At 41.6% G+C, this 72,089-nt stretch overlaps 2 pseudogenes; both read right to left on the reverse strand.

Moving 5' to 3' along the window:
• Positions 1–10,431: 10,431 nt before the first annotated feature.
• LOC127184435 (uncharacterized protein C2orf78 homolog) lies at positions 10,432–12,008 on the reverse strand (annotated as a pseudogene).
• A 31,836-nt stretch (positions 12,009–43,844) lies between these two features.
• LOC127184187 (40S ribosomal protein S26-like) lies at positions 43,845–44,224 on the reverse strand (annotated as a pseudogene).
• Between the last annotated feature and the right edge of the window lie 27,865 nt (positions 44,225–72,089).

Raw genomic sequence — 72,089 nt, forward strand, 5'->3', positions numbered from 1 at the left:
AGACCTATAATAATTACGAAGGCAATCCTCCACCTGTTGCCAGCATTTTTTTTTTGTCCACAGTGCCCTCTTGTGGAAACCAAAGGCAAATATCACCAATAAAGAGAAAAAATTTTACTAAGTCCTTTTTCTTTACCCACGTTCCTCATGCCTTGAGGGAGGTTTTGAGTCCCTTAATAAATAATTCATGTTTGCTGAGTGACTATCCCATATGTGTGTCGCCATGTCTTACCTTAGTTGACCTGTCTCACAAGTAGGGGAGTCGTGGCAATGCGTGTCAATCTGTATCATGGGCAGGAAGTCCATGGTGATTCAGGGAGGGTGACTGGCTGGTCCTGAAGGGTGATGTACAGGTGAGTGCTCTGCTTCCTTGAGCTCCAGACGTTAGGCACCACTTGCCCTGACCAGTAGGGGTTCAACTAAAGCTCAGGAGGAGAATTGTCTGTATGGGGGACAAAACACAAGACACAAAGAAGGAGAGCAAGTCTGATTATTGATCAAGCTCTCAAACTTTATTTTTCATGCAGCAGTTTTTATAAGGCAGAAGACAAGGAAGCATATTGCTACGCCAACCCAGCTGCAGGCTATCTCAAGAACACAGGGAATTCCAGGCAGGGTCATAATGTTCTGCCACACAGAACATCTTGCTCTATCTTTGTCTAGTCTAACTGCTAAACCATAACAGAGTCAGCTAGTTTCTGGTAAAAGACAGGCTTTGGGAGAAACAGAAACTTAAAGGTACAGACTTGGACAAGATGGCTGAACATTGGCCATATGGCCTACTGTCCCCAACAGAGATCCAAGGTACAGGGGACCCAGATGGCTTCACACTTTCCTCCCAGCCTAGGCTCCTCCCTCATTTGGAGGACCTGCAACTGATGCTTCACGTTTAAGACTGAGTCCCTTTGCTGGATGGCCAGCTGCTTTTGTTTCCGCATGCACTGCAGCGTTTCCTGCAGTCTTTCTAAATCCTGTTGATTACAAGATGGTGTGTAGCGGAGGGCTGCAAACAGGCATGAATAGACGGACTTTCATACAGGAACAAGCACACAGAGAGGTTTCAAGAGTGGAGAGTGAAAGCACAGGCAGGTGGATGAGTAGACAGTTCACTGGGCAAATGCCATCAGACATTAGCCTGACCCAGCTGACTGTCCCTACCTGCTGTTGCTTGGTCTGGAGGTCACTCTTCTCCTCCTCTCAGTCCTTGCAGATCTGCTCAGCAGGGCCCATTCCCCTTCCGCCTTCTTGTTCTCCTGCTTCAGCGTTTCCCCCTCTTCTCCAGCTGAGTCTGCTCCATCAGCAGCCTGCTCTGGAGGTTGCTGGAAACACACCCTGTAGAGTCAGCCCCTGCCAATCTCCTTCTTCCAATTCCTACTTCCATCCCCATAACCCTCACCTGGTCCCAGGTTCCCATGAAGAACTAGGAAACAGCCCAGCTCAGCCAAGACAGCTGCACTCAGAAGACCATACAGAGAGAGCAGCTGATTCAGCAAAGAATAAACAAGTTCTAAAGTCCCCAACACCTATAGGGAAGTTTTAAACTCCCCAACACCTATAGGGATTCATGCAATTCAAAATGGAATAAGAGTCCCCACCTGTACTTTACCTTCCAAGGTAATGGGGAAGCATCAAAAATAAGGGGAGATAGCAGGCACAAAGAGGAAGGTAAAGCTAGCTATCTGGATGAGACCTGACAGGCTGTGGCCATATGGTGGGGGAGGAGGTCCTCTATTTTCAGAACTCCATGGGAATGGAGTAAGGCAGAAGGAGGGAGGGAGGGAGGGAGGGTGGGTGGCAACAGGAAGATACAAGGAGGGGATAACATTCAGGATGTAATCTGAATAAATTATAATAAATTAAAATTTGAAAAGAAGGTAATAGATACCCTCAAGGAGGGACAGGAGACCCAAAGGGAGAACATCCTAACTACCTGTCTCATAACAATCAGCTCTGTAAACCCTGCCTGAGCCCCTGAGGCCCAGGGATACTTGACACTCTCTCCCAGCTGTGAATCCTTTTTTTTTTTTTTTTTGGTTTTTTTCAAGACAGGATTTCTCTGTGTAGCCTTGGCCATCCTGGACTCACTTTGTAGACCAGGCTGGCCTCGAACTCACAGCGATCCACTGTGAATCCTTTCCTATCTAGAGGCTCCTGAAGCTGGAAGCACAATGCTGAGAGGGGCTAACAGTCTCTTTCACACTTAGCCAAATTGAGTCCAAGAGGCACAGGCAGGCAGATGGTCAAGAGGCAGAAAGGGATAGAACCAAAGCTAGGGGTTCTCCTGTCCAAAAACCAAGAAAAGCTGTGACGGCCATTGCAGAAGGGTTGGCGTCCCTGACAGGCACTTACAGATAGAAGCCAGTCTCCTTGTCTAGCTCCCTGAGCTGCTTTGAGGCTTCAGCATTCTCTTTCTCCAAGTTCTGGAGGGCCAACACGAGCTGTTTGTGCTTCTTCTTGAGATTGTCCAAGAACGGATTTGGCCTGTTGTAGGGCCTGGCCCCAAGAGCAAAGAACCACATAAATATAGGCCTCAAGGATCTCGTGAAGTCAGGCTGTGCCCTGGACTACCCAAGCCTAGAGGCTTCCATATCCTGGGCCCTAAGTGCTGGGATGTCTGGGTACTCATGAAACTTGCTTATGAAACACCAGCAGAGGCTATATGTCCAGTTGAACGGTGCCCTGGCTGACGGGTTCAGTAAACATGAAGGGGCTGTCTAGCCCATTGTGTTCTCAGGAGCCAAAAGCCTGTGATTTCATTTATTCTGCTTTCAGAGCAGTGATTCTAGATCCTGAGTGACTACTACTATAAAGTCAGACTGTGCACATAATTCTGGGGATGAGAGCCAGCATCAGGACAGCATTAAACTGCCCAAGGCATTCCAATGTCCTCCAATCTGACCACATAGGCCAAGAGCAGCCCTGCTTAAAGTGTGGCTCCCAGAACTCAACATTGAAACTGTGAGACAGACAAATCTTCAGGTCCCATCACAGACAACTGGCTCCCAGAGTCTTGTGAGACACATAGGCATGAAAATGCATGCACATACACACATACACACACACACACACACACACACACACACACACACACACCTGATAAAGAGAATCAAAGAAGAAAATACAGAGAGAAAGAGATAGAGATGCTGAGGAAATGCATGGAGTAGTATTGCCTTAGAATATAAGTCAGAAGGTCAGAGACAACAGTGTTGATCTCCAGGCCTCCTAATCATGAATTGAGATAGAGCAAGTGGGACTAGGACACTCTAGCTGTTACCAGGAGCTTCTAGCACTCAATCACCTGACAGGAAAGTAAAACATATCTCATCCAAAACTCACAGCAGCAAGTATGTCATATCACACAAGCCATCACCTTTCAAGGCCTTTCCAAATGCATGCTGGGAACTCACTATCCACTGCCTCAATCCTTGTGTTGTGTGACTCAGACAACAGGCTCTGAGGAAGCAGAAGAGTCCATTTCCCATCTCAATCTGCCCAAACTTTAGGTCGTTCCTCTCTTTTGAGAAACTTCAAGGGACATGGGGTGGGGCACAGAAACACCCTGGAGGTGCAGCCTCCTAGAACTCATGACCTTAAAAAGATAAGATAAAGGTGACATTGCAGACCCAAAACTGACACCATGGGGTAGAGACAATGCAGACCTCTTGTCCAAGGATTCACCATAATGAGAATCAGGCAATCCCACAGGTCATTTCACTCCTGGGTTAACACCTGCAGCAGGTGGTCAGCTTCTCCATTTCCTTCCTCACCTGCCTCTTGGAGAGGAGGTTTGTGGGGAATTATGTCTCCACTCTGGCCCCTATAGGGAGAAGAACTCAAGTGAACTTGCATAGTGACAAGGCATAGAGGTTGGACAGACAACCCTGATTTCCATACAGGCAGAGAGCATGCCTGGTACCCAGTGACACACTAAAGATATTGTCCCAGGCCTGAGATGCCTGCTCTGTGGATCTCAGATCTCCCATCACTCTTTAGAGAAGTAGTTATCTAAGTAGCCAGGTGTTCTCTCCACCTTCCTACACATGCTTCAGATGACCACAGAGATGGCCTCCTCAGGCTTATTCACAACTACAGAGGAGGCAACTTGGCTTCAGAGCCCTTGAGCCTGGGATTACAGAAGACAGGAGGATAATGGTAGAGCCACAAGCTCTCAGGGGCTGTGGAAAGGCCCAGAGCTCCTGCATTGTCACTCTAGGATGATAACTGTGGATTAAAAACCCAGCAAGTAGCAGAATAGGACCAGCAGACTGAGCAGTTCTTCCCACTGACAGTCCAAATCACCCCAGAGCCGGCACTAAGGATCCAGCCTCTGTCTTGGTGACTACCTGTGACAGTTTGCCAGCACTAGAGATATGCCAGCCACCCACAACTACTGATTCAGAAACCTATAGATGCCACTGTCAGTGAGAGGTGGTCAGAGGAATCCTGAGAAGATAAGGTAACCACAGCACTTAAAGAAACCAGTGGCATGGAAATGCAGTGATATGATACACTGCCCTAGAATGAAAACACTGACACTCCTTGTCTCATGATGGTAGTCTCCTTTTGTCTCCATGTTACACCCCAAATGACCAGTAAGTGTAAAACTTAGGAGCTCCCAGTACAACAGCTTTGGCCTTGCTAGCTCCAGCTTTGGGGACGGACAAATTACTATTGTGGAATCCTGAACTTTCAGGAATTTTGATGAGCAAGGAAGTCTTTTTGCTTCCCAGAGGCTCATGTTCCTGTACTCCATTACTGAAAAGCCCAGCTCAAGTCAACCTCCTCCAGGAAGCTCTGCATCCCATACCCAATACTCACTGTGCCTTTCCCAGGACCACTTCTCTCTTGGTGGTTTAAACTCAGATGGAATACCAGCTTCCCTCTGTCTCCCTGGAGTTTCTCTATGGCCCTGATACCCCCTCCCAAGTAGACTCTTCAGTCTGGCCAACATCTTGATGAGACCTATTTGTACTGAAAGAATGCCCTAAGAGCACTTGCCATTGCTACAGCACTAGTGACATCACAATGGAGGCCAAGAGAATGTCCAGAGAAGGGACCACTGATGTCATGGGGAGCAGCCTTCGCCTCCCTGCTCATGTTCTTGATGTACTTAGCAGAAGCTGAGGTGCCCTTTCCAGCATTCTCTTCTGGGATAGCCATTGACCCACACTTCCTCCCCAGCCAGAGATCTGTGTAAGCTGGATTGGAAACAGCTTAGCTCTTCCAATGTGGGGAACTGAGTGTTTACTCTCCAAACAATGCTCAGGAATGTCTCACCCCTTCCTCAAAACCCACTATTCATCAGTGTAAGAAATTAAATAGTGAGAGATCACACCAGGAAATTATGATAGGCAGATTTGGGCCCAGGGGTCCCAATCAAACTATGGCACCAGCCAAGAACAATACAGGCTATAAACTTCAAACCCCTATCCAGATCTAGCCAATGGACAGGACATTCTCCATAGTTGAGTGGGGAGTGGGGTATGACTTTCACACGAACTCTGGTGTCCCATTTTTGACCACATCTCCTGGATGGGGATGCCTGGTGGCACTCAGAGGAAAGATAGCAAGCTACCAAGAACAGACTTGATACCCTATGATCATATACAGGGGGAGGAAGTCCCCCTCAGTCACAGTCATAGGGAAGGGGAGTCAGGAGAAAATGGGAGGGAGGGAGAGGAATGGGAGGATACAGGGATGGGATAACAATTGAGATGTAATATGAATAAATTAATAAAATATTTTTTAAAACATAAAATTTAAAATAATATCAAAGTTAAAATATATACAAGCTTCTTCATATTAATTCTAATGAATGAAGTGATGAATAGTGGTCCCATACCAGTCCCCATATCAGGAATTATACAAAACACCTCCATAATCTATTACTTTGCATCACTCCCTCCTACCCAAACTTATTGTGTGAGGATAATTTTTGTGTAGGTTGTAGGATGTTTTAATGCCAGCTTTTTAATGTTGTTTTCATAGGTAATTCTGGACAGAAAATACTCCTTTTTAGAATTGGCAAGATAAGGCCTTCACAGGGGATATGATTTTTTCAAAATAACTACACCATGGAAAATCTATCCACAGGTTGGATACAGTTACTCAATAAATTCTGATTCAATTCCTCACAAAAGTCGAAACTCTACCCCTCCCTCTTCTCCTCCTGGCCCCACTCTCCCTCACTCTTACCCTATCCTCCCTCTCCAACTCCTCATGAATGATGAGCCCCTCCATCTACCAACCCACCACAGTACATCAAATTACATCAGGACAGAGTGCATCCTCTTCCCCTGAGACCTGGTGAGGTAGCTCCACCAGCTGGAAGTGATCAAAAAGCAGACAATAGAGTCCATGTCAGAGACATTCTCCACTCTGGTTACTAGAGAACCTACATGAAGACCAAGGATCCTATGGGCTACATCTGTGTAGGAGGTCTAGGTCTAGTTCATGCTTAGTCCTTAGTTATTTTTTCAGTCACCTTAAGCCCCCTTGGGCCCTGGTTAGTTGGCTCTGCTGTTCTTCTTGTACAGCTCTTGTCCCCTCCCTTCTGTCCTTTCACTACTCTTCCACAAGACTCCCTGCTCTCTGCCCAATAGTTGGCTATGAATCTCAGCATCTGTTTCAATCCAGTACTGGGTGGAGCCTCTCAGAGAACAGTTACGCTATGTTCCCTTCTGAAAGCATAGCAGAGTGTGATTAATAGTATCAGGAGCTGGCTCTCTCCCAGGGGGTGGGTCTCAGGTTGAGCCAAGCAATGGTTGGATGTGCCCTCAATTTCAGCTCTATTTTTACTCCTGAATTTTGGGTCAAAGTTTTTTTGGATGGATAAGTGTTCCCCTCCCTCCAGTAGGTGTCTTTTCTAGTTAGAGGGTAGCCTCTTCAGTCTTCACAACCCCTGCTACTAGGATTCTCAGCTAGAGACACCCCCATATCCTCCCAACCCTGATGTCCCTCAACTGAAGTATAGATAGAGAAACTGTGATACATTTACACAATGGAATAATTGAACACATTATTGAACACAAACACATCTTGAGATTTGCAGACAAATATATAGAACTAGAAAATATCATCCCGAGTGCGGTAACCAATACACCAAAAGACGTACATGGTATCTGCACACTTACAAGTGGATTTTATCCATATAGTGTGGGATAAACATATTACAGTTCGCAGACCCAAAGAAGATAAGTAACAATGTGGACCCAAGAAAGGATGCTTAAATCTCACTCAAAGTGGAAATAGAACAGACATTGGAAATGGTTGAAGAGAGGGAACAGTGTAGGAGAGGGAGCTTGGAGAGAAATAAGGGTGGCAATCTGACCCAGGGAGATCTGAAGTAGGAGAACAGAGGGCTTACATCAGCAGGGTAGGCTCCCGGAAGAAAAGCAATCTTTACAATAACAAGGAACTATAAAATACCCTGGATAGCAGAATCACATCTCATATGGAGTCAGTTCTTCAGAGCCATGGGGACTTGTGGGCTTAATAATAGCCTAGAAGATACTTTTACATAAGTGAGTCTGAGTTTAGGTCCATCTGTAAATACATTAGTTAAATCAATTGTGGTTTTTAGAGAGAGAACAGAAATACTCAGTGGCTAAAACATGGTCTTTTCATGCTGGGAATATTGGATATCCATATATAGAGAAAGAATTTTGATTCTACCTGGGATGGTGGAGAATTCTGTTAGTCCCAGCCTTCTGGAGGCAGGAGTACCAGTAGAGACAGAAGCAGAGGCAGAGGGAGGCCCATCTCTGTGAGTTCAGTGCTATCCTGGTCTACATAGTTAGTTCAGGTAAGTCAGTACTTTGGAGAGAGACCCTGTTTTAAGAGACTAAAATTAAATTAAAAAATAAACTTAGACATTAGGTTAGCTAAGGGTAACTCTGTAAAAAGTCAATGCCATATGCATCAGGTCCCTGAGTTTAACAAACTTGAAAGTGTTAGAATACAGTTAGCACCTACAGTGGAAGGTAGAAGTATAGGTAGGATGGAGAAGGACTCCAATCACTCAAGTAATCCTGGCCATAGCTGAGAAATGGTTCCTCAGGGAACTAAAGGGATCATTCCCAGCAAAGAAAATAGTTACTTCAGGGAATGGTGAAGAGAACAGAGCAGACAGAGGATTAATATCTAGATTATTTACAGTTTCATAATATATTTAAATCTTAATATAAGGCAACTTAGTCTGTTTAGGGTAAAACACGACAGTCCATGAAGGTGTTCAGAAAAATGCACGGTGAAACTCCAGGAGATGTCATCCAAGGTCAGTGAGCTTGGTTTCCAACAGCATTGTCATGAGTGAGGAAAATGTGATGTACCTAGGGAAGTATTTTCAGCTATAAAGAAAGTGAAATTACGTTGTGTATTGAAAGCTGGATTTCATGGGAAATCTTTTCCAATCTCTTTGGAGTTCTGTCCATCTTACACATATCAGAATGGCTGAGGTTAAAAAAAAAAAACTCAGGAGCAGCACATGCTAGTGAGGATGTGTAGAAAGGGGAACACTCATCCATTGCTGGTGGGAGTGCAAACTATAATCATTTTGGAAATCACTCTGGCACTTTCTCATAAAATTGGAAATAGTGCTACCTCAAGACCTAGCTATTCCACTCCTTGGCATATACCCAAAAGATGTTCTGCCACACAAGGATATTTGTTCAACTATGTTCATAGAAGCCTTATACACAATAGCCAGAATTTGAAAACAACCTAGATGTCCCTCAACCCATGAATGAATAATGAAACTGTGGTACATTTAAACGATAAAATACTATTCAGCTATCAAAAATAAGAACATCTTGACATTTCCAGGCAAATGAACTAGAAATGATCATCCTGAGTGAGGTAACCCAGACCCAGAAAGACACACATGGTATATACTCACTTATAAGTGGATATTAGCCCAAAAGTGACATCCTCTGAGAGATTCCACAGCCAGACTCTTGGTGAAGAGCTGAGAATGTTATGGAAGAGTTTGGGGATTAAAAGATGGGGCTTGAGGGGGAGTTGTCAGGAGCTCCACAAGGAGACTATCAAAGCTGGCTGATCTGGACCCAGGGGGTCCCTAGAAACTGATGCACCAATGAAGGACATTGCAAACAGAAGACCTAGATCCCCTGTTAAGATGTAGCCAATGTACCAATGTACGTCTTATTCTCCACAGGGGAAGAGTGTAGAGCAGAGGGACTGCCTCTGACAATAACTCTGGTACCCTTGATTTGTTCACTGCCCCTTGGGGGAGAGGCCCTGTGGGAGCACGGAGGAAGGGATACAGGCCATCCCAATGAGACCTGACAGGCTATGGTCAGACAGTGAGAGAGGAGGATCCCACTTATTAGAGGTCTAGGGGAGGGGAACAGAAGGAAAAAGGGAGGGAGGGAAGGTGGAGACAGGAAGATAAGAGTGAGGAGATTACAATAGGGATGTAATGTGAATAAATTAAAATAATAATAAAAATATTTTTAAAAGAAATCTAGATTTCACTCAGGCATGATGAGATGGTTCAGCAGATTAGAACACTTGCTGTTCTTGCATAGCTTCCAGGCATAATTACTGACACCCTCATGGTGGCTTTCAGCCTTTCTTCATCCTAAAACCAGAGTTCTGATGCCCCCCCCCTTGCCCTGTGTGGCCACTGAACACATCTGTTGCCAAGGGACATGTACAGTGGGACACAAAAAATAAATAAAATATTAAATGGATATATTCTAAAATGGATGCAACTTGAGACAAACATATTAACATTACTAAACCCATCTAAGAAAAATAGTCATCCTGATGTTTCTTCTCATCTGTGGGTACTAGATTGTATATACATGAAAGCATGTATTTAATCTCATGAAATATCAGGAAGAGATCTGTCCCTTAATAATGATGATTAAGGGCTGAGGTGAGTTTCCAAATGGAAGGAACTGTGGTAACAGCTCGAGTGTTTTCAGTTTATAAGATTAACTTTAGAAAATGTACCATGTTTAGTGTCTAGCACAATGAAAATAAAAGTCAAGGAGAATAATTTCATTACAACTGTATAGCTTGATGAATTGCTTTACTATTAAATGAACATTTTCAGTTTTATGTCATAAGCTATATTTATATACATAATACACTGTCAACATTATTAATAATAATACATAAATTATGAGAAAACAAAAAGTCCTCTATATATACTATGGATTAAATAACTGACAAATTTCTCTAGTCAATTTTACTGTCTTCAAATATTTACAAGTATTGTAGAAAATAGGTCTGTTTATTTACATAAATGCAAAAGTCAGAATATTCACCTATGTACTTACATATATACCCATGTCTCTACACATTCATATGACACTTTATATTCCATGAATACATCTACACTGATGTCTATATTTATCCTTGTCCATGCTGAAAAGCAACTTGTTACAAAGATCTGACCTGCTGTTATATTGCATAGCCATAACATTGAGAACTTTCCATATTGCTTTCCCTGTGAAGGAAACGCTGCAGTTTCCCAAGGGAGGGGTACTTGGCAGCATTCTCTCGCTCCTGTTGAGCTCTCCTCTTCATGGCCTCCCTCTCTGGCCTTTTGTGATGGGCTGTGAGATAACTGGCCCTGGAATGTCAACTTTCCTCCATGGAAATGGTTGGTGGCTGAAGTCTTGCAGCAGATACTGGATTTGAGGTTTGGCAGGTGATGGTGTCTTGTTCCTGGCAGCAGAAACAAGCTCCCTCTGAAGTGAAGTGTGAGATGATTCTCTGTAGGCTGCTGGCCTTGATGCAGCAGAAGGAGGCACAGTGCTAGACTGGATGGGATTGGGTACATTAGGTCATGAGGCACTAGTGGAAATGGTTAGAGCTGGCAAGACATCAAAGATGGCCATCAAAGATGCACTGGCAGAAGGCTGCTAGGTTGGCCTGAGTGGGGTAGGCTGAGCTGAGTGGGAACAAAACACTTCTGGCTTGAGGATTGCCCAGGGTTGTGAAAGGCAGAGGTACTAACTTGGCATTCCTAGGTGGGGGCAGCTCATAGTGGGATGAGTTTGGATACTCCATGTGTACACTGCTCTCTGATCTCTGTGCCTTGCCTAGGTTCTGTCAGAGCCTTGGCCCTCAAGTGTCACATCCAGCATGGCTGGCGTGGGTGGGCCTGGCCTGGGATCTTTGTTGCTTCTGAAGGTTCCCAGAGCCCAAGAGAAGTATGTGCTTGTTTTCTTCTCACTCGTCTTCCCCAGTGGGTGAGAGAACTGCACGAACTCCAGCAAGTGCCTGTCGAGGTAGGTTCTAGGCTTTTTAAAGCTGTTGTGGCTGAGCCCAGGAGGATTCCTCTTCCTCTTGGCCTTGAGGATGGTGGGCTTCCCTTCTCCCTTGACTCTGTTACTTGAATGCTTTAGCTCCTTTGTTTTCTTGGAGTTGTTTTCTCTGGTCCACTTGGTCATGTCATGATCCTGTGCTCTAGCTGTGTTGAGCCTGGGTGCCCCTTTCTGAGCTTTTCCCTCCAAGTCCTTAGCCCTGTTGTCCATAGCCCTGTTAGTGACTCCAGCACTGCCCACAGATCCCTCTCCCTCCACCAGCTCCCAGCACTGGATTTTGGCCTGAGGAGCTCCATCAAGCAGCTCAGAGGCTTCATGGTCTTTCTTCCTCACCTGCTCTGATGGTCCACTAATAACTCTCGAGATGTCTTTGGCCTGATCCCTCCACACAATTGTGGAGACTTTAGATTTGGTTGCCCTGGAGCTTGTATTTCTTCTAGGTCTATGAGGAAGTTTATTAATTGTGGAAGGTGAATATCTGCCACCAGTGTTTTGATGTCTGCAAAGTCGATGGTGAACACCATCAAACTGTCCCACTTCCCTTGCTCTTCTAGACCAAGGATGCTGCCTCTCATGCTGGTATTGTCAGAAGCATGCTTCTGTGTTAAGCTCCCAGCATCAGTGCAGTGCATATGGTACTGTATGTGCTAAAGGGAGGAGTGATATTTCTTGGTTTTGTTTCATGCTCTCATCCACATCTGGAGGCATTGAAAGCTCAGCTTTAGTCTCATTCTAGAACTTTGCTATTAGGCAGGTTATCTGGTCCATTAGTTTCAAGAACTTACCTAACTCTGCCAACTTCTTTCATTTTATGACAATACTCAGATGCCCCTAGATGCCTGGCTTTTTATGTGGGTTTAGGCATCTAAGCCTCACCGGACACTGCTGTGAGGCAAGCATTTCACAAACCAAGGTTTCCTCCAGACCATGTTTCACAAACTTCTTATAAGTACATGACATTTGATTTAAGAAATTAAAATCTTTGGCTTTGGGTGTGATACAATATTAGCGAACATGTCTTCATTATTGTATAATCTTGGCCATGGATTACATCTGAAGTACCACAGCAGAAGAAAAAAGAAGCAGCAGCTTTGGCCAATGTAGCAATTGTCTGTGGGCTTCCCCTAACTCTGTCTCTACAGTTTTAGGTGTAAGAGAATGAATGCTATAAGAAGTGCTTGGAATGTGGGAAGAGTACCTTCTCCAGGTCAGATTTGAGCTGCACTAATCTGGAGAGAATTTCAACTCATAGAAAAATCTAGTGGCATGCAAACGAAAAGCCCTTCATGTTTTCTAGAGCACAGAGCAACAGACGAGGAAGGAGATGATTACAGTCACTGCATTAGATTGATTAGCATTAGTAGTGACATGCATGACTCTGGTGACCTCAGTGGGCATTACTTGATGCAGGATGGATGCCACATACTATGGCTCTACATTTTCTCTCATTATAGAGTCTGATGATGGGGATGGAAAGCTAGAACTAGAATAACCTGTCTGGACACACATTCTCCTTCGGTTTTGAGTGCCCACTACTGAATGGTGGAGCTAACTCTCTTTGGAGTGCTAATCCCACTCCTTCCCCTCCTGGCTCTTTTCTCACTGTGAAGACTGGTGTCTGTTGTGGCTTGAGCAGGTGTGCAATAGGAGAAGGCAGAGGTGGGAAGTTGTGTTTGGACATTCGTTGGCTGAATCTCCTTTTACCCCATCACCATCTCAGGTTTCAGGGCCGAGGCCTGACTCACAGAGTAAGACACTGAGCTATAGGCATGCAGGCTATGCTCAAGTTCTCCATGTATTAATAGGGGGCCAAGGCTATTGTGGTCATAATAATACATGTTGCTTCCCCCTGGTGAGAAGGTGCCAGGCTGTATCCTTGATTTGGCCCTTGTGGTAGTGTGGCATGAAGAAAGCTGTCAGATTGGGTTGGATAGACAGAGACTATGGCGTTGGGCTCTAAAATGTTATCACACTGAGAGGTCACAGTGTGGAGAGTGTGGTGTCCTGTTCCATGATGGTCACAGTGAAGTGCTGTAGTGCATCTGCCCTCCCATCTGTACTTCCTGTGAGATCCCACTTGAGAGCATCTGGATAGGACAGTGCTGAGGTGGAGATCTTTCCCTGGCTGGTCTTCACTGTCACTGTGGTCCTGCAAGCATATTGGTAAAAGTAGACACTATCCATGAATATGTGTTGAGAAGCACTGGAGACTGATGGCAGAAGCTATGCTGAAATCACAGCTGGGGTGGAGACCCTGGAGAATTTGCTCACGATTCCTGCTGAGGATGTGGAGTTGCTCAGCACAGGCAAGGAGGGATGCAGAACATTTTCTGTCCCAAAGAAATGTGCATTTTGGAAATTTTCTATAGGAACTGTTGGACCCTAGAGTCCACTCGGGTAGGGGGTCGTCGCAAGTGCCATGCATGGAATGGACCTAGGCCACCTACACAGATGTAACTGATGGGAAGCTTGGTACTCCTATGGGTCCTCTAGTAAGTGAGGCTGTCTCTGACATGGACTGTTTTCTGGTATTGATCATTTTCCCCTGGTCGGGCTACCTTGCCAAGCCACATGGGAAGAAGATGCTCTCAGTCATGATGCAACTTGATATGTTGGTGTGGGTGGGTGTGGGCACTCATCCAGTGGATAGGAGAAACAGTGAGGGAGCATAAGACTGCTAGGAGAGGAGGGAGGGGCCTATGACTGGGATATAAAATTAATTAACAAAGTGGATTAGAAACCTCTATATAAAACCAGATATAAAACCAGAGAGAGAGAGAGAGAGAGAGAGAGAGAGAGATATGAGAGAGAGAGAGGCTGCAACTGCAGGTGGTCTTACCAACGCCACCCTTGCCCCCGACAAAGATTCACTTAAGGCTGAGCTGCTCGATGATACTGCTAAGTGTGGGTTCTAGTACCCGATATCAGGGGCATCCTAGAACTCCTCCACTTCAAACCCCCACCCGGCCACCCCCGCCACCATGTTGGAGCCGGTTCAAGTCATGATCTCTTATCATTTAAGTGTGGCTCTAAAGCACATGTGTGTATATAAACTTCATGAATAAAAACTGTTGATAGCTTTTAATGGTGCTTACATGCTTTTAGAGCTGACCCTATGGGATTTGCTAGACTATTAGAGGGTTCCTCCCCAAATAAGATGGATTCCTTCTCTGTTACTCTTAATTGCCTGTAACCCTTCTAGAGGAAAATCCTTGTGTCAGTGTATATTGTATAGAACACTGTAGCCCAGGGTAGACTTGATCTGATCTTCATGCCTCCAGCCCTACATATTGTGTTTACTGGTGTGCCAGAAATCTGGTATGACTGATACATCTAGAACAGAGCTGAACTTGAAACAGTAACAGGGAAGCAGTAGTGGAGGGAGACCATCACAGTCATGGTGTGGAGTGCTAGATCTGTGCACACCTTGCTCATTTTTTTATTTGTGTTGAATTTAATACCATGAAGAAGGGCTTGATTTTCTTCCCTGATCACTTGCCACTTAAGACTCAACAGTGCAGAGTCCAGAACATAGTGACACTGAGATTTAACTGATTTGGATGATATTACACTTGAGAGCAAGCTCTCTGTACTAAGTCAACAGGTTATTAAGAACCAAAGGGAAATGTCACACTGAACTCGAGTTGTCTATATCTCTAGTATCCGCAATATTCTAGAGATTACAGTAAATGCTAAAAATAAGGGAAGATGTGACCACACAAACATTTTTCAAATCTTTTTCATTACCTGACATTGTTGGGGTGGGTCTGAGGTGTAGCAACAGTAATCTAAGTTACAATGGAGCAGGATAAATAGTTGTCTTTGTCTGATCGGCCGACCAATACTAGCTATGTGGTCAGTAGCAGAGAGTGCTCACTGGTCACTGGCCACAGGTGACCTGTGATGATCCAAATTTGTTTACAGGCAGCACCCTGGTAACCCCAAGGTAACCCCAAGAGTCTACTAGGTGCTGGTAGGTTGGGGGGGAAATCACATCACAGTTCCGGCTGTAGCCAATCAGAAGGTCCAATTCTGAGCTAAAAGACAGGATTGGGTGGACAAGATGCTAGGAGACCAACAGCAGCCATGAATGCAGAGGTATAAGCTGGTGAAAGTGGGTAATCTTGTCATAGCAGACCCTCTTCCCATGACTTTTACTCAGGATATCATGGCAGTGCTTCTAATAAAGTTCCTTGATGAAGCTGTTTATAATGTGCATATGAAGCGTCACATTCAACAGGATGTATAGGCTCAGGTTACAGTGTATATACACGCTGTATCTACAGAGAGTAGCCTTAGCAGGATAGAGAGAGACATCTAGGTTTAGGCAACGCAGTTGAGAAGCCTTTTCAGTTGATCTGAGTTGTGAGCTGTAAGCATTTGTCCATGATCAAAGGAAGAGGGCAAATGGCTTCTCCCTGACTGTTGAAGGCCAGGGCTGAGTGCATTGAAGGCACCTTGTAGGAGATGATGATTTCCAAGACTCTTCTCTTTGGGTTTCTCACTCAGGAGTCCTTCTTTAGGCTGTGATGGCCCAGGTTGGACTCATATTTCTCTTCTCTGTTTTTGTCTGTCTTTTGTACACTTTGATTCTTGGACCAATGTGGCCCTGTATCTTTACATGAGTATGTGCTATGATTGTGAACAACCAGACCAAGTGGTCTTCATTTCATCTTTCAAATGCAAGCTTCTGACCTTAGAAGCAAATAGCGGAATGCATGAAAGGGATGCCGGCTGCACACATTCCTTCTGTCATTAATTTAATGATGTTCTCCTGCCCATTCTCTGCTACCTCTGGATGTTTTCTCTCCTCATCTTTTGTTTTCCTGATATCTCTTTGTCTCTGTAGTTCATATTTTTCTGGAACTCACTATAGATTCCCCTTTTTTGTCTGTGCCTCCCTTTATAGAAGCATTCTTGTGAGCCAATAAGTCTGGGTGCCTTGTCACTTGTTCCCCAAGTGAAAAGAGTGTGGCAGTTATTGTAGCTTCTTTCTTGCTGCCACAGCCTCTGTAGAATCTTGGGACTACAGCATTCTCTACCATGCTTGGGTTTGAGACCAAGCTAATTGAGGGTGCATGGGACAGTTTGAGAAAGTAAAAAGGCTTTTATTGGTACATGTTGCAGAGTTACATGAAAAAGCAATGTTATGTTGATTTATTTGTGAGAAAAGACCAACCCATTCCTCATCTCAATGTATTTGCATTTATAGGAAGTGTTTGGCATTTTTTAGATATATAGGGAAATCTTGGGTTTTTCTTCATTTTTGATTTGTGTTGTATCTCCATTCTGTCACTCACTGGTATGTTCATAGATTGTGGTATACAGCATGAGTCTAGTATTCATTCATATACGTTTCCTATTGTATCTGTCACACAAAGCACTAATATGACAGTGTCCATTAGTCTTTATTACAAATGTCCCTAGAACTACTTAAGCTGTCCTCCAGCAATCACATGAGGTGTTAGAGTTTACAAGAGGATCTTTCAAAATGAACTAGCACTGTATCATGGGACTGCATGTCAATCTCAGTAGAAATGACCCCCCCCCATGCATATTATTTAATGTAGTTTAGTGTTGGACAAATCTGTGCAGTAAGAATGTACTTTTTCACATGACACTGGAAATGTCCCTGTCTTTCACTCCACCAGATTCCTTCAGTTTCCTGGTTGTAGATGTTTCATACTTTAGCACTGTAGAGTCAAGATAAGTAGACAATTACCAGGACTCTGTGATGAGAGAGAGGAGGACAGGGAGAGGGACAGGAAGAGGGAGTGAGAGGGAGAACACAAAAGAGACAGACAGAGGAGAAAGAGGGAGATGGAGTGACAGCAAGAGACAGAGTCAAAAAGAGAGAGACAGAAAGTGTGAGACAGAATGTAATCTGCATTTTGTTATGTAATCTTATTATTTCTGTAGTTTTAAATTGTGCAAATTTATTTGTTTATTTACCATTTGTTTTATGGAAAATAGAGGACCTGGTTCAGACATATGCAGACCCTGTGCTTTCTTCCTCAGATTATATGAGCCTGGCATAATTGATTCAGAGGGCCTTGTGTCTTATTGTCTTCCATACCCTCTGACTCTGACACTCTTTCCACCTCCCCGTTTTGTGAGATTCCCCAAGTTCTGAGGGGAGGTATTTAGTGGAGTCTTACCATTTCAACTATGTCCATGATATCTGGCTATGGGTCTCTGCATCTGTTTTCTGTTGCTTTCAGAGGAAGCCTTTGATGATGAGAGGACAACTCACTGATCTGTGAGTATAGAAGAATAGTATTAGTCATAATTTAATTGATACTCGTTTTTAAAGACCAGTAGTGGTTGGTCTTACCTTAGGTCTCAGGCTATCCAGTCTCTGGTTTTTGGTTAATCCAAGCAATGTTGGGTATGGGTTGTTTCCTATGGAGTGGCCCTGATCCAATAAGACTTTGTTTATTTCCTCCCACAAATTCAGGACTGGTTGTAAGTCATAGATCTTGTATCTTGGTTGGTTTGTAGTTTTCTCTTTTAGTAGTCTGTAGAATGCCTTCCACTGCAAAGGCTCTAGAATGTAGGGGTGAATGCTCCATAGAGACACCAGCTCAATTTTCTACATTCAGTGAGTGTATGAATGTTGTCCTACACAGTGGTGCTCTCTGTGTCAGGTTGTGGAGAACATTACTTGTCTTAGTAACTGCCTCCTTCTGATGATTTCTGATGAGCCAATGGCCAAAACCTCAACTGAATGCTAGTGAATGACATCACTGGAAATCTCACCTGGTGACAAGACCCAGGTTGGGCTCACATCATTTTATTCTGTGATTTCATTGCTCCTTTGTAGGCTTTGATTCTTTGACCAGATTGACCTTGCATCTTTGCACTAGTGGGTGGTATTACTGTGAACATCAAGAATAAGGGGTCTTCCGTTCATCTTGCACATGCTTGTAAAGTAGTTTCTGCCCTTAGAAGCAAAGAGCAGAGCAAATGAGTGGTAGGCTGGCTGCACACATTCTCTCTTTGGTTTTTGGGGTTTTTTTTTTTTTTTTTTTTTTTTTTTTTTTTTTTTTTGTTGTTGTTGTTGTTGTTGTTGTTGTTGTTATTGCTGTTCTTCTGCCTGGACCCTGCTTCCTCTGGATGTTGTCTCTACTCTGATACTTTTTCCTTAGGTAGGTTTTTTTTTGTGCTCATGTTGTTCTTGAACACAGTGTGGATTTCTTCTGGCTTCAGACACCTGGACATTATTTTTGCTGCTCCCTCTGATTTTCTTCTAGAATCATGGTTGTGAGCCACTGAGGCTAGCTGTGTTCTCTCTTTGTTTCTAAGTGAAAGGTGTCTGGTAATTATTTTAGCTTCTTCCTTTCTGCAATAGCTTTTGTAGAATCTTGAGATTACCACATTCTGTACAATGCTTGGGTCTGAGTCCTGGCTAGGTAGAGAGTGAGTGGGATAGCTAGTTAGAGAAAGAAAGAAGGTATGTGACAGTACAGGTTGCTGGGTTACATGAAACTAATGTTATTTTGATTTATTTGTGAAAAAAAACAAGCCATTTTATCATCTCAATTTGTCTTCACAGGCAGGAATAAGTTTTGATTTTGATGAAATTAGGCAAATCTTGTGGGTTTTTTCTCATTTTGTTTTGTGTTGTATCTCCCCACACTATCATTCATGGGAGGGTCATTGACTGTGGTAAATGGCACGAGTCTTATTTCTTATTTTGTCTGCCACACAAAGCACTAATATGACAATGTTCATTAGTCTTTATTACAAAAGCCTGTAGCAATACTTATGCTGTTGTCCTGCAATCAATTAGAGCTTTCAACAGAAGCTTTCACAATGAACTAGTGCTGTATCATTGGATTGCATAGCAAGCTCATTAGAAGTGTTCCGCCATGCAATTGTTGAATGTTGTGTAGTGCTGGACTGATCTCTGCAATAAGAATGTCCTTTGTCACATGACATCTGAAATGATACCAGATTCCTCCTTGACTATTCACTTTTCCAAAAATGTTGACACATTTGCCAAGGCAATGCCGGAAAGGTGAAAGGTTCATTTAGGCTTCTCGTTATAGAAGATTTAGTACAAAGTATTGTCCTACTATAGCATTGTAAAGAGAAGATGAATAGACAATCATCAGGACTGTGTGATGGTTCAGTATGAGATGAGAGAGAGATGGAGAAGAAAAGGGACAGGAAGAGGTAGTAAGAGTGATACCAGATGAGCAAATGACATAGAGGGGAATGGAAGGAGAGGAGTAGGGAAAGATGGAGAGGGAGAAGGAGGCAGAAAGTGACAGGCAGAAAGAGAGATGCAGAAAGGGTTAGGTTGGTGGATGTGATCTACATTTTGCATTATAATCTCATGATTTCTGTGTTTTCATTTTGCATATTTCTTTGTTTAATTACTTTTCCATTTATTGAAAAGTCTTTTTCTCATAGAATATATCCAGATTTTAGTTTTCCCTCCATCATCTGCATCTAGCTCATACTCAGCTCCCCTCCCCTAAGTATCCCATCCATTTCTGTTTTTATTTCATTAGAAATGAACAGGCTTCTAAGAGACAACTCCCAAATAGAACCACATGAAAGAGAATGAAATGAAACCTAAACTATCATATTCAAATTGAACATTATTAAGTGATGGCAGGAAAAATGTTACAAGTAAAGGCACCAAGATTGGTGCCTCACTTGTCCTCACAGTTAAGAGTCCCAAAAATATAAGACCATGTTTAATATATATGTAGAGGACCAGGTTCAAACATGTGTAGGCCATGTGCTTTCCAGATGAGTCTCTGGAAGCTTATTTGAGCCTGGCTTAGTGGATTCAGAGGGCCTTATGCTCTTGTTGTCCTCCATGCCCTCTGGCTCTTACAGCCTTTCCACCTCCTCTTTTGTGTTATTGCCTCAGTGTGGGAGAAGGCATTTGATGGAGACAAGAAATTTTAGACTCCCCCCCCCCTCCATAATGTGTGCTTCTCTGCATTTTTCTCAACATCTTTCAGAAGAAGCCTCTGATGACGATAGGACATGGCACTGATATACAAGCATAGCCAAATAACATTAGTGTCATTTTATTGACACACACACACATTCTCTGAGCTATCAAGTCTCTTCTTGGCTACCCAAGAAGTGTCAGAAAAAGGCTCTTTCTTGTGGAGTGATGCTAAAGTGAAATCAGACATTGCTTTTCTACTCTCACAAATTCAGTTTTCCCATAGCTCTAGCATATTTTTATTTTACAGGCTGCATTACAGGTCAAAGGTCTTGTAGGTGAATTGGTTTTTACATTTCTCTTTCAGTAGTCTATAGAATAACTTCCTACTGCAAAGTCACTAGAATATAGGCTTGAAGTCTCCATGTAGACACCATTTAGACTTCTCCATGTACAATGAGTATATTGCTGTTGTTCTATTCAACAATTCTGTCAGGTTGAAGACAACATACCTTTGTCTTAGGAACAACCTTGTTCTATTGATTTCCGTGCAGCTTGTGGCCAAAACCCCAGTTGAATGCTATCAATTCCCAATACTGGAAGACATCTGGTGACAAGAAATGCTCTGTTGAGACTTCATTTCCCTTGTTTCTAGAATGCCTCATTTGGATCCTCTTCATAGAGTTGAGGAAGTTTCCAGTGCACTAGGTTTCCTCAGAACTCACCACAAAAGCCTCCCAATTCCAGTGGCCACTTCTTGTATTTTCTTCCTTTACTCCATCTCCCCATTAGTCCCACTGCCATGCTGACCCCCAGAATGACTTTAGAATGTAGTCTACAATCATCTCCTCAAGAGACACATGTGTTCCTCCCTCTCCTAACCCTCTTCTCTACCCAGCCTCTCTGGATATATGGAATGAAGCTTGGTAATAATTTGATGTCCACATTTAAGTAAATGCATTCCATAGGTGTCTTTCTGAGTTTGGTTACCCCACTCAGGATGATTTTTCCAGTTCCACCCATTTCCTGAAAATTTTATAATGCTATTTTTTTGTAATAGATGAGTATGACTCCAATGTGTAAATGTTCCACACTTTGTATATTCATTTTCTGTTGAGGAACATCTAGGTTCTATACGGTTTCTTGCTGTTTTGAAGGAAGCCCAACATAGTTGAGCAAGTCTACTTGTTGCAGGAAGGAGCATCCTTTGGGTATATTCCCAACAGCAGTATATGAGGATCTATAGTTGAGACAAATCCAGGTTTTTGTGCAACTGCCATATTGATTTCAACATTGCCTGTATAAGTTTGCAATACAACTATTATTGGAGAGTGTTTCCCCTTGCTCTACATCCTCACCAGCATGATTTGTAACTATTACTATTGATCTTAGGTACTTTGACAGATGGACAATAAAGTCTCAGTTCCATTTTGATTTTCATTTCTCTGATGGTTAAGGAATTTGAATGTTTATTCGTTTCTCAGCATTTTGTGTTTCCACTATTGGCAACCGTGTTCAGATCTATCCTTCATTTTAAATGGGATGGTGTGGCCTTTTGATATCTACTTTCTGGTATTCTTTATATATTTTGGAAGTTAGTCCTCTATTGGATGTGGAGTCAGTTAAAACCTTTTCCTATTCTGTTAATTGCAGCTTTATCCAATGGACAGTGTCCTTTGCCTTACAGAAACTTTTCAGTTTTATAATTATATTTATTTTTTGTATATATTTAAATTATTACACATAAATAAAATAAGCTACATACAGAAGGAAGAACTGGGAAACAAACACGAAGCAAGACAGACGCCAGCAAGTAGGTTTCTCTTACTTTACACATTCATACACACACACACACACACACACACATATCTTGGTGGATGGAAAAAAATTCTTAAGAGTGAGTTCAAACCAAATCAACTATTATACATATGCATATATATTTTGTGGATGGAACAAACGCCAAAGAGAGTTCCAACAACCTTATACACATACATAAGCACATGCACACATCTTTGTGGATTGGAGAAGGTTTCAACAACTGTATACACATACACACATCTTTGTGAGCGAAAAAAGATTCCAACCACTTTATTATTTCTCCCACAGCTTATAAATCCCACCAAGGTCTTTCAACTATTATAAAATCACAGCATGATTAAATTCTCTTTTTCTTTTATTATATTTGTCTTACATATACATTTCTATTATTACACATAAATAAAACAAACTACATACAGCATGAAGAATCATGAAACAATCAGGAATGACATAAATGTTATATTAATAGTGTTTTGGCTATTTGTATTTGGCTATCTCGAGGAAAATATCTTTCCTATCTTGGTGAGTCTAAAATTCTGAATGTAAATCAATATCTATCATATCTCATCTCTATCATCTTAAAACATCTATCTAGACCCAAAAACATCTTAATTCCTAAACAAATCATTTTAATTGTGAGACTAAATTATCTGGTCTTCAACCCCATCAGAAACTTGAGAAGGAATAAAATTTAATTACCTGAGTAAACTGAAAGTGCAGGTTAACAGCTTCCAAAATGCAAAACTGACAGAGTATACAAAAGAAAAACATCTTCCTCAATACCTTCACATGATTAAATGTTTTACATCTTATGGGTGAGAAAAGACATGAAAAACAAGTTATTTACAAGAATGCAGCAACATTGTAACTAAGCAACTTGTTATGATATATTAACAGAGTATAATCAAGCAAGGTAATTTCTCAGCCAGCTTTTCTTTACCAGCTGCAATTTACAGTTACAGAGAAAGAATCAATTATCTTAAAAAGTTATCTTTAAAAAATCTTAAAATAATCACAATTCCAAAATTCTATTAAAAAAACTCAGGCATTTCTACTCTAAAACCTAAAGGTGCTCATCTACTCATCAATAATTTCTATTAAATCATATCAGGAAACTGAGGGCAAAAATAAGTGTAATTATTCACTTTGACATTCAGTTTCAGTGAGAAAGTCACATCAGCTAGTGTTAATTGGGGTATTATCTTTTCTCACCAACATCAAGAGGTCCCCAACTTTATTTTATTTATTTTATCTGTTTTTAAAGTTTTATTTTATTATAATTTATTCATATTGTGTCAGGATTGTAACCCCTTTGCTTTCATGCCCCTGCTCCTTCCCCCACTCCCTCTTCTGCCCTATTCCTCTCTTCTAGATCTCTGACAGGTATGGAGTCCTTCTTCCCAACCTTCTGACCTCAGCCTCTCAGGTCTCTTCTGTCTAGCCTGCATCCCCTTCCTCTGTGTTCTCACAGGGTCTCTCCGCCATGGGGCAGTGATCAAATCACGGCACCAGAGTTCATGTCAGAGGCAGTCCACTGCTCTCTCCCACTTCCCCATGTGGAGAATGAGCTGTCCAATGGCTTCGTCTGAACGGGGTCTATGTTTTCTGTTTGTTATGTCCTTGTTATGTACAACCATCAGTTTTACAGCCCCCTCATCCCGGGTCCAGGTCTGCCAGCCTTGATAGTCTCCTTGTGGGTCTCCTGACAAACCCCATCGCCAAGCTGTGAGTCCAAGTATCTGTCCAGATCTCCTGTTAGGCGAGTCTCTCAGAGGACATCTATTTTGGCCTAATTGGGGGTATTGTCTTTGCTCACCACCCTTAAAAATTCCCTACCTTTGTTATTAAGTGTGTACTTTTTTTTAACTTCAAATTCTTCCCTAAGATTGTCTGTATCAGGGCCAATAGCAAAAACATCTTTACCTTCCTTTACTAAACAATCTCTTTTATCTCTAAGACTTTCTATGTCAGAGTAATTAGCAAAAACATCTTTACCACACCTTGTTGAACAATGTATTTTTTTTTCCAAATTCTTTCTAAGGGTCATTGTTAGCAATGTACATCTGCAGGTTCTTTTCAAGGGTGCTCGATGCTCTCTGTGTCATTCATCTGCTCCAGCAGCAGTTCCTGAAAGAAAGAAAACATTATTCTTGTGTAAGCTAATGATATTGCCCAAGTGAGGGGCTAGAAGCCCCCTTTATAGTACTCACACAATTCATGTATTAGGAGGATTATGAGGGAAAGTAAGGTAAGAAGCAGAGCTATGCTCCATAACAGCATGAAGCCCTCAGGACACACAGTTCTTGGGGTTATACCTTGCCGAGACACACCAATCGTGGGTATGCTAACCAGTGCGCTATATTCCATGAGTTCTAGAGCTGTTTTGCTGTCCCAGATGCAGGCCCCCCAACACTTGTGATTATAGAATTTTAATGCCATGCTTGGGTCTGACACCATGATAACTAAACATTGAGCATATTAGCTCCAGAAAGAAAGAAGATATTTCTTGGTACAGGTTGTTGTGTTACATTAAAAAGCAATGTTATTTTGTTTTATTTCTGAAGAAAAGTCCAATACTTTTCTCATCTCAATGTACCTTCTCTGACAGGATGGAGTGTGGCATTTTGTAGAATGTAGAGAAATTTTGTGTCTTTTGTCATCTTAATTTGTGTTGTATCTCTGTGCTCCATAACTCACTGGCAGGTCATAGACTGTGGTATATGGCATGGGCATAGCATGAATTCATATACTTTTCTTATTCTATCTGCCACACAAAGCATTAACTAATATGACAGTGTTCATTAGTCTTTATTACAAATGGCCCTAGAACCACTTAAGCTGTTCTCCAGTGGTGTTAGAGTTTTCACCAGGAGCTTTCACAATGAACTAGAGCTGTGGCCTGGGACTTCAAGTCCAGTTCAGTAGAACTATTCTTCCATGCAGACCTTTTAATGTTGCTGCGTAGTGCTTGACAGTCTCTGCAGTAAGAGTGTCCTTTTTCACATGACACCTGAAATGACACTAGATTTCTTCATGACTCATCACGTTTCAGATAATGTGACATATTTTCCAAGGCAATGCTGGAAAGGCAGAAAGTTCATTCCGGCTCATGGTTATAGTGGTTTTAGAACAACTGTCCCGGCCCGTGGGGTCTTCAATGGGTACCTGTGGAGAGGGCAGACAAGTGGGGGGGGACAGGAGACACAAAGAAATGAAGGCAAGTCTGGATTCAGATCAAACCCCCTTTATTGAAAAATTTTACAGTTTTTTATAGGCACGGGGGCATGGGTGTTTGCGTAAGTGAGGGTTGCTATGGGTACCTAACTCTGGAATGCTCCAGCTGGTGTCTACTTTTATAGCTGCTATAATCACAGAAGAGGGCTCTCACAAAATGGCTGAACATTGGCCATGTGGCCTACCATCCCCAACAAACAACATACTCTCCTACTGTACAACTGTCGAGCCAGTGTTGAGTAGAAAGTCACCAGGACTATGAGATGAGAGAGAGGCAGACAGGGAGAGAGACAGTAATAGGGAGTAAGAGGGAGACAGAATGACAGACAGAGAGGGAGATGGAAGGAATGAGGCAGAGAGAGAGAGAGAGAGAGAGAGAGAGATTCAGAAAGAGAGAGAGAGATTCAGAAAGAGAGATTGATAGAACATGATTTGCATCTTGTTTTATAATCTCATTATTTGTTTTTATTTTGCATATTTATGTGTTTAATTCCATTTCCTTTTCTTTGAAATCAGCTTATTTTCTCATAGAATATATTCTGATTTTAGTTTTCCCTCCCTCTACTGTATCTAGATCCCCAATCCCCTCCCCTCAGTCTCCAATCTAGTTCTGTCATTCATTAGAATATAACAGGCTTCTAAGTGACAACTTTCATAGAACCAAATAAAATGGAATGAGAAGAAACCAAAATTCTTATATCAAAATTGAACATGATTAACTCATGGGGAAAAAAGTATTCCAAGCGGAGGCACCAATGTTAGAGACTCTCTTCTCCTTACAGTTAAGAATCCCACAAATTGTTTATTTTTATACTCAAATAACATATAAATGTTTAATATATATGTAGAGGACCTGACCCAGACATATTTAGGTCCTGGGCTTTCTGCCTCAGTCTCTAGGAGCACATATGAGCCTAACTTAATTGACTGAGAGGGCCTTGTTTTCTTGTCCTCCATGCCCTTTGGCTCCTACAGGCTTTTCAACTTCCTCTTCTCTGCAATTCCCTCAATTGTGGGAGCAGGCATTTGATAAAGACTTACTAATTTAGATACCTTCTCTCTATAATGTATGCATGTGGTTCTCTGTGTCTGTTCTCAACTGTTTTTAGAGGAAGCCTCTGATGATGTCAGCATGAGGCACAGATTTATGAATATTGCCATGTAGCATTAATGTCATTTTGTATGTTCTTTCCATGATTTTTATTTAAATTAATTAACTTATTTATTCACTTTAATCCTGTTCATAACACCCTCATTCCTCTCCTCCCAGTCTCACCATCTCTCTGTGTCCCCCCCCCCCATGTCCCCCATTCCTCAGAACAAAGGGAGGCTCACTATCACCACCCCCTGCCCATGAAGTTGCATCAGGACTGAGTGTCCTCTTACCCTATGATCTGCTGAGGCAGCCCCACCTGGGAGAGTGAGCAAAACACAGCCAATACATTCCATGTCAGAGACAGCCTCCACTTCCTCTACTGCGGGACCCACTTGAAGCTTGAGTTTCCCATAGGCTACATCTGTGTAGAGGACCTAGGTCCAGCCCATGCATGGCCCCTGTTTGGGTGTTTCCATCTTCAGAAGCCCCCCTGAGCCCTTGATAGTTGGCTCTGTTGGTTTTGTGGACTGCTGTCACCTCCAGTTCCTTCTTCCACTCCCACTTTTCCACAAGACTCCCTACACTTCACCCAATGTTGGGTTGTGACTCTCAGTATCTGTTTCAACCCACTGATAGATGCAGCCACTCAGAGGAAAGCTATGCTAGCCTCCTGTCTGTGATCAGAGCAGAGTATTATTAATAGTGTTAGGGATTGTCTCTCTCCCATGGGTGTGTTTCAGGTTGTGCCAGACATTGTTTGGATAGTCATTCCATCTCTGCTCTATCTTTATCCCTTCACATCTTGTAGGCAGGTTAAACTTTGGGTCAAAGTGTTTGTGGGTGTGATGATGTGTTCCTTTACTTTTATTAGGATTCCTGTCTTATTATAGGGTGACCTCTTCAATCTCCATATCCGCTTATAGTAAGGGTCTCAGCTAGAGTCATCCCCATATCCTCCCAGGAACCTGCCATGTTGTAGGTCTCCAGCCTGTCTCAGAGATGCCCCAGACCAAGGTTTCTCTTCTTTCCTCAAGTTTCCTGTCCTCTGACCCTGCACCCCGCACTGTTGTTCCCATATTGGGTCCCAACCCTGATTTCCTTCAGTGCTCCTTCTCCTATCTGTGCCTCCTCTTCAATATACACTTCCTCTGTCTAATCTGTTTCCCCTTCTCAGTGATATTCATCCATCCTCTCTTGGGCCTGTTGGACCCTAGAGTCCACTCGGGTTGGGGGGGGTCGTCGAGAGAGGCCACCCGAGAACCACAGTGTTGATGCAAAGGCACAAGGTTTATTGCTGACGCGTGTCAGGGGGTCTCGGCACTCACTCGGGAGCGAGGGAGGCACCCCCGGAGTCACTGTTACAAACTTTTTAAAGGCTAAAACCGCAAAGGTTAGGAGAGGCTACGTGCCCTATGCCAGGATTGGCTCTGGTGGTCGCTAAGGGTGCTTGTCTAAATGTTATTGGCTATTGCAGGGAGGGGTGTTGGGGAGTTTTCAGAGAATCTCCAGATGGTAATTGTTTACCTTAGTTGAAATTGTTTATCTCGGTCGGCCACCTTGATCTCAGAAACTAAAGCTGAGCTGGCCTTCAATTCTTTTTAGGTCATTTTCCCAAGCTTGCCTGGGTCATGTTCCCAGGCTGGCTGAGAGAGGGGGCCTTACAGGCCCTCCTTGTTACCTTGCTTCTTTGGGTCTATGAATTGTATTGTGGTTTTCTTCCTGTGTTGAAAACTCTCTGTTTCACTCTGTACACATTTATAATTAAGTTATTTGGTTTGTTGGTGTTTAATTTCTTGAGTTCTGTATATGTTTTAGATTTTAGCCCTCTGTTGGATATAGAGTTGGTAAAGACCATTTCCCAATCTCTAGGCTGTGTTTTGTCCTACTGACGGTGTCCTTTGGCTTGCAGACACTTTTCAATTTCATGAGGTCTCACTGACCACTGGGTCAAGGAAGAAATAAAAAATTAACAAAAAAGAAAGAAGTTAAATTCTTCCTAGAATTCAATGAAAATGAAGGTACAACATACTCAATCTTATTGGATGCAATGAAAGCATTGCTAAGTGGAAGTGCCTTCATAAAGAAATTGGAGAGATCTATTATTAGCAACTTAACAGCACACCTGAAACCTCTAGAGAAAAAAAAGAAGCAAACACACCAAAGAAGAGTAGATGGAAAAGAAGAATAAAAGTCAGCAGTGAAATAAATGAGTTAGAAACAAAGAGAACAATTCAAAAAAATCAAAATTAAAAGCTGGTTCTTTGAGAAAAATAAATAAAATAGACAAACCTTTAGCCAAACTACCTAAAATGCAGAGAAATAATACTCAATTTAACACAATCAGAAATGAAAAGGGGGACATAACAAAAGACACCGATGAGGTCCAAAGAATTATTAGGTCTTATTTCAAAACCCTATACTCTACAAAAGTAGAAATTTGAACGAAATGGATTTCTTGATATATGCCATTAACTGGAATTAGATCAAGATAATGTTAACATTATCTAAATATCTCCTAAGGAATTAGAAGCAGTAATCAAATATCTCCAACCAAAATAAAGCCCAGGGCCAGATGGTTTTAACACAGAATTCTACCAGATCATCATAGAAAAGCTAATGCCAATATTGGTCAAACTATTCCACAAAATAGAAACAGAAGGAACATTGCCAAACTCATTCTATGAAGCTATCGTCATACTAAAACCTAAACCACACAGTGATTCTATCGAGAAGGAAAATTTCACACCATAACTCTCACAAAAATTGATGCAAAATACTCAATAAAATACTTGCAAATGAAGTCCAAGAACACATAAAACACATCATCCACTTTGATCAACCAGGTTTCATCCTAGGGTTGCAGGCATGTTTCATCAGAGAAAACCCATCAATGAAATCCACCATATAAACCAACTGAGAGAAAAACATGATCATCTCATTCGATGCTGAAAATGCCTTTGACAAAATCCAACTCCCCTTCATGATAAAAGTCTTTGAGGGATTAGGCATACAAGGTCCATACCAAAATATCATAAAGACGATATATAGCAAGCCAATAACCAACATCAAGTTACATGAAGAGAAATATACAAATATCAAATACAAGTGGATCAAAGATCTCAACATGAAACCAAATATTCCAAATATAATGGAAGAGAAAGTAAAGATATTTTTGCAGAAGACAATACCCTGAACAGAATGCCAACAGCTCAGGCAGTAAGACCAACAATGAATAAATGGAATCTCATGAAATGAAAAGCTTCTGAAAGGGAAAAAATGTTAATGGGACAGAACGGCCTATTTTCTTATAGTCCACCCTCCCTGGGGTCGAACCACTTACAATAGACTGCACCCTCCCACATCAATCACTAATTAAGAAAACACCCTGCAGTTTTTCGTTAAGCTCAATCTTCAGAATGCATTTTCTCAATTGAGACTCTTGGACTTCAGAAGATTTTTCAAGTTAACACAAAACTAGCCAGCACATTCACTGACCCATCTCACCAGCCCCTTAGTTTCTTTCTTGGTTCTGTGACACAATCCCTGACAGGAATATAGGAAAAGAGGTTTATCTTAGCTCATGTTCAGAGATCTGAAGTGTATCACAGCAGGCCACACATGGCGGAGTGTTTCATCCGTGGCAGCAGGAGTGTGTGGCCGTGGCTCCTCATGCCGTGGCTGACCAGGGAAGAAAGAGTGGCCAGAAGCATGTCTGGGCTATACCTTTAAAGGCCATTCCTAATTCTCCACTTCTGCCTGGAAGGCTGGGCTTCTGGGATGTTTCATAGCCTTCCCAAAAAGCACAACCAGCTAGGACACAAGTGCTCAAAACTGCATGTTAGACCAGGAGTGAACAATGCTATCAGAAGCTGCAGAGTACATGAGGAGACAAAAGAACCATTATAAATAGGAAAGTGCAGTTTAGAGCAGGAGAGGTCAGGGCTGTGGATGTCACAGATTCCTGAAGTGGGAGAAAATACCCATAAGATGCTATGCCAAACACATCAAATGCACTCAGTAGATGAAAAAAAAAAAAAAGAAACAAACAAACTAAAGATTATCCCCATTGTTCTCCCTGATAGTATCTCCATGTATAAAGGTAGCACAGTAATAATTGCTAAGCAAAATTCCACCCAAAATCACAGGCACAGTTCCTGCTTAGTTGTCTGATATCCAGTGAAATGTGAGAATGACCCTAGTGGCTCACATGTACTAGGCAAGTGTTCTGCTAATGAACTCAAGGCCTACCTTTCTTTTTGTGTTTTATTGTTATCCTAGCGTAGGTTGTCCAGACTAGCCTTGAAGTGTGATCTCTCTGCCTCATCCTCTCAATTATCTTCTGCCAGCCCTGAGATCTCTGTCTGGATTTCTTGGACTTGGAAATGGCCAGCTTGGAGAAATGCTAGCAGCAACACTGCAAGGGTATTCAGAATGATTATTTAGTTGACCACTAGGTGTCAGTGTAGCATCCTCAATGAAACAGGACTGCTGCCTTTTTCCAGAGTAAGGGAGTGATTTCCATCCATGCCTGTTAAAAAAAATCAGGGTTACCCAGTACTTCTGAGGGTCACAACTGGTCCTTATGAGGAGGAACTGGGAATTGAAGAATCAGATTTCTTTCTCTGTAACACTGCAAGTGGATTTTGACGTAACACCTCAGCAAGGCCAGGTGGCTTCTGAAGTGAGACCAAGGTTAAAAGGAGAAAGAAAGTAGGAAAAGAGGTGTAGTTACAGGTGGCATTCATCACTTGGTGGTTGTTCAAGGCAGTGGATGGGCAGGAGGTCATCCGTCTCAGAGGACAAGATGCAGAGATAGATTGTAGTGAGTCCAACATGAGGTTCCTCACTCTAGCTTTATCTTATGTTCATTTTTGTTTTATATTTTGAAGGTACTTTTCCCCCCTTTTCTATGAGAGAAGTTTCTATCCAATAGCTGTGTTATGGCCATGGAGAGACAATCATATCTGCAGCTGTCTCTGCATTGAACAGTATATGTGTTCACCTTTGAGCTCATGAATGTAAAGTACAAATGTCATTTTCCTGTAATAGGTAGAAATTAGAGAGAGGGAGTGCAAGTCACTTAGGGAAACTGTTACCAATTGATATTATTCATCTATTTTGGCACTTAGTGTGTGTATGATGGCAGTTATTTGTGCAGTCTATGCTGGAATTTTAATTTTTCTCCTGATCACCATAGTAGACAAATTCGTATTAAGGGATATTATAGCAGAGATGATGGCAGGGCCCCACTATACTGAAGTGGGAGGTGGGCTTCAGGTATCAGTGACTGAGCTGCTGGCCTATGCTCAGGTAGATTTCAAAGTGGTGTGATTCTAGGGAACACCACAACATGCCAGATTCCATGCCCTCATCAATGTGGTGAGAAGCAAGCTGTGGTTCCAGGGAACTGCAGCATGCAAGATGCCAAGAGCAGAGAGGAGTGCCCCTCCTTCAGGCAGAGTTACCAAAAGGCTTTCTTCAGGGTCATATTCTGAAATGCAGATGTGTCTGGAGAGGGTAATGAGTAAACCATGTCACAAGGTAAATCTCTAGCCTGTGTCACCAAAACAGTCAGGATAGGAGGGGAACAGGTAATTACGTAGAGATCAAGTTTTCAGGTGGGTTGGGTTGAAGAGTAGACAAAGTACATCAACTTTTCCCTCCCAACTATAGATAAGTTCTAAGTCCATCTGAGTAGGACAGAGCTTCTGGAAGCCTGCCTTGTCTCTGTTGGATGTAGGGACAAGTGGTTTGTTTCCTTTCATTTTGGGAATGGCCCAATTGGTCTGGACCCTACATAAACAAGATATCCATAAAGGGTTGGAAGAAGGCAGCATGTGAGGGGATGCAGTGTGTGTGAGGCTCTCACCCCTGCTTGGCACTTCCTTGAAATGCCCTCAGTGATTTGCCTTGGTGAGGCAGATGTGCTGAGTTCTGCATGGCCTAAGCATTTTTAAAGTGTCCCCTCCCTGCCTGGAGATGCACTCTTTTCTGGAGTCACAGAGCACACAAGAAACTCTCATGGGTCTTGACAGTGTGATGCATTGTTAATGCTGATTCCCCAGCAGAGATCCAGCCCCAAGAGATATAAGAGCTGCACAAGAATTTATTCTGATGGCCAGAGAGGCCCTTCATTGTCTTTAATTAGGTAATTGATCAGTAACATTGATCAGAAAAACTTATGCCTAGTTGACCATAATCCTGGATGGTAATCATTGATGTTAATTTTCAATACATGAGTTCTGCACTTGGCACTAAGAGGAAGCCATAGAGTTGTACAATGGATCAAGGTGTGAGACTTAAGATAGACACACTCTCAAAGGATGTCCAGTTGATTTTATTTTAGCCATCTACTTAACAGATAAGAAAGCCATCCATGGTAGCTCAGTCCTGAAGATAAATGTTTAACACATGTTCCCCAATGTCAACTGAATGTTCATTTATGCTCTCTATGCTCCTGTGACAAGAAAAAGAGAGAGCAAAGCTGGTATCAGCCTCTGCCCCTCTGTTCCACATGGGAGCCACCTGTTCCTAATATCCAGTGTGACTTTTCTTTCTCAAGTCCAATATTTTGTCATCAATCTGAGAAAATTTTAAGTTGAGAGATGACAATTATTGAAGTATCAAATATAGAAAGACAGAGACAGTTTAATAGCAAGGGCAGCAACAGGGTTTTAGTCTGAGTGCTGAGAAACCATGGTTCTCTCTCTCTCTCTCTCTCTCTCTCTCTCTCTCTCTCTCTCTCTCTCTCTCTCTCTCTCTCTCTCTCTCTCTCTCTCTCTCTCTGTGTGTGTGTGTGTGTGTGTGTGTGTGTGTGTGTGTGTGTGTGTGGTTGTTGGCAAGGGAGGCTTGTGTAATTGTCATTTTCAAGAGAAATATTTATGGGCTGAGGACAGATTAGGAATTTTTTTGCCAGCAAGTGGATAGGGAAGGCTGAACACTCAGGTGTAATGATCTGGGTCTTGAATGTTCCTTTAAGGGCCATGTCTTAAAGGCTTGATCCTTGAGGAAGGCTGAATGCTCAGGTGCAATGATTTGGGTCTTTACTGTCCCTCTAAGGCTTATTTCTTAAAAGTTTGATCGTTGTTGGAAGGACACTTCTGGGAGGTAATGGAACATTTAGGATGTGGGGACATGGGAAAAGTTAGGTTATAAAGAGAAATGTGAGACCCTGGTCCCTTCTTGGTCTTTCTCACTTTGCAGCTTACGATATGAGCAATGCTTTCTGTCTTTGCCAGTCAACATACATGACATAAACCCAAAGCAGTGGGGCCACTTGACCCGGAATGAGAACCTTCAGAACCATGAGGTAGAAAGTAAGTCCAGATGTATTATCTGAGCCCTTTACCTTTTCTGTCTTCTAAGCTAAGGCTCTGCGCTGCTCTACTGCTGCTGTTCTTGGTGGTCTCATGGTGTTGGTCTAAATGCTGGGTTGTTCTGCTGCAAGGGGCTGCACTTTCATTAATAGCTTCTCCTGGCCTATCTTCATAGTGCAAAGCCCCAGTGTTTCTCCATGACCACGTCATACCTTGAAAACCAGTACCTCAGGAGACTCTGACACTATTAAGTTGACCTGCTGGCATAAGGGCCAGTCTTGGTTGCCTACTGAAGACAGACTCTGTGTGAGGACTCTGAGGCAACTCTGAGATTTCACCTCAGGAATGCTAGCCTCAGTATCTGTCCCCATCCCCCAGTGGGTGGAGTCTCTCAGAGGACATCTATGTGCGACTAATACCCACTTATAAGTGAGTATATACCATGCGTGTCTTTCTGGGTCTGGATCTGGGACAGATTCTAGGACTCAAAGCTGGACTCTGGGTGGAGTGCTGAAAGTTGTAGGGAAAGTGGGGGGAATGGAAGGGCTAGGAGGGAGCAGGAGCTGCACATGGAGATCATCAAGGCCTGCGGATCTGGGCACAGGGGGACATGCACAAATGGATGCACCAGCCAAGAACAATGCATGCAGAGAACCATGATGTCCTTTTCAAGTTAACTGATGGACTATGGATTCTCCATGTGTGGGGGGGAGGGCTGCTGCTGAGCCTCTGACACACTCTCTGGTGCCCCTGATGGACTATGGATTCTCCATGTGTTGGGGGGAGGGCTGCTGCTGAGCCTCTGACACGCTCTCTGGTGCCCCTGATAGACTATGGATTCTCCATGTGTTGGGGGGAGGGCTGCTGCTGAGCCTCTGACACGCTCTCTGGTGCCCCTGATAGACTATGGATTCTCCATGTGTTGGGGGGGGAGGGCTGCTGCTGAGCCTCTGATACACTCTCGGGTGCCCCTGATGGACTATGGATTCTCCATGTGTTGGGGGGAAGGACTGCTGCTGAGCCTCTGACACGCTCTCTGGTGCCCCTGATAGACTATGGATTCCCCATGTGTTGGGGGGGAGGGCTGCTGCTGAGCCTCTGACACGCTCTCTGGTGCCCCTGATGGACTATGGATACTCCATGTGTTGGGGGGGAGGACTGCTGCTGAACCTCTGACACGCTCTCTGGTGCCCCTGATAGACTATGGATTCTCCATGTGTTGGGGGGAAGGGCTGCTGCTGAACCTCTGACACGCTCTCTGGTGCCCACAGTTTTGTCACTGCCCCTTGGCAAGATGGCCTAGGGAGCACACAAAGGAAGGGGATGCAGGCTATCCTGATGAGAACTAATAGGCTGTGGCCAGATAGTTGGGAGCTGACCTGGCCCAGCTGCCATTTCTGACTATGTGCTTCAAGGAGAGTCTGTGGCTGCCTTTCCCAGTCATAATGGTCTTCTGCTGCTGCAACCCAGACATTTGCATCATCAATATTTTTGGAACCTATCACAAGTAAAGTGTGTGGCGGGACCTTGAGGTCAATGGCCCCTTCCATTTTGATCCAGAGGACATCTAGGATAGGTCCCTCTGGCCTTTATTCCTCTCTCTGTGGTACACAGGAACTGCATAGGACAGACTTCGGCCATGAGAAAGATAAAGGTGGCACTTGCGCTGAAGCTGCTGTACTTCTGCATCCTTCCTGACAACAAGCAGCCACATCAGAAGCCAGAGCTGATCCTGCATGCAGAGGCTAAGCTGTGGATGCCAGTGGCACCACTGAGAACCAGTGAACAGTGACCCATCCACTTTGCCCTGGAATTTTAGTAGGTTAGAGAGGCATGACTCCGCCCTTGTAAATTGCAAAGCACAATCAGGGCTGTCACCCTGAAAGCACGAGCTGCAAGGGATCCATCCAGGGGCTTGGGTGAGGGATTCCAGCTGGGTGATTTGGGCCAAAGATTTCCCTGACTTCCTCTGCATGATCACAGCCTCTGATGGTGAGGGTTAACTCTCCTCCAGTGAAGCTGCACTGCTCTGGGCAATTGGGAGCCAGGGGGCCAGGGTGTGACTGCGCAGGAGAGGGAACAGGAAGAAGGACCAGACTGAGATTCAGAGTTTTAGAGGCAAACCCTTAACATCACCTTGATCCCCATTCTAAACTCCTATGAGCATCTTCTGTCACATTAGAATTCTGTTTCTGTGGGCTCTATATTACTATGCATACTAAATCTAAGAAGCAAAAAACAAAAAAACAAAAACAAACAAACAAACAAAAAACAATGCTAGTCTCTGATTAATTTAATTCTAATTTCTCAGCTCCAGATAACCTGCGTCAATTATCCAAGTAAAACAAATGTGGTTAATGTCTCTTGTTAATCATAGTTGATTCTTGAGTTCCAGCATCTACTGGTCCAGTAAAATGAATGTTTTACATTAGTGGTTCACGTCTCCTGTTAAGGATAGTGGGTGATTCTTCAGTTCTGGCTGACAAGACATCACAGATTATTCATACAAAATGAAACTTCACAAGCCAGGCCTCCATCCACTATACTGCTCTCAGCATTCTTATTTTCCAAGCTTCCATAGAACAGCCAGCTGAGCTCTCAACATTCAATAGCTTTTCTATCCCAAAGTTCTAAAGCCCTTTCACAGTCCTCCCGAAAACAACATGGCTAGGTCTCCCACAGGAATACCACGTCACCCTATTGCCAACTTCTTTCTTAGTTAGGGTGACTATTGGTATGCTGAAACAGCATGACCAAAAGCGAGTTGGAGTAAAAAGGGTTTATTTAGCTTACATTTCCACATCATACTCCATCACTGAAGGAAGTTATGACAGGTACCTGGAGGCAATAGCTAATGCAGAGGCATTGGAGGCATGCTGCTATCTGGTATATTCCTCATGGCTTGCTCAAACTGATTTCTAATAAAACCAAGACCCATTAGTTCAGGCATGATCCTACCCACAATGGCTGGGTACTCTTATCAATCACCCACTAAGAACATGCCCTACGGCTTACCTACAACCTGATCTTAGGGAACCATTTTCTTAATTAAAGTACCCCAGATGACTTTAGCTTGTGTAAAGCTAACATAAAACTAACCAGTACACTCATGGTCTTTCTCATAGAAATAGAAACCAAACCTAGACACCAACTTTGTGAATTGTGAGCATGGAAAAGGGACAAGAATTCCATGCTTAAGGCATTTTCAATAAAATCTTAATAAACTGTTTCAAATATTGGGGCAGATTCCTCTTTATGGGCCAGAGGATTTTTATTATTTTGAACACCAAGGAGAAAGTTTCAAAGAAAGCCCCACTTCCGTATAACCATACAGTCACTAACTACATAAAACAAATATGATATTGAAAGATGCACAAGAGAAATACATAGCAAGATATAAATGGAGAACCATCAGAATAACATCTATTGAAAATCAGGAGGGTTTGGAATAATAGATTTCATGCTCTTAAAGACAACTTGCAACCTATTCAACTGTAGATAACAAGACCCCTGCCATAATTGAAGTAGAAAATTAAAATTTCCTTAATAGAAACCAACAACATTCAATTGTGGCCACTAAACAAACTGTAGAAGATACTAGAAGATGAAAAACCATGCCATGTCCATGATGACAAGAAATATTATTGTTAAAATGACTACCAAGTCAGTTTAAATTGAACAGAACATTTACCTATAATAGGTAGAAATAGATGGAGGAAGTGGAAGTCGCTTAGGGAAATTGTTACCAATTCATAATATTTATCTATTTGGCACTTAATATGTGCATGGGGATATTTGTTTGTGCAATCTATTCTGGTATTTAAATATTTTGTCTTTATCACTCTGGGAGGCAAGAACTTGTGAGACGTCACTAATGCCTGGGGTGGAGTAGGAAGTCAGGGCTCACAATGCTGAAGCAGGAAAAGGCAAGGCTCAGGCATCAATGACTAAGCAGCTGGCCTATGCTCAGCTAGCTTCCTAACTGGTGTGATATCAGAGGACACTATACAATGCCATTTGGTTTTTGAATCAGGATACAACTGTCTTTGTCAGATGTTTGGTCCTTGTGATAGTGAAACATTTTTTAAATTTGCAATTTTTAATTATTTTTTACAATACATTTATATTATTACACATGTATAAAATAAACTACATACAGCAAGAAGAACCATGGAACAATCTATTAAACTTAGTTTTTTAGGGACTAAGGTGTTTTTAGGTCTAGAAGCAAGCATTCTTAATCACAGAGCATCTCGCTTGCCTCTCAACACTCAATTAGAAAAATCTCCCGCTGAGTTAGAGGTGTTCCAGCTCCACACTCTCCATGAACTATACTCTTGTGTAAATCAGAGCAGTAAGTCTTGTGATTGTGGTTTGGGACCTGGTCAACAGAATAGAGTACAGGAAAGAAGCTCTGCCTCACAACCCTGTGGTGTTCAGTGTGTTAGAAACCTTGTCAGCAACAGTCTTCAAGGAAACATAGACTCAGGTTCTCAGTGACTTGGAAAGGACAACTGAGAGGTAGGGCCTCCATTCCTGAAGCACCACCTGGTGATGACATTAGTATCTGTGACCTAACACATGGGGGAGTGTTCGACAATGGGACAAGTGTTTAGGATGTGATCTGAACCCCACAAAGAGCTACTATAAACAGGAAAGGCGTTTTCAATGCAGCCACTCAAGTACCACCAGCTGACTGGAGCAGCACATATGATTTGGCCTCACAAAAGGTTACTCAGGAGTGTGAAAGGTACCTGGGAGTTTGAGAAGGACATCTAGGCTGCAACAAACAAACAGCAAGTGAGATTCTATATTCTCATTCCATTCTCCCATCTTCAAATTGATTGCTCTTTTATTTAATGCCCAGTGTCAATTCAGTAGGTTGGCTCTGTCTGGCCCATCAGTCTATAGTATGGCTTAACATGATTATCTTATCGCCATTTTTGAAAACAGATTAGTGTGTACTGGTAGCCATGGCAACTATTAGAACAGACCAGCACAACAATCTCTAGCCCTATGGTAAAGGTAATGGAATTGGTAGCGCTGTGTAGTAGAAGGAAGAGAGGATCATGGGACTTTCACCTGGAATTAGAGTCATTACTCTCCGCTGGCCTCCTACTCTGACTACCTACTCTTAGAGATGCTGTATTACATGGAAGTGGAAGGTTAACTGGAATTAGGACTGTAGGATGTAGCCTCCAGGAGGCCTGTGTTCATGATGGAGTGAGACTTTGAGGTGATTAAGCTACTTTGTGACCACCTGTGTGCATGATGGACAATGAATGTAGGTCTTCTGGAAGAGTCACCACACTCATAATGGCTGAGACTTCTCCACCTTCAATAACCTATATGTTTAAAAATATATTAAAAATTAGGAAGAGAGAGAAAGAGAGTGGGGCGGGGGCGGGAGGGGAGAGAAAGAGAGAGGAGAGAGAGAGAGAGAGAGAGAGAGAGAGAGAGAGAGAGAGAGAGAGAGAGAGAGAGTTGTGTAATCTCTGGAAAAGCAACAAATTCTCTTGATGGCTGAACCATCGCCCCAGGCCCCATACTCTGAAATTTTTAAATTTACTTTTAACTTTTTATTTATTCACTTAACATCCCTATTGCAGCCCCATCCTTCCTTGCCTCCAGGGTTCCACCTCTCCTCCTTTATTCACCCTTCCTTCATTCCCCAGTCCTCAGAAAGGGGGAGCCCTCCTCCCCTATCATCTGACTCCACCCTATCAAGTCTCATCTAGGCTACATGAATCATCTTCCTCTGTGGCCTGGCGAGACTGACTATGCATGGGGAATTTATCAACAAGTGGGCAGCAGAGTCCACACCAGAAATAGTCACTGCTTCCCATATTAGGGGACCCACAAGGAGACTTTGCTGCCTGTTGACTACATCTGAACAGGGAGTCCAAGTCCTCACCACGCATGGTCCTAGGTTGATGCATTGGTCTCTGCAGTCCACCCCTTCCCCCAGGACCAGATTTGTAGGTTCCATTGGACTCCTTGTGGAGCTCTTGTTCCTTCTATCCCCAAACTCTTCCTAATACTCCCTGTTCTCCATGCCGTTTGGCTGTTATTCTCAGCATCTGCTTTGATTCCCCACTGGGTGGAGTCTTTTAGAGGACATCTGTGGCAGGCCCCTGTCTTGTTCCTTCTCTTCAGCTGCTTCAGGTGACTATTCTGTTTCCTCTTCAGAATGAGAAATAAGCATCCTCCCTAGGATCCTTCTTGTTATTATGTGTCTTTAGGCATGTATTATAGTGTGGCTATTCTGTATTATGTGGCTACTATCTGCTTATTAACGAGTGTATACAATGTGGGTCTTTCTGGGTCTGGATTACCTCACACAGGATGATATTTTCTAGTTCCATTCATTTGCCTGCAAATTTCAATATTTACTTATTTTTAATAGCTAAGTACTATTCCAGTGTGTAAATGTACCACAGTTTCTTTATACATTCTTTGGTTGTGGGACATCTAGGTTGTTTCTAGATTCTAGCTATTACAAATAAGGGTCCTATGAACATAGTTGAGCAAATGTCTTTGTTATGTGGTGGAGTGTCTTTCAGGTATATGCCCAGGAGTGGTATAGCTAGTTCTTGAGGTTGAAATAGTTCCAATTTTCTGGGAAAGTGCCAGATTTATTTCCAAAGTTATTGTACAAATTTGTACTCCCACCAGCAAGAGAGGAGTATTCTTCTTTCTCCACATCATTGCCAGCATGTGCTGTCACTTTAGTTTTTGAGTTTTGCCATTCTGAAAGGTGTAAGGTGAATTCTCAGAGTCATTTCTATTTGCATTTCACTGATGACTAGGCACTTCAAACATTTATTTAACTGTTTCTTGGCCATTTGATACTCTGTTAAAAATTTGCTGTTTCATTCTATACCCTATTTTTTTTTATTGGATTATGTGGCTTGGTGGTGTTTTTCTTGAGTTCTTTATATATGTTGGATATTAGCCCTCAATCAGATGTAGGGATGGTGAAGCTCTTGTCCTAGTCTGCATGCTGTTGTTTTGTTGACAGTGTCCTTTGCTTTACAGAAGCTTTTCAGTTTCACGAGGTCTCATGTATTAATTGCTGATCTTAGAGCCTGAACTGTTGGTGTTCTGCTTTGGAAGATGGCTCCTGTGCCCATGAGCTCAAGGCTCTACCCCACCTTTTCTACACTTAGATTTAGTGTGTCTGGTTTTATGTTGAGATTTTTAATCCACTTGGACTGTAGTTTTGCTCAAGCTGATAAGTAAGGATCTATTTGAATTTTCTGCAAGTAGATATCTGGTTCTGCCAGGACCATTTGTTGAAGATGCTATCTTTTTTCCATTGTATGATTTGGGTATGTGAGTTTTAGTATGGTTCTTTTTGTGTGTTTCTTGGTTGCATGTATGTCTTTGTACCAGCTGTCTGCAGTAACTAGGGAGGCTAGATTTACAGATGGTTGTGAGTGACACAATGGGCACTGAGAAACAAGCCCAGGTCTACCACAGGAACAAATGAGTGATCTTAACTCAGTACCCATCTCTCCAGCCTGTAGATGAGAATGAATTGTCAAATATAAAGATGTAGTTTAGTAAATGGATAAAATATGAGATATAATCATGTGCTGCATTCAAGAGACCAATGGTAAGATCCAATATTCGCAGAAAATGAATGATAGGTAATGAGACTCATTTAGATTGTCACCAAAGAAGAACGGGCAAGCATTTACCTCCAGCTTATCTAAAGCAAAAACTTCAAAGAGAAAATGTAGATGACAAAAGAAATAAAGTAAGGTCATGGAAAACAGTTGAATATATTAATAAAAACAGAGTTTTACTTTTATTTTTTGAAAAACTAAACAAAGTTGCAAATGATTTTTGAAATAAAAAAGAAGAAATAACAAGTAAAAGTATGAATGAAGACAAATGATACCACAGAAATGCAAAGGTTCAAGAGACATTATTGTTAACACACACACAAAAAAATCAAACTGGAAAGCTTAGAAGAAATGGATAATGTCTCCATATTCATAAACAAGGAAACAGAAAATCCAAATAAATAATAAATTTATGCAATAACTCATTAATTGTCTGCTACAAATAATAGGTGTGATGTCCTCAGAGGCATCACAGGTTCTGACTCCTGGGTGATGCTCTTAAGTGTTGCAATGGGGCTTGAGCTGAGGCTTTAGTGGAGAACCTTAGGCCATTAGGGCTTAAGATCTTATTTCAGAGATACATGTGGGACCCCAGCCTTTCACTCATTTTCCTGGCTCATGAGGTGAACCATATTTCTTACTGTGTAATCCCGCCAAAATAATCCTTCCCTGCCTTGCCCCCTCAACACCCAACTCATTTAATCTTTTTTATTCCATGCTTACTTTTACCCTTTCCAATGTTATTCTAAGTATACACATTTGAGTAACTGTGTTGCTGCAGATATCAGGCAGAATTTCCACTAGAGACGGGGAAGTCTTATACAGAGGATATCTTTTATATTATGTTTAACTATAATTTACACAACCAAAACTTCTTTCAGGCCATACACTTACAATGTCACCAACACTCTCCAGGACATTTAGTGTGTCTCTGGGTTGATATTCTGAGCACTCTTCATGAGAAATCTCGATGTAAAGTGTAGAGAAATTCTTATCATAGACATTAAATTTGGCATGTAGAGACTGATTCTGAGCTGAGAGGAGACGCTGTCTCAAAGTTGTCATACACTCTTACTTCATTTAGAGAGGATCCTTGCTGCCCAGCGTGCTGACATTTGGCCTGTATGTGTCCTTTTCTCATCTGCAGACTTTTTCTACTGATAAACAGCATTTTGGATATGGGGAAATGCTGAAGGAAAAGATCTTAGGAGATGAGGGCTAAACTTTAGAACAGCACCTGTTGGCTGTCAAAGCAGGAAGGTAACAGGCACTGACCTAGATAATTTCTCTACAATATCCCATATATGAACATAAAATAAAGCATGACACTAATGCAGTGGAAACCTTTCTTTGGCAAGAAATTCCAAAGCCCCTTCTGCCCAAGGCGATGGAAAGCATAATTTTATGTTAATGCTCACAAAGCAAGCAAACTCTAAAATTAAATTCCTTGCTGTTGGTTATTAATTAAAGTTGCTGTCCTCCTTTGTTAATTAGAGAAAACCGTAGCAATTCCGTGGTCGTCATTGCTATGAAAACTACCAGGTGAGAGCCTTCACTATACAGTCTGGGTGACTATCCTCCCTTTGCACTTCTCACAGTAAAGACAGAACGTGAAAGTGCTGTTGTTATTAGAGACTGCTGCATTAGGGTCAAAGAGAAGGGCAATGGCCTCCACATCTATTGATAGTGTTGGTCTTCTACGACGGATGCTGTTGTTTTTGACAAGCATTTGAGTGTGCAGCTGTGGGGACCAGTTGTGGTCCTGCAATTGCAGAGAGTAAGAGTGCTGGTATCAATAAGGCATATTATAAAGAACGTAAAGGCTGTGATAGCAGCTTTCTGGAAATTAAGGATATGCTATTTAAGACAATATTTCGTGTGTGTGTGTGTGTATGTGGGGGGCACTATGTACTCCACAGAACATATTTGGAGAACATATTCTTCTTTATTGACGTCTGCTATTGGCTTGAACATGAGTTGCCAAGATTGCACCAGCACCTTTGCTCCTAGAACCAATACTCTGGCCATGGCACTGGAATATTTTTAAACTTCTTTTGATCATATACAAGTATTTCAAAATTGTCATTAAATGGTACATACTTTTCCCTTCAATTTTAACACCTATAATACAAGTGTGGCATGTTTTCCCATTTCAAATGTAAATGAAATTGAGGCTGATAGAATGAGATAATTTCAAATTGCATTCCTTTGAATAATACAAAAAGCAGAGAAGGTAGAATTGCAGTGCTGTCTTTTGATCAAATGTCCTGAATTTATATACATCAGAGAAAGCTTTTTATCCAAATAAAACTGGTGTAACAAAAGGGAGGAAGGAAAAAAGAAGAAAGAAAGGAAGGAGGGAAGCAAGCAAGGAAACAAGCTAGGAGTGAAGGAGAGAAGAGGGGAGAAAGAAAATTATTAAACACAGAATAGATAAGAAGTGACCATGAATGTTTTAGAACCAATAGAAAGGGGCAATCACTAAGTCACCTGATACTCTTTATTTTATTTTTTTTTTAAGTGTAACTCCCATTTTATTTGTCCAAAATATTTTTTTCTTCTGTCCTGTCTTTACATGGGCTTTGGTGGAGGTCGTGGTGCAGCACCAGCAGGTCTAAACCGTGGTGGGGGTGTTCGGTCCTTCCGGGCCTCATGGGATCGGTTCCTGACCACCTTGCTATGAATGGCACAGCTCACGCAGTAATGCAGCTTGACGTAGAGCTTGGGCAGCACATAAGCGTCAAAGACGCTGGCTTCGGAGATGTCCCTGACAGCATCGGCCTCTACAATGTTCCGGACGACGAACTTCTTAATGGCCTTGTCCTGGGCACGCACCGGGCGCAGTTCGTGCAGCAAATTGGCTGCACGTGGCCACGGCCCTTTTTAGTACGGCCGTTGTTTCTCCTTTTTTTGGTCATCTTGGAGCCAAGACCCGAAAGAGAGCACCTTGATACTCTTTAATCAGAATGTTACTACTGCCCAGGCAGGAAGCAGCAATCATATCACCACATGAATTAAAATACTTGTAACCCTCTAGGCACCGCCAGATACCTGACAGGCAGGAGTGCAAAGCTGCAGATAGAAAATACCAAATCTGATCTCTCTCTTCACCAACGGATCCCCAGACTGACAGAGTGACTTTCATTTGTGCCATCTCATCAGAGAACTTACAGTTAAAGTTACAGGGTATTTGTTTTTGTAGAGTTATGATGATTCCAAATACTGACAAGATAAATGTTTATTTAGAAAATTCTGTAGAAGTTAAAGATTAGAACTCAGGCTGAATTCTATTTCATGGAAACAATGGCTATACAGGATGATGAGAATGAAGGATCTTAGTTGGCTGACTGCCTTGACCTTGCGAAAAAATAATTTTTTGTATATTTAAGATTTTATCACTTCACAACATGGAATTATATTCCAAGGTTAGTCTCTTTTTTGTTTTGTTTTGTTTTTGTTTTTTTGAGACAGGGTTTCTCTCAGTGGATATGATCACTTGTTGCTCTTACAGAGGACTCAGGCTCAGTTTCAGCACTCACATATTTTTAACAACTATTCATAACTCCAGAACCTGGAGCTTGTATTTAGCTGTTGGGCGTTTTCCAAAAGAACAGGTTTTACAACCCGTGGAATCACCGAAAACTTAGTGTTTCTGTAAAGAACCTGTCTTAGCTAGGGTTTCCATTGCTGTAAAGAGATCCTGTGACCACAACAACCATTTAATTGGGACAGTTAATTGGGAAGACATTAATTGGGGCTGAGTCACAATTTCAGAGTTTTAGTCCATTAGCATGGTGGAGCATGGCAGCATGCTGGCAGACATGGTACTGGAGGACCTGCGAGTTCTACATCTTGATTTGGAGGCAGCAACAAGAGACTGTGTACCACACTGGTTACAGCTTGAACACAGGAGACTTCAGATCCTGCCCCCACAAAGACACGCCTCCTCCAACAAGGCCATACTTACGCCAAGGCCACATTAACAGTGCCACTCCCTATGGGTCACTCATTCAAACACATGAGTCTAAAAGGGCCATACCTATTCAAACAGGACCATTAAGGGAAGCAAGGTTTAGATTATTTTGTAAGTCATGGCATACTATTGTTGTTGTGTGGGGTGTTTTTTTTTTTCAGTTTGACTTTTGATTTATTAAAATTTGGCTAAACAACCATAATGAAAATGAATTAGATATAATAAGTTTCTGTAACACAAAGACCACTCAGTAAAATGCATGAGGCTAAAATATGTAAGTTTCAATGCTAATTCCATATTCTCTCTTGGATACTTTTGCTTTGATTTGATATTTGACAGCATGAATAGCATAGAGGCTGACAGTATGTCAAGTGGATAAAGGTAGAATTAAAGATATTTCCATTCATTTATACAAATGTAAATTTTAAATTGTGCTTTTAATGTCAACACCAGGACTAGAATCTATTTGTTCATTTAGACATTTCTAGGCCCAGAGGCATGCGTACCTGCATTAGGACAGCATTTGTTCTTAGAGGTAGGCAAAACATAAATAAATAGGCATGCACACATGAAAACCACTTCTTTTATGCAAGGAGCAGAGGCTGTGACTTCGTTACAGCCAGGGCATGGAAAAGGTGAGGGTTCAATGTTTGTTAATATAGATAGAAAATCAAGATATGTTTGAAAACTGCAAGCTTCCTTTCAAATTTGAGTTCCTTCTACTCCTGGGCTGCTTCTTCAGTCAGAAAATATGAAGAAAAGTCAAAATTAGCATGTTTTCCTTTGTGCTTATGTATTCTGTTTAATGCTATCTTTATTCAGGCCACTGTCACATGTGGCAGATTGGATGAGCTCAGCATTAGCCATGTTTGTCAACATCCAGTAAAGTTCTAAATTCCTGATAACGATTAGCCTCACCACCGGTGGATACTAAAGTGACTGAGGAAGTAATTAATTTTATCAATATATAGGTGAATATTTTAACTCAAAGGATAATTTTTAGAATTCTGTTATATATTAGCACTCTGGAGTAGGCCTCTTACATTCTTTATCTGCTCACTATATTCCTTTGAAAATTCATGAGAAGAATTGAAACTTAGGCTGGAGCAATGACTCAGCAGTTAAGAACAGATACTGCTGTCCTTTCAGAGGAACTGAGTAGATTCCCAGCACTGCTCTGGGTGGTCCATGCCTGCTTGTAATCCTATCTCCAGGGGATCCTCCTCCTCTGCCTTCCCTTCAGTGCTGCACTCACACATGCACATCTCCCCACTCCACCCACACACACACACACACCACATACCCATAATTGGGTGGGCTATCTGCAGCAGTGCTGGAGAGCCTGCTTTGGTAGTGTTTGTACAGGAGAGCTGGGAGGTTGTCTAAGTCAGCTACAACCCAGTCCCCTGATCCCACCTTAACATTTACACCATGTATAAACTGCTTGAGCACATGAAGGGGCCTGTCTTACAGATCAACAGTTGCTGCATCTCAGTGACATAAGACAACAGCAGGATATCTGAGAGGACTCCCAGTGAAGATCTAGCCTTATACTGTAGCAGAAGCCAGAGGCCTCAAACCAGACCAATGACCCATTGCAATGAACATTTGCAATTATATGTGTGAGGAAAAAGTGTATAATGTAGGTCACATTGTGACAAAATACAGCTTCCAAGAAAAGATGTTTTCAATTTTCTTTGTGGGAGAGGTTGCAAACGCAGAAGGCATATATGAAGGCATAGAAGTGAGTAGGATTGGGGTGCCTGGTGCGAAACACAAAGAATAAATAAAAAATTTTTTTTAAATAAAATAAAAATTGAAGCTTTTAGCTTAGCAGTATTGTAAATGTTCTTGCTGACATTCTTGTGAACAGTCTACCATGTACTAATGGTTGAGCGTGATGAACATACCCCAGACATGACTAGACTATTTAGCTATTTCAAGCGTCTCCACTGATCTCGAGAAAAGCAAGCCTAGTGTTCATTCAAGGCAAAATGTCATTTTCAAAATCCTTAGCCAGTTAGGAAAAGGCTTCAACAATTTATACCCATCTCCTTTCCTGAGCAGAAGTCTGCTTTCCCTCCCGTGCACAGGGGTATCTTAGTGCATTAGACTTTCAGGTTGGTGTTTAAAGCCTTGTTCCCTATCTTACCCTCTGGTTTGTTGGGCAAATAACACTTCTACATAGACTATTTCTTTCCTCCATGTAAAAGTAAATTATTTACCATATCTATTTATGCATATGTTCTCTTGACTACCTTTCCATACAAGTGGGTAATATATAAATATAGGTAATATATACACATATATAATATTTTATATATAATCTTCAAGGTGAAAATAACAACTTCCAGCTATCATAACTCTTTGCTCCCTGCCATTTTCAATGTATAATATTACAAACACACGAGCACACAGACACAGACACTCATTGCTCAGTATCTCCCTCAATTGTGTCTGAGATCTGTCAGGAGAGAAGCTGTCACTGGAGGAGAACACTTGTGGAGATTTAGACACAGCAAGGAGCATGAGCACTGACATAGTTGTAAGCTAATATATTTGTAAAAGTTTTACTCTAGGAAAAAATATCACTGACAAAACTGTAGATGGAAAGCTTCAGCAGTTTTCTAAGGGGCTATGCAAAGTAACATGAGCATCCTTGCAGAAGGATTGTAAACCCACTGTGCCTCCAGGAACCAGTCCTGGTTGCTGTTGAGGGCAGTCTGCACCTGTTCCCACAGTGTGTACAATTTCATGCTCACTGTTAACTTTAGTGAGACACAGAAGACCCACAGTCAGGCTGACTACAGAGCATCAGATTCATGAGGCTAATGTACATAGCTTTCACCAACTCCTTATCACCTAGCTTCTGGATTAAAGAACAAGAGATTTCATAGTAGTTACGGCATACACATGATAGCCAAGATTGGATGGAGTATGGTTTCAAAGGGATTTTTTTCAGAAATTTTGCTTTAGTTTAATATTTGAGGGTCTTACCACTGAGGATTTTGGCATTGTTGGATTTTGCAAATAACTTGCTTTCCGTGTGGCTTGTCATAGAAATAGAACATCTGACACTAACCTCTATTTAAGGCCTGTGTGTGAAGTTGCAACTGTCCTGTTAGCTTGAAGTGACTATAAGTGGATTAAGACTTTAAACCCAAGATAGGAAAGATGTTTTCTTCAAGGTTGCCAAATACAAATAGCCAAAACACTATGAATGTAACAGTAATGTAATTCCTAATTATTTTTGTGGTTCTTCTTGCTGTATGTAGATTATTTTATGCATGTATAATAATATAAATGTATACATAAAAACTAAAAATATTTTAAAATAAATAAATAAAAACAAAATTTAAAAAAAAAAAAAGACTTTAAACCCACACAGAGGCAGTGTGGAAGGAGGTGGCTAGCGGCATGTCTGCTGTATATATATATATAATATTAGTATAAGTTTTTATGAAGTCACTGCATTTTCAATTAACAATGAAAATTCACAGCATATTTTATGACATGAAGAAATGGAAACATACTTCCCATATGAGTAACAATTAATTTACAGATTATTTTGTGTGTCTCTTTCTTTGTTCTTTTATTTTTGTTTAGTTTTATATTTCATATCTTCAAATATATATATATATACCCTCTCTCCCATAAATACTATCAAGGAGGAGATTGTTAGGAATGGGCAGCTATGTCTTATAGTAAACATGTATTTTAGTCTACAGTTTCTCCAAGTATGAGACCCATGGCCATCACGCAGATCTGCTTTAAATTCTCAAGTCCATTCTGGAACTCTTTGAGGTTTGAGCTCCTGAGGTACCTTGGAAGCAGTTGTCACATAGACCCTAGTGCTCTGCCTCCCTGAGGCACACCTATTATGGTTTTGCTAACCAGTCAGCCATATTCCATGAGTCCTGAAGTTGTTTAGCTGTCCCATGCATGGCCCTTATGACATTTCTATAGTTTTCATCATTATGAGAGTCTTGATACTGGAGAGAAATCTTATGAATGTAAGCAATGTTTTAAAACCTTTATGTTACGGGTTCCACTGAGTTCAAACACAACTCAAACACTGGGTCAATGCAAATGACAAGAATTTATTGTAATCAAGCCACTATTGATCAGTCTGGGCCACAAAACATAGCTGAAAGCTAAGCTGTGACACTTTACCCCTGCCTCCAGCGCACAACCAGAATGTTATGGAGCCTTTAAGATGGAAAGCCACAAACATCTGTGCCAAGTCACAGCTCCATTTATCCACCAATCAGGATTTAGGGATATGGGGGCTTTCCTTATGTAGTTGATCTGTATAAACTGATAAAGAATGTAGGTTTTACAGTGTAACCAATCATAGCCATTTGTTCTTTTGTGGTTAAGAATAGGTCTAATGTTTTGCAAAATAAAACATCAATAACAGAAGCCCTGGTTAGGAGCAGTCACTATATTTTGTGGAACGGAAGATGAATAATGAAAGCTGTCCAGCTATTGGGAAGTCCTCAGCTCTTCTAGGGCCTCATAACTTGAACTTAGTTTTGCTCTGTGGTTAAATGGAGGCTGATAACAAAAAGGCAGTACTTAGGACAAGTCCCTTTTGCTTGTTCCCAACATTTTTATATCATAGCCATCTTCGAATGTATAACAGAACACATTGAAGAGAAACCTTAAAATGTAACCACTGTAATAAACCCTTTTCACAACACAGTTACCTGCAAATACATAAAGGAACACATACTGCAGAGAAAACATATGCAATGTTGTAAAGACTTTTTAGGTAGCAGCAGTTGTAGTCATCATGAGAAAAAATATCATTCTGCAGAGAGACCCCTAAATGTAGTCAGTGTGGTAAAGTTTTGTACTTTTTCTTTCCTTACACAAGAGTAAAACTTTTAATGTGTATTCAACCTGTGAAAGCCCCTGCATATCACAATAGTCTTTGAGGACCTCAAAGAATTCGTATACAATGGAATCTATGGCTATAAAGGATTTGGTAAAATCTTTAGCCAACACACTTACATTCAGCTACACAAGATTGTTCATTCTTGAGAAGAAACGTGACAAGTGTCAAAAATCTATTCAAATATTATGAAGCCCCCCTTTATTTTGTTTTGACTTGCAAAGCCTTCTAAAAAATATATTTATGAATTCAAGTAGTTATGTAACCCTTTTATATTTCACAATCCTCTTCAATTGCAGGTATAAAACTTTATGGATGTGTTTAACTATGATTTCTGTTGCTGTGATAAATCAATGTCTAAGGCAAGTTATAAAAGTTTAACTTGGTTTAAGATGGCAGAGGGATATGGGATCACCATGAAAGTGGCAATGCAGCAAGTGTCACATGGCAGGTACAGCAGGAAGCTCAGAGCTCACATTTTCAACCTGCAGCATGAAACACAGAGTAAATCTGGAGATGGTGTGTGGATGTAAACATTCAAATCCACCCCCAGTGACATATTTCCTACATCAGGGCAGCATTTCCTAAATCTTCACAAATGATAACCTCAACTGAGGAGGACTAGTTTCTCTGGCATCAGGCTCACATGCTTTCTTTCTGTTAGTTGAACCACTGAAGCCTTTAGATGCCTCAGCATCACCCAGATGCGGAGGTTGGCACACACCACCTTTTATCCCAGCACTCAGAGGCAGAGGCAGGCAGATCACTGAGATCCAGGCCAGCCTGTCTACAAAGTGAGTCCAGGACAGCCAGTGCTGTTTCACACAGAAACCCTGTCTCAAAAAAGAAAACCCAGAATATACCCAGAAGATGCTCCAGCACACAACAAGAAAATTTGCTCAACCATGTTCATAGCAGCCTTATTCATAATAGCCAGAACATGGAAACAGCCTAAGTGTCCCTCAGTAGAAGAATGGATAAAGAAACTGTGGTACATAGACACTATGGAATACTACTCAACTATTAAAAACAAAGAATTCCCAAAATTTGTGGACAAATGGATTGAGCTAGAAATGATTATAATGAGTGAGTTAACCCAGAAGCAGAAAAACTCAAATGGTATATACTCACTTATATCTGCATACTAGCCCAAGGGGCATGTCCCATGAAAGCCTTCACTTACCAGGAAACTGGGACAGAGGGGAGGACATCCTATTGGGACTCTAGATGAGAGAAGCATGGGAGAATAGCAAAGTAGAAGGATCCAGAGGGTCCTAGAAACCTACAAGTAGAACATTATGATAAGCAGATTTGGGCCCAGGGTTCCCGCTCAAACTAAGGCACCAGCCAAGGACAATACAGGCGGTAAACATTAAACCCCTACCCAGATCTAGCCAATGCACAGAACATTCTCCACAGTTGAGTGGAGAGTGGGGTATGACTTTCACATGAACTCTGGTGCCTCATATTTGACCATGTCCCCTGGAGGGGGAGACCTGGTGGCACTCAGAGGAAGGATAGCAGGTTACCAAGAAGAGACTTGATACCCTATGAGCATATACAGAGGGAGGAAATTCCCCTCAGGAGCAGTCATAGGGGAGGGGAGTAAGGGGAAAATGGGAGGGAGGGAAGAATGGGAGGATACAAGGGATGGGATAACCATTGAGATGTAACAAGAATAAAGTAATAAAAATTAAAAAAAATAAAACCCAAAACAAAACAAAATGATGCCTCATCATCTGGGTTACATACATAAAATGAACACAAGAAAAAGTCATGAGTGAATTTCTTTTTGTAACAATTTGCTTTAATTTTAATTATGTGCTGCCAGTGTATCTTTGTGTGTGGCTGTGATAGGATGACCCTCCCCCACCCACAGTGTATCAAATGTCTTGTAGTTGTGTTGCTGTATTTTCAACCGTAGATTGCAGTGCAAAGTATTTGCTATTATCCTCTCAGAAGTACATTACTTGCTTTCTATATGTAAACATTTCTCTTTCCTCACTTACCCAAAAGGTGATGCTCTGCAATTTACCATGTAAAGAGGTAAGTTGTATTGAAGTAGGTGTCACAAGCCAATGGGAAACCTAGAGAAAGATAAGGCGTAGTCATCCTCCTGATTCCCTTAGACTGGAAAATGGATTTTTGGTTTGTGTTTTTATTAGGTTTAGAGATTAGGATTAACTCAGAGTTATGAATGAAGTGAACTACTATTTAGGATTAGGGGGTTGGGATTGGGGTTAGGGTTAGGGGTTAGGGTCAGTGGTCCGGGGTCAGGGGATCAGGGTCAGGGGGTTAGAGGGGTAGGGGTAGGGTTAGAGGGTTAGGGGTAGGTTATGGTTAGGGTTAGGGGTTATGGTTAAGGATTAGTGTTGGGTTTGGGGTTAGGGGTTAGGAGTTAGGGTTGGGGGTTAAGGTTAGGGGTTAGGTTTAGGCTTAGGTTTTAGGGTTAGGGTTGGGGTTATAGTGCTGCTTCTTCTTGCAACAAACACAAGTGTTGAACTACTGAGCTTTCAAAACTGACAGTTTCTCCATGTTTTCTAACCAAGGAAACAAGTTGCATATTTCTGAGTAGCATTTGTTCAATTTCGTTAGAAATGGGGTTTTTGCCTAAGGAGTGATGCCTTAGAGTCCACTTCTTTTGCCTATCATTGCAGTTGTATGTGACTGTGTTTAGTGAACTCAGTGTTCCCCTCACTTTTCAGGGAGCAGGGGCCTTTCTTTTAGTCAGAGAAGCTCACTGTAATGTTTATTCAGTGTGTTCAGTTTTTCTCAGAAACAGTGACTGTGCTTTCAGAAACATTCATTACTGTGTTGTTTCTTCCTGCAACAAACACGTATATAGAAATACTGTGCTTTCAAATACAACAGTTTTTCCATATTTTCTAACCAAGAGAACAAGTTGCAAACTTCTGAGATGCATTTGTTCAATTTTGTTAGAAATGGGGTTTTTACCTTAGGAGTGATTGATTCCTTAGAGTCCACTACTTTTGCCTATCAATGCAGTTGTACAGGTTCTGAGTATGTGACTGTTTAGTGAAATCAGTGTTTCCCTCAATTTTCAGGGGGTAGGGACATTAGTTTTAGTGACTGAAGCTCACATAACTGTTTGTTCAGTGTGTTCAGTTTTCCATAGAAATGGTGACTTTGCTTTCAGAAACTTTTGAAAACAGTCTGCTTTTGAAAGCACAGTGCTTCTTCACCTGTGTTTGTTTCAGGAAGAAACACACTGTGACACATGTTTATGAAAGCAAAGTCACTCTTTCTATGAAAAACTGCACACAGTAAACAAACACACATGTGAGCTTCTCTCACTAAAACTAAGCCCTCAAGTCTCAGACCAGTGAGAGACATGGTGATTTCACTAAACACAGTCACTTATTCAGACCCTGAACAACTGCACTGATAGGCAAACATGTACTCTAAGGCATCACTCCATGGGCAAAACAAAACAAAAAAACAAACAACAACAACAACAAAAAAAAAAAGATTCTAATGGAATTGAACACAGGCTTTACTCACGTTAGTAAGTTACTTCTCTGGTTAGAAAATGTTTGAAAACAGTTTTTTTAAAGTACAGTGCTTCTTCACATGTGTTTCAGGAAGAAACATACTGTAATGCTTGTTTTTGAAAGCAAAGTCACTGTTTCTACGGAATGCTCCATACACTAAACAAACATGTGTGAGCTTCTTTCACTAAATCTAAGTGCCTGTGTGTCAGACAAGTGAGAGCAATGGTGATTTCAGTAAGCACAGCCACTTAAACAGAACCTATACAACTGCATTTATAGTCAAATGTTGTGTACTCTTAATAACCTCTTCTTAGGCAAAAAAAAAAAAACTGCTTCTAATGAAATTGATCACAGGTATTGCTCACATTAATATGTTGCTTCTTTGGTTAGAAAATGTTAGAAAACTGTCAGTTTTTGAAAGCACAGTGCTTCTTCACATGTGTTTGTTTCAGAAAGAAACATTGTAATGCAAGTTTCTAAAAGCAAGGTCACTGTTTCTATGGAAAACTCATACACTAAACAAACAAAATGTGAGCTTCTCTCACTAAAACTAAGCACCCATGTTTCAGACAAGTGAGAGAGATGGTGATTTCACTAAGCACAATCACTTACTCAGAAACTGTACAACTGCATTGATAGTCAAACATTGTGGCAAGTTTTCCATCCTCCAGGTTACAGAAAGGCATCATTTCATATTGTGTCATCAGACAACAGAGAGGCTACAGGGAGTTCATACAAGGGTGACAATCCCATTCCCAAGAGTCCATCTTCATGACAGCCATAGTTAGAACCTGTGACCAAATCCTCAGCAACAGCAAGTTAGGAAATTTCCATCATGGTGGCAGTGCATGGAGAAATAAAGGGATGCAAGGGCAAGGCTGTCTGCATTGTGGCAGTGCAGACAGAAGAAAAAGTAAGGCAGAACTACAGGGAGACTTACCCTTTAAAGGCAAACCCCACCCCCAAAAGATCCATAACTTTCAAAACAGTGCTCAGGGCCAAGCATTCCAAATAAGCTGGGCTGGGTGGTTCAGATTTAAAATTTAATATGGCCTCGTCCTCTCCCAAACCTATCATCTAGCTAATGAGTTCAGCATAAGACCCTCCGAGATACAAACTTTTACTCCATAACAAGCTAATGCCAAATAAGATGCATTTAATGAAATAAGACACATATTTGGTTTCAAAATATTTCCCTTTACCCTCACTGATTTTTCCAATCATGTTTAATATAACCACTTGGACTGGGGGAAATTGTTCTGTCAGTAAATTGCTTTTCTTGAAAGTACTGAGACCTACCTGAGTTCAAAGCTGAAAACATACATTAAAAAACAAAAACAACAACCTCTCCCAAAACCTCATACTGGCATCTACTTGCAATCCCAGAGTGGGAGAAGCAGAGGCAGGTGTGTCCCAGATGCCCTGCCCAGCCTCACCTCATAGGCTAAGTGCAGGCCAGTGAAAGACTTTGCAGGGAAAGGTGGGCAGCACCTGAGAAATGGCACTCAAGACCATCCTCTGGCTTCCACAGGTGTGGGCAATCAATGGATCTTTCTTCACCTCACATGGTTCAGAGGCCAATGCACTCCTTGAGGTAGAGGTGGCAGAAGGTTGTGTCAAGCATAGGGCTTTTGTGAACCTGTAACTAAATAATGACAGAGTCTAGACCTTGAAAATTGGGTACTGCTCATACCTCCTCCATTCTGACATGGGGCAAATATTTTTAAAAGGTGATCCTGAACATTCTGTGTTTCAACTGATGGCATTTAAAATATCTGGCTTCTCAGTATAATTAGTATACGGTAAAATTATCTTTCTATCCTGTCAGTATGAACTCTAACAAATCCATGGAGTTATTGACTCAGCCCAGGAACGTGTAAGCCCCACCTGCCTGGATCCTTGTGAAGAGGATGCTACCACAGTGTGGTACAGGGCATCCTCTCTGCATAATTTCTTCCATAGACAAAAAGCTCCATTTAAGTATCAATGGAGGGCTGGTGCAGCAGTTCAGTGTATAAACCACTTACCATGGTGCCGAACACAATTCCATCCTCAGAAACCACCTAAGAAATGTCATGCAGCTCCTTGCGTGTGTAACCTAATGTGGGCGAGATGGAAGGCAGAGGCAGAATTGTGTAGAAAGACAATGGTTGACCAACCTGCAGGTTGCAGCCCTGCAGAGACAAGAGAACCCTCCTCCAAAACAAAGTGGGAAGAGAATACTTGCTCCTGAAGGTTCATCACTGACTACCAGTTGTGCTCTGTGCACATATGTGATTGCACTCACATGTGCATGTGTCATACAATAAAAACAGATAAAAGTGGAATCTTTTCACTCCTGCTTGAAATCTCTGAATGACTGACTCTACACAACACATCTTACTGGGGTAGATGAATAGAGTTCAGAGGCTCATAAGCCTGAGTAGCAAAACCCATAGCTTGATTCCACTAACTTGTAGGTGAGTTTAGATTGCTATCAATTTTGAATTAAGGGCAGCAAATCATAACCCATCTTGTCTTTATGTCATAATAGCCAGTTACCTCAAGATATTGTATATGCTAAGCACTGCATAGAAATTACATTAATCAGACCCACTGCCAGACCTTATTTAAGGCCACTAGTAAAAAAAAATGTTTATACTATGTCACAAAGGCGATTCCAATCTGATTCTATGTATCACCAAGTTTATTAGATTAATATGTCAATGTAACTAGTTTCCTTTTTTAATCTTATGAACTTCATTTAATGAGAGGCATTATTCTTTGAAGATGATCATAGGTTTTTGTCAGACTGCCAAAAAAGTCCATGATATAAAAGTGTATTTAACATTGTGGCTTTGAATAAGGACAATCTTCTCAACCGAGCTCTCAAGGCTGTGAGGTGTCCCCTCACCTCCTTCAGCTACAGCCTCTCAATTCTTTAATCTTATTTTGTCTATTCTCTCTCCTGGATAATGCACACACATGCTTCAGGCTCTGACTAGCCCACCTGCCAAAGGTGCACAAGTGTCAGCATAGGAAAGAAAACCACAGACGCATAAACAGGCAGCAAACGCTGGCATGGTATAAAGGACTGGCCTTCTCAGTCACACTCTGTAGAGAAGTCTTTCAGAATATATATGCACAGATCAGTATGCCTGATGGCCTATGGTAAGGTCTGAATAGTTGAACTAACATGCAATCCCTACCACCAGTGTTAATGATAAATTCATTAAAAATAGTTTTGAGAACTGCTCTATATCAAGTATTGCCCTTCTCATGCAGGATTTCCTGTCTGAGTCACAGAGACACAGAAAGAGATTTCTGTGTCTATTTGCTCAGTTCTCCAATGGTGAACATACAGTGTCATTCTATATATTTACAGGAGAGATGGTGGTCATGACACAGAGATGCTTTGGGATTCTTTCACGAAATGTGAGTCTAACAAATCTGTGGCCCTGCAGAAGTGCTCTGGTGAGTATAAATGAACACAGATAATAATACAGGGAGGTAGGTTTAATTAAGTGTTATGAAGGTTCTAAAACATCCATTGGAAGAAGTGAGCAGTGAGGTCCTCTCCCGGGAAGTGAGTTAGCTAAGAGTCACTAACACATGGCTGGGGACCGACCTATAAATTCAACCAGTTAGCCAGTACCCCAAACACAAGTAGGCAAAAGCTTGAGGTACTTCAGGGATCCAGGGGAAGCCAACAGTGAAGCCTGAAGCATGGACAGAGTGAGACAAAATGGGAAAAAGGGCCGATGAGACCAGATCATAGAGGGCCCTCTGTGGGGAAAGCAAAAGGCTCTGGACTGTGTTGGGAATGTCACAGAAGCCATTTTAAGATGTAGGGGTGGTGGTATAAAGCTTGTTTCTTCATTATACCTTAAGCTTTTGGTCAAATGAACATTAACCAAGGATCCTTCTGAAGTCAACATGTAGCCAGCACGGAGTCCTCTATGTGGAATGGCTTTTATAGGATGGGGCATTTAGGAGTCTTCTTGAGTTCCTGCATTGCTATTGCTTCCAAGGCTTCAGTAGGTTTCGCACTTAGTGTCCCATATTTTCATTTTGCCCTAGCCTCTTCACACTATACAACTGGTCCAGTGTTTCAACGTGGGAAAGAAACATGCTTTTGTCTTGTTGGGTTTATGTATAAACTGCATCTGGGGTGTGGAAGCCAGCTGTGCAGGTCCCCAAAAAAGAGGTGCTAGGGAGCAGCTGGCAGGTCCTTTTACATACTACATACAGAGATGCATTGGGATTCTTTCATGAAATGTGAGTCTAGCAAAGTTGTGGCCCAGCAAAAGTGCTCAGGTGAGGATAAACTAGCACAGACCATAATAATACAGAGGTTTAACTAAGTGGGTTCTAAAACACCCATTGGAAAAAGTGAGCACGTTAAGTAGGTCCTTAATAGTTGAGGAAAGCTACCAAATCGCAATCCCTCTGCCTCCTAGATTCAGTTAAGTCATAAAAAGCCCAAACTGCCAAAGTCAGTATGAACTGTTAGCCAAAGTCAGAATGATTTTCCAGTGATTAAGCTATTCTCCTCCCATACTCCTTTTACAGTCTCCCTGAGAGACAGGGGGCATAAAAACATCAGGAAAGTGTGTGCCTCTTGCACTTCTAGCAAAATGAGGAGCCCCCGTCACCACTAGGGTTCTGGCTGAAGATCTGAGGTAGTCAGTGTGCAAGGATGGGAGGGAGGGCACAGGAAGGAAAGAAACGGGGATGAGGACCCTCCGCTCTCTTTCAGCCTCTGGACACCTGCCCAACCTCAGCTTTCCTCTTGCAGGAGGAGCCTTCATGGGCCTGCTCAGTCTGCAGGCGGTCAGGCTATGGGAAACCCCCGGGGCCCTGTCTGCACACTTCCTGCCAGCAGGTGCTTTTGCTTTTCAAATTCATCTCAGAGAAGCTGCTTCTCAGTGTGAGCTTCTCTCAGTAAAACTAAGCTCCCTGACCACTAAAATGTGAGAGAAACAGTGATTTCACTAAGCACTCACTTTTGCAGAACCAGTACAACTGCATTGACAGCCAAAAGTAGTGTACTCTAAGTCATCACGCCTGAGGAAGAAAACCCTTTCCTAACACAATTGAATAAATGCATTGCTAACATTAGTAAGTTACTTCTTTGGTCAGAAAACATGCAAAAACAGTCAGTTTTTGAAGGTACAGTACTTCTACATATGAGTGTGTTTCAGGAAAAAACACACTGTAACACATGGTTTTCAAAGCAAAGTCACTGTTTCTGTGAAAAACTGAACACACTCAAAACATACATGTTTGAGCTTCCCTCACTGAAACTAAACTCCCTGATGACAAAAAAAAAGAGAAAAACAATTATTTCACTAAGCGCATTCAGTTACTTGTAAGAGCATCATCCACTTTATCAACACACATGAAAACTCACACAGAATAAATATAAAATTTTAAATGTCCTATATCTACTAAATTTGCATTTGCAAAATAGTTATGAAAGTACTTTGAATCACAAAAAGTAAGGCAGGAATTACTGAGATAAAGCTCTGAGACCAAACAGTCCTGGCTTCTGTCCTGGTTTCTCATAGGCCAGGTTGTTAGGAGCCATTTGTAAAGGCTCTGTCCTTAGGCACTGCTCTTCTGCTCTCTGATCAAGCAAAATAATCACATGAATTGCTGAGAGCATGATTAAATGAGATGTTCTGCAAAGTATACACTCAAGGTCTTCAGACCTTCAGAAAGAGTACATGGTGGCCTCTGGGCTGAGAGTTGATTTTTTTTCCAGCACCCAAATAAGCAGAACATGGGATAGACAGAGAGATGGGAAAAGCACTTGCCTACCATGCTTGAGGCTATGAGTTCATTATCAAGGCTGCTGTACTATTGACTGCAAGCCCTCTTAAATCTATCCTTTGTTTTTTATTTATCTTGCCTTGGTTTCTTATTTATGTTCTTTCATTATTTCTTAATCCTCACTACCTGATGGAGGATCTGTTCAATATTGACAGAGTGGGCTTTGGCACCAGGCCCTCCCTTTCATGTTCATCACTCACTGCAACTAAATTAGGTTTGATACCCAGATAATGTTACATCACTAGCTCACATTGCTTGGCATTACTTATCTCCTGAATGCAGGAAGTTAAAAAAACAATAAGAACTTACACTGAAGAGGAGCCATGGGGGTTGGCATGAGCAGAGGATGAGAGATAGGAGACAGACAAATGTTTAGAACAATCTGTTGAAGAAAATGGCTCAATATACTGATACTCAGTGAAGACCAAGGACAGGAAACCACAGGTCTTTCTTCCCCTTTTGATACTCCTTCCTCAAGCATCAGTTTCTCTTCACTCTCTCTGCTACAACATCTTCCATATTGACAACTGACTCAAGGGTCTCTTCTCATTGCCACAGAGGAGCTTACCACCTCCCTTAAGAAGAATGGAGGAAAGATAAGATTTTATTGAGGGATGCTTCCTAAGAGTTTTATCTGTTTTTCTTAGACTATGACCATGTAACTACAACTTGAGGTGAAAAATTCAATGAGACTCATGTTTCTGTAGAAACAGGAGTCATGAAAGTGCTTCATGACAGCATGGTAGGCTGGCAGATTGGACTGTGTGAAGCCGATGAACCTTGTTCTTTACTCCATCATCCTCAGTACCAATTACTCAAATATGCTTCAGTTGTGAGAGTTCTTCTCTCCTTGGCATAGGAGCAGAGTGGCAGAGGGGCCAAGCAGCAGAGGAATAGAGTTGCATAGGAGCAGGGGGCAGTAGGGCCTAGTAGCTGATGAGTAGAGTTGCATAGGAGCAGAAAGGCAGAGGTGAAGAGGAGCCATGCAGCAGAGGAGTAGAGTTACATAGGAGCAGGGAGGGGGCAGAGGGAGCAAGCAACAGAGTAGTAGAATTGCATAGGATCAGAGGACCAGATAGGCCGAAGAGAAGAGGATTAGAGTTGCATAGGAGCAGAGGGGCAGAGGAGTAGAGCTGCATAGGAGAAGAAGGGCAGAGGGACTGAGCAGCCAAGGAGTAGATTTCCATAGGAGCCAAGAGGCAGAGAGGCCATGAAGCAGAGGAGTAGATTTGCCTAGAGCAGAAGGTCAGAGGGGCCAAGCAGCAGAGGAGTAGAGTTGCATAGGAGCAGAGGGGCAGATGGGCCTAGCAGAAGAGTAGAGTTTCATAGGAGCAGAGAGGCAGAGGGGCCAAGCAGCAGAGGAGTAGCGTGGCATAGGACCAAATGGGCAGAGGGCCTGAGCAGCAGAGGAGTAGATTTGCATAGGAGCAGAAGGGAAAAGAGGAGTCAGGGTTATGGCCATGGAGCCTAGTTTTAGTGAGAGAAGCTCACATATGTGTGTTTTGAGTGTATTCAATTTTTCATAGAAACATTGACTTTGCTTTGAAAAACGTATGTTGCAGTGTGTTTTTTCCTGAAACACTCATGTGTAGAAGTACTGTGCCTTTAAAAACTGATTGTTTTTACACATTTTTGGAACAAAGATGCAACTTCTTAATGTGAGCAATGCATTTGTCCAATTTCATAAGAAATAGGTTTTGTGCTTCAGGAGCGATGGCTTAGAGTACACTACTTTTGCCTATCCATACAGTTGGACTAGACTTAGTGAAATCACTGTTTCCCTCACTTTTTAGTGGTCAGGGAACTTCGGTTTAGTGAGAGAAACTCACACAGGTGTGTTTTAAGTGTACTCTGTTTTCATAGAAACAGTGACTTTGCTTTGAAAAACATGCATTACACTATGTTTCTTCCTGAAACACATGCATGTATAGAACTACTGTGCCTTCAAAAACTGACCGTTTATACATGTTTTCTGACCAAAGAAGCAACTTCCTAATGTGAGCGATGCATTTCTTCAATGCCATTAAAATGTTTTTGTTTTGTTTCGTTTTTTGTTTTTTGGTTTTTGTTTTTTTGGTTTTTGTTTTTTTTGTTTTTGTTTTTGTTTTTGTTTTTTGCCTCAGGAGTCATACCTTAGAGTACACTACTTTTGTTTATCCATGCAGTTGGACTGGTTCTGAGTAAGTGAATGTGCTTAGTGAAATCATTGTTTCTCTCTTTTTTTAGTCATCAGAGAGTTTAGTTGTAGTGAGAGAAGCTCAAACCTGTATGTTTCGAGTGTGTTCAGTTTCTCATAGAAACAGTGACTTTGCTTTGAAAAATATGAGTTACAGTGTGTTTCTTCCTGAAACACACCCATATGTAGAAGTACTGTGCCTTCTAACACTGACTGATTTTACACGTTTTCTGACCAAAGAAACAACTTCCTAACATGAGTGTTGCTTTTGTTCAAGTTCATAAGAAATAGGTTTTTTGCCTCACGAGTGATGCCTTAGAGTACACTACATTTGCCTATCCACAGAGTTGCACTGGACTTAGTGAAATCACTGTTTCTCTCACTTTTTAGTGGTCAGGGAGCACAGGTTTCGTGAGAGAAGCTCACACAAGTGTGTTTTGAGTGTATTCAGCTTTTCATAGAAACAGTGACTTTGATTTGAAAAACATGTGTTACAGTGTGCTTTGATTTGAAAAACATGTGTTACAGTGTGTTTCCCCTTGAAACGCACCCATGTTTAGAAGTACTGTGCCTTCAAAAAACTGTTATTAGATGTATTTTGGCCAAAGAAGCAACTTCCTAACATGAGCAGTGCATTTGTTCAATTTCGTTAGAAACGGGTGTTTAGTGTCAAGAGTGATGCCTTAGAGTACACTACTTTTGCCTATCAACCCAGTTGTACTGTACTTAATAAAATCACTGTTTCTCTCAATTTTAGCATCTGAGAGCTTAGTTTTAGTCAGAGACTGACACCGGTGTGTTTTGAGTGTATTCAGTTTTTCATAAAAACAGTGACTTTGCTTTGAAAAACATGTGTTACAGTGTATTTATTCCTGAAACACACCCATGTATAGAAGTATTCTGCCTTCAAAACTGACTGTTTATACACATTTTCTGAAGAAAGAAGCAACTTCCTAACATGAGCGATGCATTTGTTCAATATCAGTAGAAATGTTTTGTTTTTGTTTTTTGCCTCAGAAGTGATGCCTTATAGTACACTTCTTTTGCCTATCCACGCAGTTGTACTGAACTTAGTGAAATCATTGTGTCTCTCACTTTTCAGTAGTCAGGTAGTTTAGTTTTAATGAGGGAAACTCACACAGGTGTTTTAAGTGTATTCAGTTTTTTATAGAAACAGTGACATTGCTTTGAAGAACATGTGTTACAGTGTTTCTTTCCTGAATCACACCTGTCATGTCCCAGCTCACAAGAAAAACCAAAGTAGGGTTCACCTGAAAGAGGGAGTGGAGATTGAAAGTAGTATACAGAGACACAAGAAAGAACAAATCAACTCAGGAAATTTATGATCAAGATTCCTCTTTAGTGCGGACGAGTAAGACTTTATATAGTAAAGTCAACAGGATCTATTCTGATCCCTCTCTCCCTAGCTCCCAAGGCAAGAAGAACACAATAGCCTGAATAGCTCTCTGTAATAACTTCCTATTATTGACTAGCTCTCTGAAAGGATTTTCTTAACCCTCCAGGTGTTTCTCAGTAGGGATTTCCCTACTTCTTTCAAAGATAAATAGTCCAAGGATAGCCTGGAACACAAAGACCTCCTCTGACAGAGATCAGCAGCTGGAAGGTCACAGTGTGCAGCCTAAGCATGGGATTTCTGACAACAAAGAATTTAGCACAGCTTCCCGCACACACCCATGTGTAGAAGTACTGTCCTTCAAAAACTGACTGTTTTTACACGTTCTCTGACCAAAGAAGCAACTTCCTAATATGAATGATGCATTTATTCAATTCCATTAAAAACTTTTTTTTTTTTTTTTTTGGCTTCAGGCATCATATTTAAAAGTATGCCACTTTTGTTTATCCACACATTTGGACTGGTTCTGAGTGAGTGTGCTTAGTGAAATCAGTGATTCTCTCGCTTTTTAGTGGTTATGGAGCATCATTATAGTGAGAGAAGTTCACACTGGTGTGTTTTGAGTGTATTCAGTGTTTCACAGAAACACTGAATTCTTTTTGAAAAACATGCATTACAGTGTGTTTCTTCCCAAAACACACTCATATGTAGAAGTACTGTGCCTTAAAAAACTGACAGTTTATACACCTTTTCTATCCAAAGAAGCAACTTCCTAACATGAGCAATTTAGTTAGAAATGGGTTTTTGGCCTCAGGAGTGATGCCAAAGATTACACTACTTTTGTTTATCAATGAAGTTGGATTGTTCTGAGTAAGTGAACGTGCTTAGTGAAATCAAGGATTCTCTCACTTCTTAGTGGTCAGCTTTTTACTTGTTTTCTGTCCAAAGAAGCAACTTCCTAATGTGAGCGATGAGTTCCTTCACTTTCATTAGAAATGGGATTTTTGCCTCTGGGGGATGCCCAAGAGTACACTACATCTTCCTAACCACGCAGTTGTACAGGACCTCAAGAAATCACTGTTTCTCTCACTTTTCAGTGGACAGAGAGCTTAGTTTTAGTGAGACAAGGTCACATGGGTGTGTTTTGAATGTATTCAGTATTTCACAGAAATAGTGACTTTGCCTTAAAAAACATGCGTTACTGTGTGTTACTTCCTGAAACACATCCATGCGCAGAAGTACTGTGCCTTCAAAACCTGAATGTTTTTACAGGCTTTCTGACCAAAGAAGCAACTTCCTCATCTGAGTGATGAATTTTTTCATTTTCATTAGAACAGGACTTTTGCCTCTGGGGGGGGATGCCTTAGAGTATCCTGCTTTTTAGGATCCCGGAGTAGTACAGGACTTAGTGAAATCACTGTTTCTCTCACTTTTCAGTGGTCAGAGAGCTTAGTTTCAATGAGAGAATCTCACATGGGTGTGTTTTGGCTGTATTTAGTTTCTCACAGAAATAGTGACTTTGCCTTGAAAAATATGCATTATAGTGTGCTCCTTCCAGAAACACACCCATGCATAAAAGTACAGTGACTTCAAAAACTCACTGTTTTTGCAGGTTTTCTGACCAAAGAAGCAACTTCTTAATGTGCGTGATGTTTATGTTCAGTTTTGTTAGACACGGGCTTTTTGCCTCAAGGGGGATGCCTTAGGGTACACTACTTTTTCCTATCCACATAGTTGTACTGGATTAATGACATCACACAGGTGTGTTATGAGTGTATTTAATATTTCACAGAAATAATGACTTTGCCTTGAAAAACATGCGTTATAATGTGTTCCTTCCAGAAACACACCCATGCATAAAAGTACGGTGCCTTCAAAAACTCACTGTTTTTACAGGTTTTCTGACCAAAGAAGCAACTTCCTGATGTGCACGATGTTTGTGTTCAATTTTGTTAGAAACGGGATTTTTGCCTTGGAGTACACTGCTTTTGCTGATCCTGCAGTAGTACAGGACTTAGTGAAATAACTGTTTGTCCATGTTTTTAGAGGTCAGGGAGCTTAGTTTTAGTGAGATAAGCTCACATGGGTGTGTTTTGATCATATCCAATTTTTCAAGCATTAGTGACTTTGCCTTAAAAAACATGCGTTACTATGTGTTTCTTCGAGAAACACACCCATGCATAGAACTATTGTGCCTTCAAAAATTAACTCTTTTTACACATTTTTTGACCAAAGAACCAACTTCCTAACATGAGTGATGCATTTGTTCAATTTCCTTAGACACAGGACTTTTGCCTTGGGGAATGCCTCAGAGTACACAACTTTTGCCCATCGCCGCAATGTACTAGACTTACTGAAATCAAAGTTTCTCTAACTTTTTGTGCTTAGGGAGCTTAGTTTTAGTGAGAGAAGGTCACACAGGTTTGTTTTGAGTGTATTCAGTTTTCACAGTCATAGGAACTTTTCCACGAAAACCACGCATTACAATGTGTTTCTTACGGTAACGCTCCCATTTGTAGAAGTACTGCGCTCTCAAAAAAATGACTGTTCTTACAGGATTTCTGACCAAAGAAGCAACTTCCCAATGGGAGTGATGCAGTTGCTCCATTTCATTAGAAACAGGATTTTGGCCTCAAGGGAAATGCCTTATAGTACACCCCTTTGTCTATCTAGGCAGTTCTACTGGACTTAGTGAAATCATTGTTTTTCTCACTTTTTAGTGGTCAGGGAGCTTAAGTATAGTGAGAGAAGCTCACAAGTGTCTGTTTTGAGTGTATTCAATTTTTCAGAGAGATAGTGGTTTTGCCTTGAAAAACATGTATTACAGTGTATTTCTTCCTGAAACACACCCAAGCGAAGAGGTACAGTGCCTTTCAACACAGACAGCTTTTTACACATTTTCTGTCCAAAGAAGCAACTTCCTAATATGAGTGATGAATTCCTTCATTTTCATTAGAAATGGTGTTTTTGCCTCTGGGGGATGCCTTAGAGTGCACTACTTTTTCCTAACCACGCAGTTGTACAGGACTTCATGAAATCACTGTTTCTCTTACTTTTCAGTGGTCAGGGAGCATAGTTTTAGTGAGAGAAGGTCACACGGTTGTGTTTTGATTTATTCAGTTTTTCACAGAAATAGTGCCTTTGCCTTGAAAAACAATGTGTTACTGTGTGTTTCTTCCTGAAACACACCCATGCATAATAGTACTGTGCCTTCAAAACCTGACTGGTTTTCCAGGTTTTCTGACCAAAGAAGCAACTTCCTAACTTGAGCAATGCATTTGTTCATTTTCATTTCAAAAGGGTTTTTGACTAAAGTGTGATGCCTTAGAGTACACTACATTTGCCTATCTACACAGTTGTAATGCACTTAATGAAATCACTGTTTCTCTCACTTTTCAGTGGTCAGGGAGCTTAGTTTTAGTGAGAGAAGTTCACATGAGTGTTTTTTGAGTTTATTCAGTTTTTCGTAGAAATAGTGTTTTGCCTTGAAAAACAAACATTACAGTCTTTTTTTCTTCTGAAAACATACCCATGAGTAGAAGTACTGTGCCTTCAAATGCTAACTGCTTTTACAGGTTTTCTGACCAAAAGAATCAACTTCTTAAAATGAGCGAAGTTGGGGACAGTAGGCCATATGGCCAATGTTCAGCCATCTTGTACAAGTCTGCACCTTTAAGTTTCTGTTTTTCCTAGAGCTTGCCTTTTACCAGAAGCTAGATGACCCTGTTATTGTTTAGCAGTTAGACTAGACAAAGAGCAAGATATTCTTTGTGGTGGAATGTTATGACCCTGCCTGGAATCCCCTGTGTTTTAGATAGCCTGTAGCTGGGTTGCCATAGAAATATGCTTCCCTGTCTCCTGCCTTATAAAAACCACTGCCTGAAAAATAAAAGTTTGAGAGCTTGATCAATATTCAGACTTGCTCTCCTTCTTTATGTCTTGTGTTTTGTCCCTAATTCTGGTGAATCTCCTCCCGAGCTTTAGTCAAACCCCCACTGGAGGAGGCAAGGAATGACAACGTTGTTATGAGACATCCTAACATGGGACTGCTGCCAGAGACCATTCTTGCCCAGAGTTTACCAATTTCTGCTCCACTTATTTAAAAAAACATGTCTAGGAATTAATCATTAGTTAATAATTTATATTATGGCTTACAAAGAAATAAAGTGTTTCAAAAAGCTCCAGATAGTGGCACTCAGATATTAGAAAGGAGAACTAAAGGAAAAACTGTCTTGGCACACAGGTGTTGGGCATAAGTTCCATTAATGAGAGAACACTGACCCTTGACAAAGAGGGTACATGCATATTGATACCAAGCCAATAACTTAAAAGTGATGACGTCTTTACTGTGTATTCTGTACCCTGTATTGTTTCACTTAAAGTTGTAATTCAAAATATGACAACACTATTACTTTGCATTCTGTACTTTATACTGTGTATGCTTGATTTCTCACTGACTTCCATAAATCTACTCAGTGAGAAATGTAACCATAACACCTCCCCACCCATTTCAAAATGTATGTATAAAAATTTAGACTGCTTGCCTGCAAAATACACTCAGATTTAAACTCATCCCTGGGTTGGTCTGCTTGTCACTCACCTAATCTTTGTCCACTGATGCTTTGAGAACTCCCATTCCCAAGGACCTATACCCAACTGAAATGGTCCATGGCAACAAATGTGTTTGTTTAGTGTACTCAGTTTTCTTTAGAAATGTATTCTTTTCTTTAAGAAAGATGCTTTTCCCTGTGTTTGTTTCAGAAAAAAAAAATACTTTTGTACACTACTGTGCTTGCATAAATGAGTGTTTCTATGAGTTTTCAAACTGAAGGGAAGTAGAGAAGCACCTTACTAATGTGAGTGTTGTACATGTTCACTTTCGATAGAACTAGGGTTTTACCCTAAGGAAAGATATCTTAGAGTGCACAGTTTTGCCAACAAATGCACTTGTACAAGTTCTGTGTTATGGACTGTACTTAGTGAAATCAATGTTTCTCACACTTTTCTGAGCAAAGCAAGCTTAGATTTAGAGAAAGAAGCTTTTTTTTTTTTTTTAAGTGTATTCACTTTTCCTTAGAAACAAGAACTTTGATTTCAGAAAGATGTGTTACATTGTGTTTGGTTCTGAAAAAAAAACAAATTTGTACAAGTAGTGTGCTTACAGGAATGAGTGTTTATATAGTTTTCAAACAAAAGTGAAGTAGAAAACCATCTTTCTAATGTGAGTGTTGCATGTGCTCAATTTTATTAGAAATGGCTTTTACCCCTAAGGAATGATGTCTAAATGTGCACACTTTTGCCAACAAATGCACTAGCACAAGTTCAGATAAATTGGCTGAGCTTAGTGAAATCAACATTTCTCACACTTTTCTGAGAAAAGCAAGCTTAGATTTAGAGAGAGAAACTTACACGTGTGTTTGTTTGGTGTACTCAGATTTCATTAGAAACACTATCTGCTTTAAGAAATATGAGTTATAGTGTGTTTCTTTCTAAAACAAAAACTTTTGTACATGTACTCTTTTTTTTTTGGTTTTGGTTTTTGGTTTTTCAAGACAGGGTTTCTCTGTGTAGCCTTGGCTGTCCTGGACTCACATTGTAGTCCAGGCTAGCCTTCAATCACAGGGATCCACCTGCCTCTGCTTCCTGAGTGTTGGGATTGCAAGCACTCTTCTTGCAGAAATGAGTGTTTTTACAAGTTTCAAACTAAAGGGAAGTAGAGTAGCATCTTACTAACATGAGTGTTGCATGTGTTCAATTTCATTAGAAACGGGTTTTTTCCCCCCTAAGGAGTCAAGTCTTAGAGAGCATGGCTTTTGCTAACAAACAGTTATATAATTTATGTTTAACTATAATTTATGTTTGACTGAGCTTAATGAAATCAATGCTTCTCATGCTTTTCAGAGAAAAGCAAGCTTAGATTTAGAGACAAATGCTTACACAAGTGTTTGTTTGTTAATGTATTCAGTTTTCCTTAGAAACGCTTTCTCTGCTTTAAAAAGATATGTTACTGTGTGTTCGTTTCTGAAACACTTTTACTACTACTGTGCTTGCAGAATTGAGTGTTTCTACAAGTATTCAAACTAAAGGGAAGTAGAGAAGCACCTTATGTGAGTGTTGCAAGTGTTCAATTTCATTAGAAATGGGTTTTCCCCTAAGGAATACAGTGTTAGAGTGCATAGCTTTTGCCAACAAATGCACTCGTACAAGTTCTGTGTAATTGACTGTGCTTAGTGAAATCAACATTTCTCACATTGTGCCTTCTGTTCCCCTTTCCTTCTTTAAAGAAGTAGGCCTGGGCCATTCTTCCTACTGCCTCTTTCTACTTGTATGAATAGCCTGCCCTCCTTGGGATTCCTGTCTGTTGATATGCAAACTTGCCTGTTACTTCTATATTTGCTCCAATCAATCTGTCTGTAGTATAGTGTCCTATCAGCTTTACAGCCATGACCTTTCTTTTTTTTTTTTTTTTTTATTAATTCATTCATACTACATCTCAATTGTTATCCCATCCTTTGTATCCTCCCATTCCTCCTGGTAGAAGGTGTTTGGATTGGAAATGAGAGTGATAACATCTAGAGAAAGCACAAGAGACAAGTCACCAATGGCTTCCACCCATACTGCCCCTTGGATTCTGGGAAGCCTAGTGTTGTGGTTGATTAGCCTGGATTGATATTAAAGACTTAAAGTGGAAACAGCCTCGCTCTTGGCCTGTCTCTAAGTTGTCTATCCTGTGGTACCTGCTGTGCTCTCTGCTGCCACCCAGTGGCTATATAGGCAATGCCAGATGTGAAATATAATGCAGAGGTGCCCCTGGGGCCGCAGGCTGTCTTAAATCCTCAAAGTTATTCTGATGCACATTTAAGTTTTATGAGCAGGCAAAGAGCCTTTCTGATGAGCGTCATGACCTGGGTTCGATCCTCAGTACCCACATAGTGGAAGGAGAGAGCTTATTACTGTAAGTTTCCTCAGACTTCCACATAACAACTTGGGCACATGCATCTACACATATACAATAAATAAATTAAAAATATGAAAATAACTAAAACTCTCTAACTCATCTCCTTAGGGAAGACAAAACCTGGAAATGGGGTTTAAGCATCTCAAAAATTATGGTACCAGGAGCTGGGGAGATGGCTCTACCAGTCAAGTCCTTGGGGGAAGCATAGGACCAGAGTTCTCATCCCCAAAGCCCACATAAAAGCTAGGCACTGCAGCACATATTTGTACCTCTGGCCTCCACCGGCATGCTACCATCCACACACATGTACACACAGAGTGTGGCTCCAAGTCTGGTTTCCAACTATATCTTCAACCATTTTTCATTTATCCTGGGCTCTAATGCAATTGGAACTGCTCAGGGTCCAAGCTTCATCCCTCTGGTCCCTGTTTCTAAAGATACTTTCATTGGGAAGATGTTTATATTGAAATAAAAATTCCAAGCTGGCACCTGTTTTCTGGCCCTCTTAGACACCGTGTCCTTCAGGAAGCAGCCTCTGATTGCCCTGACAGACTTTGGTCAAACCTGTTTTGAACCTCGCACTTCAGTTTTCCGTGCCTACAATTTTAATTCTTACTTAATAATTAGTTCTTAGTGAACAGTTCTGACCCATCAGAGCCCTGCAACTGAACCCTCTTCCTTTCAGCATTAGCTGGTGCTAAGCAAGCACACAGCAAATTTTCTTTGAAAGAACTCTATCAAAACAGGGGTTCATGGTAAATGCCAGGATCAGAATTATTAGAATAGAAGTGAACAGAGGAGCTTGAGGCGAGCTGGGCAAAACAAAGCTTGGTGTGAGCTATAGTCCTCCCTGGGACTCTGCCACTTAACAGGTGAGTCCGCTTTCACAACACTCAAGAGGTGCTCTAGCGCCATCTGGCCCAGCATCGCCCTCTTCTGGCTACTGCGTGTGTTACATCAAGACTCTACAGCGAGCCTGGGAAAGCCTTCCACCTTCAAGCTGTACTACAGAGCAACAGTAATTAAAACAGCAGGTACTGGCAAAGCAATAGGCTGGTGGATCAATGGAATCGAATTGAAGACCCAGAGATGAATCCACACACATTTGCTCACTTGATTTTTGACAAAGAAGCCAAATCTATTCAATGGAAAAATGATAGCATCTTCAACAAATGGTGCTGGTCTAACTGGATGTCTACATGTAGAAAAATGCAATTAGACCCTTATTTGTCACCATGCACAAAACTCAAGTCCAAGTGGATTAAAGACCGCAACTTAAAACCAGAGACATTAATTCAGTTAGAGGAAAAAGTGAGGAAGAGCCTGGGACACATAGGCACAGGAAACAACTTCACTTGCTTCTTAAAGAACCCACGGGTAACCCTGTAGCCTGTAGAAACCTTGAGTGCCACTGCTGCCATTGATACTTCATGGTTATGGATGCTGTCTCACATAGACTACACAGCTTTGGTTCAAACCTGTGGTCACTTCAAGAAGACGAGGCCAGCACTGTATAATAACTATTGTCCCAGCTACGTCTCCATCCTCACTGCATTTCCTGACTAGAGTCTCTGTGGTGTCAACCCACTGTCAACTGTTGGAGTACCTACCCCAGGTCTTGTGTGAGATCCAGGACAAGATGAGGACTTGAAATAGAATGTGAGAGACTGTGTGCTGGCTGGTTTCACGCCAACTTTGATGCAAACTAGAGTCATCTGAGAGGAGGGAACCTTAATTGAGGAATCATCTTCATAAGATCGGGCTGTAGGCAAGCCTGCAGGGCATGTTTCTTATTGATTGATGCTGAAGGTGGTCCTGAGTCCTAAAAGAAAGCAGGCTGCGCAAGACAGCAGAAGCCAGTCAGTGATGGATGCTCTTTCATCATCTCTACATCAGCTCCTACCTCCAGGTTCCTGCCCTGTTTGAGTTCCTCCTGCCTCTGACTTCCTCTCTTCCCTGGAGTTGCTTTTGGTCCTAGTAACATAAGAGAGAGGGTAAGTGGCAGAGGGTGAGCAAGAGGTCCAGAGCTCCCAGAGAGAGACAGAAGACATTTGTCAAAAGAGGGGGAGGGAAAGGTAAATGGAAAAGACAGCTCCCCC

The sequence above is a fragment of the Acomys russatus genome, chromosome 32 (genome assembly GCF_903995435.1).
Source record: "Acomys russatus chromosome 32, mAcoRus1.1, whole genome shotgun sequence".
Classification (NCBI taxonomy): Eukaryota; Metazoa; Chordata; class Mammalia; order Rodentia; family Muridae; genus Acomys; species Acomys russatus.